Source organism: Lactuca sativa, chromosome 7 (genome assembly GCF_002870075.4).
Source record: "Lactuca sativa cultivar Salinas chromosome 7, Lsat_Salinas_v11, whole genome shotgun sequence".
In the NCBI taxonomy this organism is placed as follows: domain Eukaryota; kingdom Viridiplantae; phylum Streptophyta; class Magnoliopsida; order Asterales; family Asteraceae; genus Lactuca; species Lactuca sativa.
The window spans coordinates 99,642,852-99,714,940 of record NC_056629.2 but is presented as its reverse complement, the minus strand read 5'-3'; positions in this window follow the sequence as shown (position 1 = coordinate 99,714,940).

Genomic DNA, 72,089 nt, shown 5'->3' with positions numbered 1-72,089 from the left:
TTTCAATATTAAAAGAATATATTTACTTCTACTTATAAAGTTATGTTTTATTAACTTTTTACATAATATACGTTATTTATTAGTTTTAATATATTGTTAGATGTAAATAATTATCATTTTAAAGCTATAACTTTTGAACAATTTGTATAAAATATTTAAATTATAAACTTAAATATAACATTACAGGACCAACTTAAATATAAATTTTAGTTTAACTTAAACAACCAAAATAATATTTTGTAACTCGTTAAAAGTGATAAATTGTAGTGTCTTTCTAATAATGATTATAATTTGGTTAATAAGGTTAAATAAATATCAAACCAAAAGTGTAATCATAAATAAACTAAATTTTAATATTAAAAAATATATTTACTTCAAATTCCAAAACTTGAGGGAAAGTTTTGAAACTTGTCAAAACTCTTCTCATTCATAACCTTTGAGTTTAATTTGATTTTAATGCTGAGACCTTTCATTTTCCATAACTTGAGGACAAGTTATGGAGGTCATTAAACATCAATTAGATCATATTTCTAACAACTAAATTATCATATAATTCTTGATCTAACTAAACTCTTATACAAGGTAATTCTATTTCAACAATTTTAAAACAATTTGGTTTATCATATAAAACAACAAATATTTTAAAACTTTGATAATTATCTTTCAATTGGATGAGTATGATCACTTCCATATCTTTAAAAACATATTTTTATGATTTAAAACAGTTTGGGGTAATGATCATATCTAATTTTGGCCAAAACCCTGATTTTTTGCACTCTGATCAGCCAACTCGGCGAGTCCATGAACTGGACTCGTCGAGTAGCTTCATTCCTGCAGGGACTCGTCGAGTTTCCCAGTGGACTCGGCGAGTTCATCAGTCAGAATGCATAAAACTTGATTTTTTCAACTTTGAAAACAAGCAAGCATCAAACATAATAGAAAACAAACCTAGGTTCTGATACCACTGTTGGGTTTTGAGCACTATAACACTTCCTAAGTGCATATGCAACCCTAAATGCTTTGGATCTATGTTTTCTGTAATTATACATGAATTTTCTTTTTTCCAAAGCATTCACCCTAGCTAGCATACAATTGAAGCTATATATAATCAAAACATAGTTAGGAGACATACCTCTTGAGTAAGGTAGAGTTCTTAACCTTTGGAAACTTGAGCACCTCAAGTGTGATGCCTCTAATGGTTCACAAACACCAATATGCAAAGGAGGTTCTAAGAGAATAACTTACTTAACTCTTTTGAAGGTGCAACCGATTTTGGAGCATGGAGGGGGGCTATTTATAGTTGTGGCAAGTGCTAGGGTTACACTTTGTAAACCCTAATGATCCATGACTTTCCACATTCCTATGATCCATGGGTTTAACCTCCATGGCCTATCCATGGGTTATATTACTGGTTTAACCCACTTACATAATCATGGATCACATAGCCCATACTATAAGTATCATTGATTTACATAATCAATCCCTCCATATTTAATTTGTCTCTTTTGACCATAAAATTAATTCCAAATCAATTCTTGGACAATACTAATTAAATAACCATATTAATGTATTATACTTATAATATATTAATAAATCGTAAATAACCGTGTTCTCATAGAACCATCCTATCAAATTGCATTGATGAAGGCAACCCAAAAGGACCATGCTACTATCGGGTCAAGTATATACCATTTATAGTTATGGGCTTAGACACCAAATCCAACAGTTAAGTCGTTAGTGGAGCGTGTGTGGTTAACCGGCACACTAATCTGGTACTGACAGTGCGTGGCAAAGGGTAGCTTGATGTTAATCATAGATCAATGGAGCGTGTGTGGTTAACCGGCACATTGATTAGGTGGTTGTAACATTGAGTGTACCAAGCTAATTTGCATGGTTATTCACACATGGTTTCTGATCCTCAACATCCCAGTCATAAACTTGAAGGGCACAATCGAGATTTAAACATGACATTAAATAGTTTAATGAATCTCGAAGGATCTAGGAATTTCAATCCCTTAAAACTTAATTATCAAATTCAGTTTTCATGGTGGAAATTGGTAAATCGTCATTTACCTACCTTCAAATATTTTGCATTCAGATTACGACATCCCTCTTCCGAATTGTTAAATATTGTGTTGGGTCTTAGTCTTAATATTTCATTTGGGTGTTATATTAAGGACTTAAATCAACTAACTTGAATATTCTCCAATGTAGATGTCTTGTTCAGACAACTATGGTCTTCCCAAATATTTTGGAACAAGCTTCCCTCTTGAAGATGATGTTGCACAATTAGATCGTGGAGGTGAAAATCATACTTCACTTCCTCCACCTCTTACAATTATTCTCCCTGACCCACAAGCTCAAAGACTTGAAAAGTTCAAGGTCACTCAAGCCCTACTTGTAAAGAAACATCAAGATGGAAGGCTTGTGTGTACTCACGTCTTGGAGATGAAGTCACATATTGACAGGCTAAGAGCATTGGGTGTCATTGTCTCGAGGAAGTTGGCTGTTGACTGGGTTCTTCTATCACTTCCTGAGTCATATAGTGAGTTCATTAAGGACTACTATATGACATACCATAACATGACCCTTATTGATCTCACATATTTGCTTGTTGCTGCTGAAACAACAATGATTTGGTGCACTGGAAAATCAAATTTGATTTCAAGATCTACTGCTCAAACTTCCATGGGCATTGATAATGGAGACATTGGAAGTCTAGAAAATATTTCTCTTCCCAATGGAAAGGGATCGGATATTTTCAACCCAGTTGACCAAAAGGTAAACAGAAAGGCTAATTCTAAGATAGTCCCATGTACCATTCCCAAAGAGTCTATATTTTTCTGTTACCAAGAGACAGGACATTAGTTACGAAGCTGCCCTGACTACCCGAAGATCTGAGAGAAGGTAGAATCAAAAAGTTTGACTCTGCTTCAGGTAAGTCCACTATCTAACTCTGTTAAGTTGCTAATTGTTGATTCTTAATACATGATGTGAGAAGGTTGCATTTTGATGTTTTCTAGGATCATGTAAAAGGAAGGAACCTTAAAAGTAAGAGTATGATGAATCTGATCGTGAAGATGGATTTCAATCGCATGGTTTGAAGATCGGATTTTTGAGTTGTTGCTCAACAGTTATGATAGATTGCTATTAAATATGTAAAAACATAGTTTTTGTAGTTGTAATTTAATGGAGAAGTGAAACGAGATCAGAAAAACAAACATAATTATGAACACTCAGAGTAAATATAATCTTGTTTCATGTCACACCCCAAAACCTGAACGACGGAAATGTTCGGGGGTGGAGGACGTCATGTTTAGTATGACAAGACATGCTTCATAGTAATCAAAGTAATAAACAACCATTTCATTAGAAAGCAAGTGTTTACAAAGTATGTGGTTCACATAACATAGACTACAAAGTAAATAACAAAACAAGACTTGAATCTATACTGCTCCATCTTTTGAATCCCAGTGGGCGTACCTGTCTACTGGTCTCTTGAGAATACAAGTTATTTTGAAAGCGTAGATTAGCGTTTAAGCTGGTGAGTTCATAAGATTTTAGTGATGTAAGAAGTTGTAACAAAGTTGTAGCAAGTTGTAAGTTCTGTTTAGAAAAGTTCGTGTATTCCTCCAGAAAATCCTATATTTCCTGCTTTTATGAAAGATATGAAAAAATGACGACACAATCCTTTTTATGCGTACTAAATGGATACAACTTATATAAAACCCAGAGTAAACAAACAATCAGTTGTGTGTATCTGCCCTAAGCCCACAACCAAACAAGAAACAGGAAATGAGGCGGAAAGCGCACAACCCATTGGTTGTTAGATCATCGATGTATATAACCCTGGCATATTCACTTGGTACTCACGGAGTTAACTGTAATAGTTCCTTTATTTTTGATGAAAAGATTATTTAAGAAAACCCTTATTTCCTTTAGTAAAAATGGTAACCACAGTGGTTCCTTCTATAATCACTTAGTTTATACTAGCTATATATAATCTAATATCAAACAGATAGTTAATTTTGTGAATCTGCCCTAAGCCCACAACCAAAACAAGGAACATGAAATGAGGCGGAAAGCACACATCCAACTATTTATCGGGTATTAGTTACATATAACCCTGATGTATAAACTAAGGTATTATAGAGTTAACCTCCTAAGGTCCTTTAAGTTTATACTGGTTTAATTAAATGGATTAAACCCTTTACTGGTATGTTTCTACTTTTGTCTACCAAATGTTCTATTTGAAAAGTATGTTTTTGTACTAGAAAACGGTGTATTGAATTTGTATACTATGACCTGGCCCATACCTAGTACCCCTTATGATTACTTGGTGTATACGGAACATATATGTAGCTAAGATCGGATAGATAGTTGGCTGGGTGAATCTGCTCTAAGCCCACAACGAAACAAGGAACAGGAAATGAAGCGGAAAGAACACACTCTACGGATTTTTGGATCCAATTAATATATATCCCTGATGTATACACTAAGGAATCATAAGGTTAGGATTATAGGGCCCCTTTCTACTGAATGTACTAGACTCGACTGTTCTGTTTGTCGTTTGTAAAATGTAAGTTTTTCCCTATTTTATACTATCTTAACTCGAAAATATTTTCCATTAACTTTCAAGTGGAACTGTCACAATATGAAAGTAATGGGAAAATGTAAGTACACAGTTGTCTTTTGAATTGACATCTTGAGGTACTGATTTCCTTAAAGCATGTTTGGTTTATTAAGGTCATGATGTGAAGGCTAGTACCCATACTATACGCTCTCCCTGTCAAGAGATTATGGGGACCAAACGGGACTTCAACAAAAAATTGCTAGGCCATGTAAATTGACATTAAAGTTATACGATCATGTATACCCAATTTAACTATCACCTTTTCACTACTAGAAAAACAGCCTTTTACGACGCGCAAACAATGACACGCGTTGATAGAGGACACATATTTGTATGTGCCCTAAAAAACAATGTTAGTTTTGCAAAATATGAAGGATAGAGGACACGCATTTGTGCGGGCCCAAAAATTAGTGTCAGAAAAGAAAAAAATGGAAATGCGGAGGGCGCCTTTCATAAATTGTGCGTCATCTAAGTGTGTCGCTTTATAATTTTTTTAACGAAACACACGTTTTAAGCAGGATTTCACCTGCTATTGGATCCCAAAAATTAAACACCCCCCCCCCCCCCCCCCCCCCCGCCTCTTCCAAGTAGCAAGAAAAAGCCCTAGGGCCTTCTTCTTCATAGCAGAATTGCTCTTGCTTTCGTGATCAAATGCCTGGCGGCGACGACGGTTGTTTTGATGTTTCCAATCTTTTTCTCAGTGTTGTAAGCCACTATAGGGACTGGTGTTATGCATTTTCTTAACTCATTGACTCATACACTTTCTGCAATCAGGGAGCTGAACTTATGGAGTCGGCGATTGGGGGTCTACGACTCCTCACACTCAAAACACTGGTGATTTTAATTTTTTTTGTCCCCGACATCAAAGAAAGAAGGACTAAGGATTTTATGTTCTAGACCTCACAAGTGCGCACCTAAGAACTAGCCCTTTTATATCAGCGCGTTCATGCATAACAACGATATCTGCTCTTCCTCCTCGAAAGGTCAGTTTTGGGGTTTCGAAACTATAGGGCTCAAGTTAGAGGTTGAAGATCAGAAATCGAAGGTTGAAGATCAGATTTGGGATTAGATGAGTTGCTGGTACAACTGACGTCGTCGTGGTGTAGGTAAGATGAGTCGACGGAATCCAGGCCAACTAACAGTGTCGCTGGAGTTTCGGGAAGCTAACGATGTCATTGAGTCGAGTGCAGGTGACGTGCCGATTATTGGTTTATCTAGGAATATTTAACGTTTTGAGGGTTTTTGATTTTGGATCGATTACTGAATGTTTGTCATTTTCTTTCTAGAAAATCAATGTAGTGCCTGCTTCTTAATCTTGTGCTCTATGAGTACCATTGTTACCATCTCTGGTAACAACATCTAACCTTATGTCAGATTCGCTCATTCAGGTTCTCCTATTCTCCTTTACCACCCTAAACTTCTTTTCAATCAAAACAATTAAGTTTTTACTTTTGAAAACTAAAAACAGACATTTGAAATTCATTGATGTAATTTCTTATTTTGACAAGCATAATGATGTGGGAAAGTCTTTGCAATAGGGTTATCAGAGTGATTCCTATTCTTCATGCTAATTTTGGATCTCAAGGTAAATCATATGTTGAAATTAAATCCATCATCACTAACTGTTCATCATCATCCCCAACTACTTACTTCCTTTTTATTGTGTTCAAGCTTCTTTTTATTTTTTATTTCCATGTCTGGTGCAAGTTTTTTTTATTTTAATTTGTTGGATTTTTATTGCCCACTAAGTGTTTGATTATTTGCTTCACTGAGTTTTGCAATATTTGATTATTGAATCATGGCCCCTGTCTTCATGTATGTGCCTTTCTTGCAAAATGGTATGAGTTGTCAATACATTTTTCTTACAATTTAGCTAAAAATGTTCCATTGAGATCGACACATTAGGGTGAAAAGGGGTATTGGCGATATAAGTGAACAAGATAGAGAAAAAGGAATGTAAAATATATGTAATGAAGGATTTGGTTAAGGGTTTGTTGAAAATAAGACCGAGTTAGCTAAGAATCCATCATAACCACCTTATTTATGATTGAATGATATAGGGGTACAAGGAGGCTCAACAACTTTAAGATAGTATATCAATGTTTTATAAAAAAACATGAATCTTTTAGATAACTCATGTGACATGAAGTGTATGTATGTATGGAGAGACATTATGCATAATACATATCCCTGAAACTTTCATATAAGCTAGCCTGTGATTTTCTAATTGTAACATGAATGAAAGAATTGACATAGAATAGCTAAAATAGTAAATTTTAAGTCCAAATTACAACTCTATTATTTGTTTCTTGTCTGAATGCTAATCTGGAATCTATCCAGTAAAGGGCTTAAATCCAAAATTCATTTATTTCTTTTATGAGCTTTTCATTTTTAAATATTTTTTAGTCAGATGCTTACGCCTTACTATTACTTCATCTCTTCTATCTAGAATATATGATATGGGTTATGATAAGTAGCAGTATATTGTTTATGGTTATCATTTTCATGTCTGTTTAAAAAACTAATTTTATGGGTTTTGGACTGAGATTAAAGGCTGATAACACTTACGTGTGGTGCCCGGTCACTTTGTTACTATCTATTTTTCTAGTTTTCTAATTGATTAAACATGTAATGTGGTGTACTCAGTTGTTTACTTTGCTGTCGTGGATTCCAAAATGGAATGTCATGCCATTGTTGACTTCTTCACCTTTGTTTTAATAAAAGAAAAGATTTTTTTATAAAGGAAATTTCTTTGGGATAAAGATTTTAGAATTAACAGATGTGTGGATGATGGTGAACCTACTATTGTTTACCTTTGGTGCATTGAAAGTGTTTTATATTGCAAAGTAATTCAAGTTCCTCTTGTAGTTGACTGCTTACAGCCTGTTGTCAACATAGTTCCATTGCAGGTATTTAAAAAAAACACTATACTCTTTGTTTATTTCATTTTTTTGTATAAAATCACCTATCATGTATTATGTGTTTGACTGATAAAAAGAAAAGTGTTAATGTCACTACTACTCTATTGGTCATTCTTCATTCTAATCCATTTGTTAAGTGCATAATACTCTGCGTATATATTTTTGATGTTATTTACATGTAAATTGGTTTTTTTAAATGCAGTTGTTGGCTTAATATTTAACTCTTCTACAAGGTTATTACAATACATCAAGGTGATTGAGTATGGGTGAGAATCTGGAACAACAGAAGCTTAGTTTTCTGGCAGTCCAACACCAACAGCCGCCACACACACCACCGGAGTCATGCACAACTCCATAGCTGTCACCCAAGAACAATTACCTTTTTTCAATGATTGTGGAAGTGGTGGGTCCCATAGGTTTTCAAACAATATAAATCGAAAACTTATACAAACATCACATAAAAACTAATTGAAAAAGCTCTCCTATTGTGCTCCTTAGAGTGATAGTCCTGGTCTTTACAGTGTTGTTCACCTCTCTCCAAAAAATCCTGCATATGATCTTCTCTCTAAAATGTTGGAGTATGTGTTGCCTCTTTAAATTAATAAAATTTTCAATTATATCATGTATATGTATAGTTGTATACAACCATCATGTATTTGTCTTAATTAAATAGTAAATACCATGGCTTGCTTGTTGCTTGCTACACCCATCTGAGATGACCCTTGAAGAGATAGAAAGCAAAATAGGATCTCTCATTCAAGTAGACACTACTAAGTTGAAGAGTACTGCATGGAAAGAGTGACTTGAAGGTATCATGTTTGTGTAGTTGTGATAAATAAGAAACAAGGATGTGATAAAAAGCATGTACTTTCATTGATTTATTTATTGTCACGTTCTAACTTTCATTTCTTCCTATTACAGGTTGTACTTCAAATTTTTGCCCAATTATAGCAATGTCATCCAAATAATGAAAGTAATAATAATATGCTATAATTGGGCATATTTTCCAATGTACGATGCTATAATTAGGTATATTTTCGAAAAGCAGCAGAAACATTCTTTGGAGAAATCGTGAGAGTCTGTGGACCAGAAATGGTGTGTAGACTTTTATGTTTTCATTTTTTTTTGTTTTCCTTTTATCATTTCTGAAATGTCAACCGATGATGATGTTTTGTTTTCATTCACTTTATTAAGGTCATGAAGAATATAAGATATTCAAGGACCTACGTTGGCAATTGTTCTTACACGAATGAAGTCACATGGTGCATACGGCTCCCCTCGCCTTGTTTACATTTTTATAGTTTTTTGTGATAATTAGATGTATATTAAAACTTATAGAGTGTTGATTTACAGTCTGTTGAAGGCATGAAAGTTGTGTGCCATGAGTTGGCAGCTGAAAGCAATGACCCTGAGGGCAGTTTAATGGATGATTTAGTCAAAGATGCTGACAAACTCATTTCTTGCTTAGCAGCTACGGTAAATGTTCATAACTGGATTTATTGTAGTAGACTTGAACTTCATGTTCTTCTTTTATTGTGTATGCATATGAATATATAAAGGTGGCAAAGACTTTTGACTTCAGCTTGATGGGTGCATCTTCTAGCTAGATCTTTTAAATATGTTTGGCAAGATTTTTCAAAGTATAACTAGGAATAAAACTGACAGTAGAATTGTGTAAGATTAGTAAAAATGAAAATACTTAAGCAGCAAATCAATTGTACTACAGATTGATAGTAAATCCCAACCTGTGTCTGCAAGTGAGTCCTCATGTCATACGTAAGGGCTTAAGCCAATTCGACACACACATACACACATTTAGTAATAGGGTTCTATATATATATATATATATATATATATATATATATATATATATATATATATGTGTGTGTGTGTGTGTGTGTGTGTATGTGTGTGTGTGAGTATTGAATTTGAATGCTCTTTTTGTCCACCAATAGGTGCTCTTCGACACTCATTACAGGATAGGCTTAGTAAAGTTTCAAGCAAGAGTCGGGATGAAATATTTCTGAAGCTTAAAACAAGTACAGGTGAGTCTGTTTGCTGAAAAATATCAAGAAATTGGCAAATGCATCACAGTACTTTGGATTCCTTTTATACTACATAAGCTTGATTGTTTGTTTTCTTCATTTTTTTTTTAAAAATTCTATGTTTTTGACATATCCGAGATACAATTTAGTTCCTTGTTTGATGTATTTCAGCATTCCTAGGGGAGGGTGAAGGAATTCAATTCCTTGGGAACCTGGATCTTTGTCTCATTCGACATTCATTAAGGTATTTTTTTTTATAATTTTTACTGCCGGTAGTAACAATGTACTTTATTTTCTACCCATAGTAGTAACATACTTACATTCCATTACCAATATGGGAATTGTACTTTATTTGTCACATATTGCTATTATTACAAGTACATCTCTATTATTTATAAAGAAATGTAAATATGTTGCTATTATTAAATTATGAGTCGTATATTAATATAATCATTAAAAATTTGAAGTATGTTGCTATTACGGCTGAGGAAATGAAGGTAGATTGTACCTTTATTAGAAACTAAAGATCAATGTTATTTCAGGATATGGTGAAGGTTCCAGCAGTTCACATTTTCACTGCTATAATACCAGCACTGATTATAGCAGCCTTGCACTTTTTTGACCATCGCGTAGCTACACAAATGGCACAACAGAAAGAATTCGATCTCAAAAACCCTTCTGCTTACCATTATGATATATTGTTACTTGGATTCTTGGTATTAAATATTAGTCTATTCTAATTTCCTTTGTCCCTTTTCTACATTTTCTATATTATTATTATTTACATTTCAACAACCATTATGTGTGTAAAATTAGACTTTTATTTGTGGTCTGGTTGGTGTCCCTCCATCAAACGGTGTCCTCCCACAATCACCCATGCACACAAGGAGTCTGAACTCTTGAGAGACAGGGTAAGGCACTGTTTCTTTTTTATTCCACTAAAGTACCAAAATACCCCTGTTAGTTTATATTCGCAAGCAATTCCAATTCTAGTGTCTCTCCTAAGATCAAGTCCACTTGGTGTAAAGATCCAAGCAGCTACAGTTTTGGGCTTATTATGTAAGGAAAACGAACTACGGGTCAAAGTATTACTTGGGGTTTGCATTCCTCTGCTTCTCACTCTTCTAAAATCAAAAGAAGGTCAAATCAAAGCTGCAAATACCATTTATGTTGTTTCTGAAGGTGATGCCAAATATCATGTTGGATCCAAAATCTTTGCCACAACAATGCAGCTAGTGAATTCTTCTAAAATTACAACCACAAATTCAAGGAAAAAGGTGAAACTCTAAACTCTAAATAGTATGATTGATAAAAAAATATATTTTAATCAAGTTCTTGTTAAAAAATATATTTTATAAAATGAAAATGCACTTGAAAAATGAAAACAACATATAAATGAGCACAAATTTGTAAAATTAGGACTTAATGGTAGTTTCTCTATTAATATCAACTATTTGTTTCTGCATTAAGTTAAAAAGAAACAACTATATATAGGTGAGGTGTTGTTATTAGTCCATACAAAATCACTTTTTATTGGCAGATTGAGATGGTGTAGAAGATTATTGCACACATGGCAGATTGAGATGGGTAATCATGTAACTGATTGTTCTTTTTCCTTTTCCACATATGACCTACCAAAAGGATGATACTTGTTGTGTTGTTTCTTGTGCAATTTTATTTTTAGGAAATATTTTACTTTATTAAATGTTTAAAGTTACAGGACATGAGTATCGGCACATCATGGAACATTTTAGGTCAGTTGTTGGTTTTCCTCTTGGTGATCCATCAATGAAGTGGCCAACATCATGTAATAACATCTTAGGGGAAGATGTAGGTATATGTTTTTTAATGAATAATGTAATCATATGTATGAATATGAAATAAATTTTGTTATATGTATGACAATAAATTTTATGCAATGGATTGTATTTTTTGTATATGGTATTTTATTTTCTGTTATTAGACATTAAATGTATATTTAATTTGAAAATTAGTAAATCTGTCAATAACATTTTTTAACATTTAAAATTATGATATGCAAAAATGTGTGTCGTCTTCATTTATGACATGGCCTTTCTTGACAAGGGCTTCCTTGATACGTATTGCGTGTCATAAACACGCGCGTTGTAAGGTTACAACAAGCAAATGCGTGTCGTCTTCCTTTATGACAGGGTCTTCCTTGATACGCATTGCGTTTCATAAACGCGCGTCCTAAATGCGCATCATAAATGTGCGTCGTAAATGCGCGTCGTCTCTCTTTATGACAGGGCCTTCCTTGAAGCGCATTTGCGCGTCGTCTGAGCGTTTTACGACGCGCAATGAGCGTCGTAAAAGGCTGTTTTTCTAGTAGTGTATGTTTAGAAAAATGTGTTAATGATTCATTGGTATAATTAGATCTTGTAGTGTTCTCCTGATGTAGCATTTAGTATGTTCGTTTTCTTATAGTATCTTAGTATGTTCCTTCTGTTATCATGTATAGTGTATAGTATGTCTCTCTGATGTATTGTATCTACCTCCCCGCTTCTCTTTATAGTGTGCTCTAGTATCTAGTATGAACTGAACCTCTAAACTATACCCCTTATAGTTTACTAGTGTTTTACTTGAACTGTTATTAAAAAGACTAATTTTACTACTAAGTTAGGCTTGTACTTTAAAAACGGAGTTTTGTTAAACTACAAAGTAACATAACTTTAAAAGAGTTGTTGAAATGTTTTCATCACTTATAAAAGAAATAAGCAATCTTTTGAAAGATATTTATAACAAATATTTACACAATTATCATTGTGTTCAACTTGTATCCCCCCCTCCTTAAAGCATTTAAAACATTTAAAAGATTCATTATAGGGGTATGAACTCACCTTATGTGGGTGATTCAAACGAATATGCGTGTAAGGATGAGAAGTTCCATGAATGAAGTCCCGAGACATAACGAGTCCTAAAGGACATATAATGGCATATATTGGCATGAATATAGGGTTTTGAATTATATAAGCAACTATATGAAAGGAAACACCCCTAGGGACTGGGACTAAGTGATGGAGTCACATGTGATTCATCAAAGGGATGCTTAAGGCCACCAAATAGTGTTTATAGCCACGGAGCTTTAGGATGTAAACTCATGGTAAAAGTTGCAAAAGAGGGTGTTTGAAAGGTAGGGAAACTTGAGGGACCATTTCTCTACACAAAGAGGAGAAAAACTAACTTATTGGAAGGTGTTGAGGTGTTTACGGCCATACGAAGAAGTGTATGGTCGTAAACTCTCCAACTGGTCTCATTTGGGTCATAAAGGCAGGGGGTTTCAAAGGTTTAAGTGTTTCAAGGGTTTGTAACTATCTATAAATGTTTAAGGCTCAAAACATGACAATTGCAAGGGTTTACGTCTAAGGGAAAGAGCTAGGACCTAATGATTAACATTCCTAACTAGATGATAGATGGAGTACTCACACTTTTGAGGGCCTTTGAGAAGATTACGGCCACCAAGAACAAGTGTGTGTTCTTGGTGAAAGTTGAAGATCTAGCCAAAAGTTTATTTCCATGGATGAAATCAAAGAGTGATTCATGAGTAAGAAGGATAACAACAACTAGAGGGATGAATCACTTACATTTTGGAAGATCGGGAGTTAAAATCTTGATGATACTTGAGAGAGAAATAAAGTGTTATTGAGGTGGAAGTGTAAGAATGAAACAATAGTGAAGGGAAAGAGTCTTATGGGGGGGGACTTTATGGCCCACCTTGAGTTTACAACCGTTAACTCCTTTTTGGTGATCTAAAGGCTTGAATGTTGCATCGTATCTCTAGAATGTACATTCTAACACTCATCACTTAAGTGTAATAGGCTTAAAACCCAATAGAATGACCCTTAACAAGGCTAGAAGGCAGTAAATTTTCGGGTTGTCACATCATCCCCCCGTTAGATGGAATTTTGTGCCGAAATTAGCTTTCTAAGCAGTACTACTAGGGTTGTGCTCCTTTGATTGGTAGAATACCTACTCGTAGACCTGGCACTTTGCCCTAATGTCCATGATGGGATTCCTACTTGGTCCATCTATTATTACCATGTGTATATAAGTCGTATACAATTAAGATTAGATAGACAGTCGGATGTGCGACTCTGCCCCATGTCTACAACCAAAGGAGGAACAGGAGATAGGGCGGAAACACACATACTGGATCCGCGTAATCATAATCATATACCACCCTCGCGTATACACTAGATAGTGATAGGTGGATTGTATTCGTCCTTATCCTCTGTGCTCGAACATGGTCTACTGGACGAGTGGTATTTCGGAAATGTCTGCTGAACCTACGTCGGCAAAGTTTCGGAAGGCAAAGTACTCTTCGCACGAGTACTTCGGGGCTTGGAATACGAAGAAAAAAACTGAGGTCTAGGTCGGACTGTCGTTACGAATGATGAAGGTTTTGTGAATTTGACGGTCGAGGAGATGAAAACATATGAACTTAGTATGGGGAGGACCACACCAATTCATGATGAATGATAGCAACGCAATCTTTACTGAACAAAAGTTTGGCCGATTTGAAAGAAACGTCTGTTATACGATGATGTACTCCTAGTGTGCTCGACAATGTTAACACTTCCAAGTATCATACCACGCTGAGTGAGTACATACTGTGAAAGTGCTTTGATAACTAGTGTCGATACTTTATACTACGATGCTCCTCGGTAGCACTATGATCGCCTGTCATATACAAGTAATGAATAATTAAGATGAATAAGACAGTCGAATGAGTAACCCAGCCTCAAATCCACAACCAAACAAGGAACATGAATTAAGGCGGAATCACTCACTCTAAGTCTGCAAAATCTTAGCTATGCACAACCCTGATGTACATACTTAGCAACCATAGCTTCTCTGAACGGATCTTTTAGTTCCAGCTTGGCACTATCGAATGTGGCTGGGTTTGAAGACAACACATCTCCATGGATCAGAGTAGTTAGACCCCAGATGTATCTTTCTATCTTCTTGCTCTCCGGGTTAACCATCCCGAGGCATAGCACTACTAGGTCGCTGAACCTGTCGGTGTAGGCCACTATATCTGAGCCTACCATCGTGAGCTGCCATAGTTCTTGTTCCAGCTTTTGAACTTCCCCCAACGGGCAGTATTCTTCCAGCATTAAATCTTTTAGGTTCTACCAACCTATTGAGTTAGCCACTGATAGGGTCAGTGACTTAACATGGCTGTTGCACCATGTCAGGGCTCTGTCGGAGAAGGTGCAGGCAACAAACTTTACTTTGCTACCTTCTGAGCACAAACAGATTTCGAAGACTGAATCTGTTTTCTTGAACCATCGCATCAGAGCGATGACTCCGTCGTTTCCATTAAAGGAATTGGGTTTGCAGTTCATGAATTCCTTGTACGAACACTCCCTTGAGTGTTTGTGTGAATATCTAGGGTTGGCTAAGTGGGTACCGTTACCAGATCCGAAGGTACCACTTTCGCCGAAGTGAGCTAGAGAGCAGTTGCCACTGCGGAGGATATCATTGCCTGGAGGGCAGTAGAATTGAACTGTGGCGTTGGAGTTAGAGTTATCCGAGTAGTGCGTCTGTTTGATCTGTGAGGAGGCATCTTTGCTAAAAGGACACAAAGATGAGATGGAATAAATCTATAGTAGTGGATATAAGTCAAAAGCTAAAAGACAAAGTTATCCTAGTTCTTAGGGTATCTGGTCCTGACTTCTACATGGTTCTGGAAACAATTGATAAAAGAGTCTATACCTAATAAACTTTATGAATTAGAAATGGTTATCCTCGAATGAATATCGGTGACCTGAATTGCACAATGTATACAAGTTGTGTATAATTTAAGATTAAATAGACCTTCGAATAAGTGATCTTACTCCAAAACCACAACCCAACAAGGAACAGGTAGTGAAGCGTAGATCACAAATTCTAAGTCTATAAAATCTCAATTATATATAACCTTGGGAGTATATATTGCAAGATTATAGACCTATCCGTAAGGGTCTTTTAAGTTATCACATAGTTATTACATGGTGTTGTTATTAGTCCATACAAAATCACTTTTTATTGGTAGATTGAGATGGTGTAGAAGATTATTGCACACATGGCAGATTGAGATGCGTAATTATGTAACGGATTGTTCTTTTTCCTTTTCCACATATGACCTACCAAAAGGTTGATACTTGTTGTGTTGTTTCTTGTGCAATTTTATTTTTAGGAAATATTTTACTTTATTAAATGTTTAAAGTTACAGGACATGAGTACCGACACAGCATGGAACATTTTAGGTAAGTTGTTGGTTTTTCTCTTGGTGATCCATCAATGAAGTGGCCAACATCATGTAATAACATCTTAGGGGAAGATGTAGGTATATGTTTTTTAATGAATAATGTAATCATATGTATGAATATGAAATAAATTTTGTTATTTGTATGACAATAGATTTTATGCAATGGATTGTATTTTTTGTATATGATATTTTATTTTCTGTTATTAGACATTAAATGTATATTTAATTTGAAAATTAGTAAATCTGTCAATAACATTTTTTTAACATTTAAAATTATGATATGCAAAAATGTGTGTCGTCTTCATTTATGACATGGCCTTTCTTGACAAGGGCTTCCTTGATACGTATTGCGTGTCATAAACACGCGCGTTGTAAGGTTACAACAAGCAAATGCGTGTCGTCTTCCTTTATGACAAGGTCTTCCTTGATACGCATTGCGTTTCATAAACGCGCGTCCTAAATGCGCATCATAAATGTGCGTCGTAAATGCGCGTCGTCTCTCTTTATGACAGGGCCTTCCTTGACGCGCATTTGCGCGTCGTCTGAGCGTTTTACGACGCGCAATGAGCGTCGTAAAAGGATGTTTTTCTAGTAGTGTTTGTTTAGAAAAATGTGTTAATGATTCATTGGTATAATTAGATCTTGTAGTGTTCTCCTGATGTAGCATTTAGTATGTTCGTTTTCTTATAGTATCTTAGTATGTGCCTTCTGTTATCATGTATAGTGTATAGTATGTCTCTCTGATGTATTGTATCTACCTCCCCGCTTCTCTTTATAGTGTGCTCTAGTATCTAGTATGAACTGAACCTCTAAACTATACCCCTTATAGTTTACTAGTGTTTTACTTGAACTGTTATTAAAAAGACTAATTTTACTACTAAGTTAGGCTTGTACTTTAAAAACGGAGTTTTGTTAAACTATAAAGTAACATAACTTTAAAAGAGTTGTTGAAATGTTTTCATCACTTATAAAAGAAATAAGCAATCTTTTGAAAGATATTTATAATAAATATTTACACAATTATCATTGTGTTCAACTTGTATCCCCCCCCTCCTTAAAGCATTTAAAACATTTAAAAGATTCATTATAGGGGTATGAACTCACCTTATGTGGGTGATTCAAACGAATATGCGTGTAAGGATGAGAAGTTCCATGAATGAAGTCCCGAGACATAACGAGTCCTAAAGGACATATAATGGCATATATTGGCATGAATATATGGTTTAGAATTATATAAGCAACTATATGAAAGGAAACACCCCTAGGGACTGGGACTAAGTGATGGAGTCACATGTGATTCATCAAAGGGATGCTTAAGGCCACCAAATAGTGTTTATAGCCACGGAGCTTTGGGATGTAAACTCATGGTAAAAGTTGCAAAAGAGGGTGTTTGAAAGGTAGGGAAACTTGAGGGACCATTTCTCTACACAAAGAGGAGAAAAACTAACTTATTGGAAGGTGTTGAGGTGTTTACGGCCATACGAAGAAGTGTATGGTCGTAAACTCTCCAACTGGTCTCATTTGGGTCATAAAGGCAGGGGGTTTCAAAGGTTTAAGTGTTTCAAGGGTTTGTAACTATCTATAAATGTTTAAGGCTCAAAACATGACAATTGCAAGGGTTTACGTCTAAGGGAAAGAGCTAGGACCTAATGATTAACATTCCTAACTAGATGATAGATGGAGTACTCACACTTTTGAGGGCCTTTGAGAAGATTACGGCCACCAAGAACATGTGTGTGTTCTTGGTGAAAGTTCAAGATCTAGCCAAAAGTTTATTTCCATGGATGAAATCAAAGAGTGATTCATGAGTAAGAAGGATAACAACAACTAGAGGGATGAATCACTTACATTTTGGAAGATCGGAAATTAAAATCTTGATGATACTTGAGAGAGAAATAAAGTGTTATTGAGGTGGAAGTGTAAGAATGAAACAATAGTGAAGGGAAAGAGTCTTATGGGGGGGGGACTTTATGGACCACCTTGAGTTTACAACCGTTAACTCCTTTTTGGTGGTCTAAAGGCTTGAATGTTGCATCGTATCTCTAGAATGTACATTCTAACAATCATCACTTAAGTGTAATAGTCTTAAAACCCAATAGAATGACCCTTAACAAGGCTAGAAGGCAGTAAATTTTCGGGTTGTCACATCATCCCCCCGTTAGATGGAATTTTGTGCCGAAATTAGCTTTCTAAGCAGTACTACTAGGGTTGTGTTCCTTTGATTGGTAGAATACCTACTCGTAGACCTGGCACTTTGCCCTAATGTCCATGATGGGATTCCTACTTGGTCCATCTATTATTACCATGTGTATATAAGTCGTATATAATTAAGATTAGATAGACAGTCGGATGTGCGAATCTGCCCCATGTCTACAACCAAAGGAGGAATAGGAGATAGGGCGGAAACACACATACTGGATCCACGTAATCATAATCATATACCACCCTCGCGTATACACTAGATAGTGATAGGTGGATTGTATTCGTCCTTATCCTCTGTGCTCGAACATGGTGTAGTGGACGAGTGGTATTTCGGAAATGTCTGCTGAACCTACGTCGGCAAAGTTTCGGAAGGCAAAGTACTCTTTACACGAGTACTTCGGGGCTTGGAATACGAAGAACAAAACTGAGGTCTAGGTCAGACTGTCGTTACGAATGATGAAGGTTTTATGAATTTGACGGTCGAGGAGATGAAAACATATGAACTTAGTATGGGGAGGACCACACCAATTCATGAAGAATGATAGCAACGAAATCTTTACTGAACAAAAGTTTGGCCGATTTGAAAGAAACGTCTGTTATACGATGATGTACTCCTAGTGTGCTCGAGAATGTTAACACTTCCAAGTATCATACCGCGCTGAGTGAGTACATACTGTGAAAGTGCTTTGATAACTAGTGTCGATACTTTATACTACGATGCTCCTCGGTAGCACTATGATCGTCTGTCATATACAAGTAATGAATAATTAAGATGAATAAGACAGTCGAATGAGTAACCCAGCCTCAAATCCACAACCAAACAAGGAACATGAATTAAGGAGGAATCACTCACTCTAAGTCTACAAAATCTTAGATATGCACAACCCTGATGTACATACTTAGCAACCATAGCTTCTCTGAACGGATCTTTTAGTTCCAGCTTGGCACTATCGAATGTGGCTGGGTTAGAAGACAACACATCTCCATGGATCAGAGTAGTTAGACCCTAGATGTATCTTTCTATCTTCTTGCTCTCCGGGTTAACCATCCCGAGGCATATCACTACTAGGTCGCTAAACCTGTCGGTGTATCACACTATATCTGAGCCTACCATCGTGAGCTCCCATAGTTCTTGTTCCAGCTTTTGAACTTCCCCCAACGGGCAGTATTCTTCCAGCATTAACTCTTTTAGGTTCTACCAACCTATTGAGTTAGCCACTGATAGGGTTAGTGACTTAACATGGCTGTTGCACCATGTCAGGGCTCTGTCGGAGAAGGTGCAGGCAACAAACTTTACTTTGCTACCTTCTGAGCACGAACAGATTTCGAAGACTGAATCTGTTTTCTTGAACAATCGCATCAGAGCGATGACTCCGTCATTTCCATTAAAGGAATTGGGTTTGCAGTTCATGAATTCCTTGTACGAACACTCCCTTGAGTGTTTGTGAGAATATCTAGGGTTGGCTAAGTGGGTACCACTACCAGATCCGAAGGTACCACTTTCGCCGAGGTGAGCTAGAGAGCAGTTGCCACTGCGGAGGATATCTCTGCCTGGAGGGCAGTAGAATTGAACTGTGGCGTTGGAGTTAGAGTTATCCAAGTAGTGCGTCTGTTTGATCTGTGAGGAGGCATCTTTGCTAAAAGGACACAAAGATGAGATGGAATAAATCTATAGCAGTGGATATAAGTCAAAAGCTAAAAGACAAAGTTATCCTAGTTCTTAGGGTATCTGGTCCTGACTTCTACATGGTTCTGGAACCAATTCATAAAAGAGTCTATACCTAATAAACTTTATGAATTAGAAATGGCTATCCTCGAATGAATATCGGTGACCTGAATTGCACAATGTATACAAGTTGTGTATAATTTAAGATTAAATAGACCTTCGAATAAGTGATCCTACTCCAAAACCACAACCCAACAAGGAACAGGTAGTGAAGCGTAGATCACAAATTCTATGTCTATAAAATCTCAATTATATATAACCTTGGGAGTATATATTGCAAGATTATAGACCTATCCGTAAGGGTCTTTTAAGTTATCACATAGTTATTACATGGTGTTGTTATTAGTCCATACAAAATCACTTTTTATTGGCAGATTGAGATGGTGTAGAAGATTATTGCACACATGGCAGATTGAGATGCGTAATCATGTAAGGGATTGTTCTTTTTCCTTTTCCACATATGACCTACCAAAAGGTTGATACTTGTTGTGTTGTTTCTTGTGCAATTTTATTTTTAGGAAATATTTTACTTTATTAAATGTTTAAAGTTACAGGACATGAGTATCGGCACATCATGGAACATTTTAGGTCAGTTGTTGGTTTTCCTCTTGGTGATCCATCAATGAAGTGGCCAACATCATGTAATAACATCTTAGGGGAAGATGTAGGTATATGTTTTTTAATGAATAGTGTAATCATATGTATGAATGTGAAATAAATTTTGTTATTTGTATGACAATAAATTTTATGCAATGGATTGTATTTTTTCTATATGGTATTTTATTTTCTGTTATTAGACATTAAATGTATATTTAATTTGAAAATTAGTAAATCTATCAATAACATTTTTTTAACATTTAAAATTATGATATGCAAAATTGTGTGTCGTCTTCATTTATGACATGGCCTTTCTTGACAAGGGCTTTCTTGATACGTATTGCGTGTCATAAACACGCACGTCGTAAGGTTACAACAAGCAAATGCGTGTCGTCTTCCTTTATGACAGGGCCTTCCTTGATACGCATTGCGTGTCATAAACGCGCGTCCTAAATGCGCATCATAAATGTGCGTCGTAAATGCGCGTCGTCTCTTTTTATGACAGGGCCTTCCTTGACGCGCATTTGCGCGTCGTCTGAGCGTTTTACGACGCGCAATGAGCGTCGTAAAAGGCTGTTTTTCTAGTAGTGTTTGTTTAGAAAAATGTGTTAATGATTCATTGGTATAATTAGATCTTGTAGTGTTCTCCTGATGTAGCATTTAGTACGTTCGTTTTCTTATAGTATCTTAGTATGTTCCTTCTGTTATCATGTATAGTGTATAGTATGTCTCCCTGATGTATTGTATCTACCTCCCTGCTTCTCTTTATAGTGTGCTCTAGTATGTAGTATGAACTGAACCTCTAAACTATACCCCTTATAGTTTACTAGTGTTTTACTTGAACTGTTATTAAAAAGACTCATTTTACTACTAAGTTAGGCTTGTACTTTAAAAACGGAGTTTTGTTAAACTATAAAGTAACATAACTTTAAAAGAGTTGTTGAAATGTTTTCATCACTTATAAAAGAAATAAGCAATCTTTTGAAAGATATTTATAACAAATATTTACACAATTATCATTGTGTTCAACTTGTATCCCCCCCTCCTTAAAGCATTTAAAACATTTAAAAGATTCATTATAGGGGTATGAACTCACCTTATGTGGGTGATTCAAACGAATATGTGTGTAAGGATGAGAAGTTCCATGAATGAAGTCCCGAGACATAACGAGTCCTAAAGGACATATAATGGCATATATTGGCATGAATATAGGGTTTAGAATTATATAAGCAACTATATGAAAGGAAACACTCCTAGGGACTGGGACTAAGTGATGGAGTCACATGTGATTCATCAAAGGGATGCTTAAGGCCACCAAATGGTGTTTATAGCCATGGAGCTTTGGGATGTAAACTCATGGTAAAAGTTGCAAAAGAGGGTGTTTGAAAGGTAGGGAAACTTGAGGGACCATTTCTCTACACAAGGAGGAGCAAAACTAACTTATTGGAAGGTGTTGTGGTGTTTACGGCCATACGAAGAAGTGTATGGTCGTAAACTCTCCAACTGGTCTCATTTGGGTCATAAAGGCAGGGGGTTTCAAAGGTTTAAGTGTTCCAAGGGTTTGTAACTATCTATAAGTGTTTAAGGCTCAAAACATGACAACTGCAAGGGTTTACGTCTAAGGGAAAGAGCTAGGACCTAATGATTAACATTCCTAACTAGACGATAGATGGAGTACAAACACTTTTGAGGGCCTTTGAGAAGATTACGACCACCAAGAACAAGTGTGTGTTCTTGGTGAAACTTGAAGATCTAGCCAAAAGTTTATTTCCATGGATGAAATCAAAGAGTGATTCATGAGTAAGAAGGATAACAACAACTAGAGGGATGAATCACTTACATTTTGGAAGATCGGGAATTAAAATCTTGATGATACTTGAGAGAGAAATAAAGTGTTATTGAGGTGGAAGTGTAAGAATGAAACAATAGTGAAGGGAAAGAGTCTTATGGGGGGGGGGACTTTATGGACCACCTTGAGTTTACAACCGTTAACTCCTTTTTGGTGGTCTAAAGGCTTGAATGTTGCATCGTATCTCTAGAATGTACATTCTAACACTCATCACTTAAGTGTAATAGGCTTAAAACCCAATAGAATGACCCTTAACAAGGCTAGAAGGCAGTAAATTTTCTGGTTGTCACATCATCCCCCCGTTAGATGGAATTTTGTGCCGAAATTAGCTTTCTAAGCAGTACTACTAGGGTTGTGCTCCTTTGATTGGTAGAATACCTACTCGTAGACCTGGCACTTTGCCCTAATGTCCATGATGGGATTCCTACTTGGTCCATCTATTATTACCATGTGTATATAAGTCGTATATAATTAAGATTAGATAGACAGTCGGATGTGCGACTCTGCCCCATGTCTACAACCAAAGGAGGAACAGGAGATAGGGCGGAAACACACATACTGGATCCGCATAATCATAATCATATACCACCCTCGCGTATACACTAGATAGTGATAGGTGGATTGTATTCGTCCTTATCCTCTGTGCTCGAACATGGTCTACTGGACGAGTGGTATTTCGGAAATGTCTGCTGAACCTACGTCGGCAAAGTTTCGGAAGGCAAAGTACTCTTCGCACGAGTACTTCGGGGCTTGGAATACGAAGAACAAAACTGAGGTCTAGGTCGGACTGTCGTTACGAATGATGAAGGTTTTGTGAATTTGACGATCGAGGAGATGAAAACATATGAACTTAGTATGGGGAGGACCACACCAATTCATGACGAATGATAGCAACGAAATCTTTACTGAACAAAAGTTTGGCCGATTTGAAACAAACGTCTGTTATACGATGATGTACTCCTAGTGTGCTCGACAATGTTAACACTTCCAAGTATCATACCGCACTGAGTGAGTACATACTGTGAAAGTGCTTTGATAACTAGTGTCGATACTTTATACTACGATGCTCCTCGGTAGCACTATGATCGTCTGTCATATACAAGTAATGAATAATTAAGATGAATAAGACAGTCGAATGAGTAACCCAGCCTCAAATCCACAACCAAACAAGGAACATGAATTAAGGCGGAATCACTCACTCTAAGTCTGCAAAATCTTAGCTATGCACAACCCTGGTGTACATACTTAGCAACCATAGCTTCTCTGAACGGATCTTTTAGTTCCAGCTTGGCACTATCGAATGTGGCTGGGTTAGAAGACAACACATCTCCATGGATCAGAGTAGTTAGACCCCAGATGTATCTTTCTATCTTCTTGCTCTCCGAGTTAACCATCCCGAGGCATAGCACTACTAGGTCGCTGAACCTGTCGGTGTAGGCCACTATATCTGAGCCTACCATCGTGAGCTCCCATAGTTCTTGTTCCAGCTTTTGAACTTCCCCCAACGGGCAGTATTCTTCCAGAATTAACTCTTTTAGGTTCTACCAACCTATTGAGTTAGCCACTAATAGGGTCAGTGACTTAACATGGCTGTTGCACCATGTCAGGGCTCTGTCGGAGAAGGTGCAGGCAACAAACTTTACTTTGCTACCATCTGAGCACGAACATATTTCGAAGACTGAATCTGTTTTCTTGAACCATCGCATCAGAGCGATGACTCCGTCGTTTCCATTAAAGGAATTCGGTTTACAGTTCATCAATTCCTTGTACGAACACTCCCTTGAGTGTTTGTGAGAATATCTAGGGTTGGCTAAGTGGGTACCGCTACCAGATCCGAAGGTACCATTTTTGCCGAAGTGAGCTAGAGAGCAGTTGCCACTGCGGAGGATATCACTGTCTGGAGGGCAATAGAATTGAACTGTGGCGTTGGAGTTAGAGTTATCCGAGTAGTGCGTCTGTTTGATCTGTGAGGAGGCATCTTTGCTAAAAGGACACAAAGATGAGATGGAATAAATCTATAGTAGTGGATATAAGTCAAAAGCTAAAAGACAAAGTTATCCTAGTTCTTAGGGTATCTGGTCCTGACTTCTACATGGTTCTGGAAACAATTCATAAAAGAGTCTATACCTAATAAACTTTATGAATTAGAAATGGTTATCCTCGAATGAATATCGGTGACCTGAATTGCACAATGTATACAAGTTGTGTATAATTTAAGATTAAATAGACCTTCGAATAAGTGATCCTACTCCAAAACCACAACCCAACAAGGAACAGGTAGTGAAGCGTAGATCACAAATTCTAAGTCTATAAAATCTCAATTATATATAACCTTGGGAGTATATATTGCAAGATTATAGACCTATCCGTAAGGGTCTTTTAAGTTATCACATAAGTTATTTATAGTGCCTAAAATACTCCTATAGTATTTTAAATTAAATGAACTTGGTATGTTTTAAACTTGTTATCGTGTTATAGCATCATAAAATACTCCCATAGTATCTTATCCTTATGTTTTGATCTAGAATTCCCTTGAATAGAGTTCGTTAAGTTTTAAGACTGTTGCAACACCACATCTCTTCCAAACACATGTCGGTCACATCTCGGATGAATATAGTTGATCAGGCTATATTGATCCGAGCTGGGATTACATAATTGTTCAGGTTTGACCTCAATGTTCAACCGTTAAATACTTCTGTTTTGTTCTTCTTGTGATACATGTTCTTGTAGGTATATATGTATAAGCATGTATGTATACTTTTATAAGGTATTGTTATATATTTAAAATATATTATTATTCAGAGCACTTCAGCCCCATTGTATTTATAGTTGTATATCTTTAATCGGTTGATATACTTAGTTCACTATAAACAATGCTCTAATACCTATCTGTCACACCTCAAAACTGGAACGGCGGAAACGTTCGGAGGTGGAGGACATCATGTTTAGTATCACAAGACATGCATCATAGTAATCAAAGTAATAAACAACCATTTCATTAGAAAGAAAGTGTTTACAAAGTATGTGGTTCACATAACATATACACAAAGTAAATAACAAAACAAGAATTGAAGCTATATTGCTCCATCTTCTAAATCCCAGTGCGCGTACCTGTCTACTGTTCTCCTGAGAATACAAGTTATTTTGAAAGTGTGGATTAACATTTAAGCTGGTGAGTTCATAAGATTTTATTGATGTAAGAAGTTGTAAGAAAGTTGTAGCAAGTTGTAGGTCCTGTTTAGAAAGTTCGCCTGTTCCTCCAGAAAATCCTATATTTCCTGCTTTTATTAAAGATATGTAAAAATGAATCTACAATCCTTTCTATGCGTACGAAATGGATACAAGTTATATAAACCCAGAGTAAACAAACAATTGGTTGTGTGTATCTGCCCTAAGCCCACAACCAAACAAGGAACAGGAAATGAGGTGGAAACCATATAGCCTATTGGTTGTTAGATCATCGTTGTCTATAACCCTGGTATATTCACTTGGTATTCACGGAGTTAACTGTAATAGTTCCTTTATATAAAAGGACTTCGACAATACTGTTTCGAAACAAACAATGCCTTTGTAAATAACATTACATAGGAACATTACAAAGCTTTCGACACCTTACAATAAATTTTGACTCCTACAATCTCCCCCTTTGTAACCAGTGTTGAAATCAGGTTATCAAAACTTGAGCAGCCATATGTAATGTTCTTCGAATCTTCTCATAACAGTTCATGACCTTCTTCAATTCAGCTTTATCCCCTTCATTGTTCTTCTTACAACTGTTCATACGCACAATCAAGTTTGTATGTTGAGCAGTTGTGTATCTTTTGACATCACTTGAATGAAATAAGAACTTCGTTTGTTTTCCCTTCTTGCTCTTTCCCACGAAAACAATTCTAAAAGGCTTCAAACATATTTATCCATCAACATACATCTTCAAATCAGTTTGACTCTTCAACAATGATTGAGGAACTGTGATTTCTTTTCCCGTTGACAGTGCTAACTCATTCCCAGATGTAGCTTGCTATGGCCCAATCCGAGATGTAGCACTTCTTTACTTGTTCCCTGGAGTTTGGAAGCATCCATGTCTTTGAGTAAAGTTGCAACTTGAGTTAGATCATTCAAGTTCATCAGAGGAAAATCAACAATTGAGAAGTCAAGAGCAACATTGTTTACTCTCACAACATGGTATCGAAAATTTTTAGCATGTTTTCGAACAACACATCCTTTGTTATACTTAGCACTCGGACAATCTTCATAAGTGACCATACCTCTCCTTGATCCTTTCCCAACACAATGTGAAATCTCAGCTTCATATGGATAAAATCATCTTTATCCTTGAACTGATCAACAATCTTGTACTAGACTGTGAGAAACATCATTTCGTTAACAGGAAAATCGAGTTGATTCATATCAGAATTCTCGGTAGAGTAACTTTTCCTTAGCTTCTTCTCAAACTCGTACATTTCATTGTAAGCAACTCTTTCTTCAATATTTTCATAATTATGCAGCTTTATTGGATCTCCTTTGTTCAAAGTAGGAGGATCATTTTGTCGAAGATACTTTGAATTTTTCGTTGCTTCTTTGTTTCTGCATCTATCTCAGCCTTTCTTTCTTCTGTTGACTTCTCAACTACAACTTCTTTTCCTCTATCTAGATTTGTTGTAGTTTGCTTGGGTTTCGAAGAACATCCCTCACTAGTTGACCCAATTACAATGCCTTTAGCAATTGGCCTTGTAGTTGTGATAGTAGCTATCACTGGTTCAACCTTCGAAATTGTTGGTTTCGAGATTGTGGATTTTGGTGTAGGAGTATGAGTTGTAAAAACCTTTCCAACAACCTTTACTTCTTCATCCGTTTTCCCAGAGGCACCTTCTCCTTTACCAACAGTTCTTCTATCTCTCCCTTGCACCCCTGTGACAACAGGTAGGGCATTTGTTGGTAAGAGACTTATCAACTGAGACAATGGGGCTAACTCCTTCTGAATAGTTGTTTCAAATAGGCAAAACTTCTGAGTTAAAAACTCAGGAGTTAAAAAAGAGGATGATCCAGATTTCAAAATCAGCTCTTTTAGTTCACAAAGAATAGTATCAAGCTTCCTAAAATTGCTTAGATCATCAGTTGCTTTTTCATCAAACTTAGGAAGTAGAGACTGATACCATTCCACCACTTTCGTTACAACCCCTACAACAATGTCTACTTTCGAAAGTAGAGAAGAGTAGTTAGTATTCAACTCATTTAATTCTTTAGCCACATCAACCTTCAATTCTTCAAGTTTACGATTGACATCTTCTCTCATAGTCTTCACATCCTTAACAAAGAGAACATGAGGTTCCTTTGCAACCATTCATAGCTCCTTGATTTCATGATTGAATGTATCAGACTGAGATTTGACACGAAGTTCATTATTCTTATCAAAAACATCCAGCGTATGTTGAAGTTGGAGTTCCTGAGCCTTGAGCATGACATCGACTTCAATTCCAAATACCGAGTGTTTACTGCCAACATCTGCTTGTGATTGAAACAAAGAGTTCAGCTTTCTATTGAGGATCTTGAACTTCTTTCCTGACATAAGCATGTGGTCTAGTATTTCTTCTTCTGAGGATCAAATTTGAGATCAACAAATGATCCTCCAAATCCTCGATCATCAGTATCATCATCATTCACAAGTTTTTGTGGATCAGTGGATTGAGATGGGAAAAGAGAAGTAATGGTTTGATTCATAACTTGATCAAATGTTGTTGAATGTGTTATTGTAGAAACAGTAGGGACAAATGGTTGTAAAGAAATAGTGGTAGTAATGATTAAGGTTTCAAGAATACCTTGAGTAGACACTGTGTGATCATTTTTCGAGATTCCTTCACCCATGTTGACATTTACATCGATATTAGATACGTGTAGAAATGCCTGAGGTTTGAACCTCCTCATGAAATGACTTGGTTATCAAAACATCGGGCGGTATGACCGAAGTCTGCTCAGGAATTTATATTTTTGTTAAATCACCAAGAATAGTAGTTGTGTCCACTGTAGAAGCTTTCACAGAGCTACTAGAAATTTCTATCTCCTCGAAAATCGATTTGAGAGGAGATTTCTTCTTTGATGAAACATCACCCTCTGGAGTTTCAGGAACTTCTTCTTCTTCCATAGATATATTCATCCTGAATAATCAATTTCATCTTCTTTGTCTTTTTGGAAATATGTTTGCCAACATCCTCAGCCCCTCGTTTATTTGATGATGGAGAAACTGGTTCATGAACCTGTCGAATAATGAGACCTTTCCGTGTAACATGTGTCTTTCGAACTATGGATGGAGAAAAGCTAGAAGGCCTTTCAGGAGAAATTCGTGACCTATGAGCTTTCTTTTTGAGACGCTTGAAAACACCGGTTTTCGATGGAACAATTTCCTTTGTAGGCTCAACATGTTCATGCTCAACAGGCTTGTCAGACTTCTTCGAAACTTTGATCACCACTACAACTTTCTTCTTGGGTGGCTTAGTAAGTTTTTCATCTTGAGTAGGTTTCGCAGGAGTAGACTCATCTACTTTCTTTGGTTTTTGAGATTTCTTCGAAGAACCTTCATCATGTTTTACCAGTAAAACACCAGTTTCGTCATTTGTTCTAATTGTGAGTAAATAAGCCATCAATACTAGATTCGATGGATCAACTTTCTTGAGCATCCCATTAGGAATTTTTGCAACTATAGGAAGTATACTCACATCATCTTCAATTGTTTTTTGGTAATGATAGTTCACAAATTCTACCTTAGGCTCATCAGCTGGCACCAAAACACCTTCCTTCTCGTAAGCATAGTGAAGAATCAAACTCAAATACCTCGCACACGAAACCCCATCCACTACATTTGTATTTTCGACACTCTTCAAAAACTCTTTCGACATCTGTGTTGCATAGTCTACTGGTAGATCGTAGTGGATTCCGGCTACCATTGCATACACTTCCATTCATCCTTTATCCAACCCAACACTTCGACCTGTGAGACATCAAAGGTAAATTCCAAAGAGAAAATTCCATATACTGGGAAGGCTGGACTTCTTGAATTCTCTTATCTTTGTAGGTATGGGTTGATAACCCATCTCATTGAACATGTGTAGCACTTGTTCATTCATGACTTTATAGAATGGCGGAGAATTAGGGATTTCGAGAATCTTGGCAAATAGTTTCTTGGAAAGATGAAACTTCTTATCATTCAGAAGATTGAAAGTCACAGTATCTATTGTCTTACTGTATGAAGTAGTAGAACCATCAATTGAAAGCCAAGACATTAGGGACTTCAAAAGAACTAAACATTGCAGTCGATAAAACTAAATGTTTCAAAGCAACTATCAACATTTTGAGTTCTTCGGGGTACACAGTAACATCACCATCAACTTGATAATTGGTACTCTGAATCTTCATGATGTGTTGAGAAGATACATCTTCAGTAGTGTTGGATTGAGGAGCATCCATAACTAGGGTTTTGTTTGAAATTGTGAAGAACGAAGAAAAAAACGAGAGCAAAGATCTTCTTTAAGAATATTTGGTAAGCGTAAAATTGGAATGAAGACCCAATTTTCCTTTTTATATGTATCCCAAACTTGAATCTCAAACGGTTACCATTAATAAAATGAGCACGTGGCCCTTGAAAGTTACACCATTAGCCGTTAATGACGCCATGTCAGATAAAGTGTGTGGCATGATATTCGGTAAACGTGCATAGTTATCAAAGAGTCACATCAAAAGTCTCTTCGTGAGTACTTCAGGATAAGGACCAAAACCTTCGGAATGGATGTTGGGCTCTTTCGATTTTGGCTTTGAAAATGAAGTCATATGCCAGACTTTCGAAATCATCAGCCTAAGTTGGTAATACTCAGAACCGCAAGGATTTCATGAGTGCTGTGTGCCAATGAAAAAGATAAGAAGCAAAATAATTTTTTTTGGATCCGTGATGTCGAAAATATAATTTCGACATGAAAGCAGAGAAATCCCAGGCAAAGATTACTTCGTTAAGCATCAAGAGAGACAATCAACTGCTTCTGTGGTTTCCCATGAAATACAATCAAATACTTGTTGATAAGTATCAAAGGGCTTCTTTTAGAATAGTTTCGATGGTGGCTCAAAATTTCATTACAATGCACACTAAACATAAGTATGACATGTTTTAAACGAAACTACCTATGTGACCAGTGTAGTCAGTGACACGTAAGCCTTGAAAATTTATCAAGTAACAAAGGTTGAGAATGATACTCTGACTGGAATCATATTCTTTTAACCAAAATAAATCCAAAATCTTGTTGGGTAACAAATGTTGTGGGTTTCGAACATTTGATCAAGATTACATCAAAGAAAGAATATGATTTTGAGTATCGAAATCAGGTACTGAAACAAAGGTTTCGTGATTTCTGGAAAAAAGTTCCCTGTTAATGCCTTAAGTGAGTTCGACATTTTGAATTTCACTTTCATCACGGTATCATGATCTTAGATCATTAACACATAATTTTGATATGTCTAGATCCTGATTGGTTTTTATTAGAGATCTCTTGGACATATGTATTTGTGTGTAAGTGCATAAGAATTGTGGGATGAAAAAGATTGGGTAAAAGAAATGCATGTACCTTTGCATTGATGTGTCCACGCAGTAAACTCTTAACTCATATGAGAAGAGTAAGGTAGCTCATTAATGAATGAGAATATAGCCTAATTGGGAAGGAATTCTCAAAATGAGAAAACCAATAAGGCTTCTAAACTCATAGCGATATCGAAGCTTTGGTCAACATACTGTAGCATGCTTCTATGGATATCTTAACTAGTACATAGGTGTCGAAAATATACCTTCCCTCAAAGCAGCAAGCATGAACCAAGAAAATTTCCCATTTTTGATGATGTTGAAAAAATTCACACAAATTTCAAAATTTATATACAGTTCTTCAAACTTTCAAAACTTGGTTGGTTTCCTCCTAATATGGTTTGTTCCAATTAGAAAACATGACCTCCAACCATTTCTAAAAAATTACACAAAATTGTCTCTGCATCTACACATCAAGATTAAAAATATACAAAAAGAAAATATTTTTGGATTTTTGTTTTCTAAAAAAAATAACAAGAATAATAAAATCTTTTTGATATTTTTTAATTTTTCAAAATGGAAAAACAAAGTGAAAATATTTTTGATTTTTCGACATGATATTAAAAAAATAAAGCACAAATATTTTTGTTGTTTTTGATTTTTTTTATGGAAATTAATTTTTATTTTTTTTTGTACTAAACTAACGAAATTTTTTGATTAAGCGATTTGTACATGATGTCGAAATCGAAGTGTGTCGAAGAGCTGAACGTGAACAATAACCTTTAAATGGCAAACTATCTTCTCTGAATGAACACTCAACACCTCTGAATCAATGCTTTTGCACCTTTTTCTCTTGTTATTCTTTCGAAAGAAATCCTGGCACAAAATTAGCTTCGTTCAATCCCAGTCCATTTAGTATTCTTACAAAAGACTGTTCATCTAATGGCTTTGTAAGAATATCAGCAAGCTGATCAGTTGTTTTTACAAAGTGAACTTTGATATTTCCATCTTCCACATGACTCTTGATAAAATGATAACGAAGTGCGTATAACACTTTGTGAATCATAATACAATAGAATCTTCTTCATGTTTATAGCATAATCTCGTATTTGACTTTGAATCCAAATTATTTGTGAAGTGCAAGCTGCAGTAGCAACATATTCTGATTCTGTTATGGAAATCGAAACACATGTTTGTTTCTTCGGCTACCTGCTCACAAGCTTCCCATCTAAAAGTTGACATCCACCACTTGTACTTTTACGATCAAGACTACAACCTCCCAAATCAACATCAGAAAAAGCTTGTATGAAAAAGCCAGTTTTTGAAGGATACCACAATCCTAACGAAATTGTTCTTTTCAGATATCGAAAAGTATTTTTCACTATAATTAAGTGTGGTTGTCTAGGATTCGATTGATACCTAGCACAATTACAAACAGAAAACATAATATCTGGTCGACTTGCTGTAAGGTAAAGTAACAAACCTATCTTGCGTATGTATAAAGTAAAATCAACGACAGTTTTATCTAATGAAGGATTGAGTCTTGTTCCAACCGCCATTGGTACTCGGAATTTTGTGCTATTTCTCATTCAAAAATTTTCAAGCAGATTTTGTGTATTTTTCTTGATTTATAAAAATTCCTTCTTTGCTTTGACGAATATTCAATCCCAGAATGTTGTTTATCTTTCCCATCATGCTCATCTCAAATTGACTGTTCATTAGGTTTCGAATTCACTAGACAAAGCAGGGTCAGTAGAGCCAAAAGTTATATCATCGAAATAAATTTGAACAAGCATAAGATGATTCCCATCTTTCCTTCAAAACAAAGTGGGATCAACTGACCCTTGTTTAAATTTTGATTGTTTTAAGAAATTAGTAAGTGTTGCATATCAGGCTCTTGGTGCTTGTTTTAATCCATAAACAACTTTATCTAACACATAAAAATGATTAGGAAATTGAAAATTGATAAAACCTGGTGGTTGTTCAACATAAACAGTTTCTTCGAGAACTCCTTTAAGAAATGCACACTTCACATCCATTTGATAAACATCAAAATCCTTGTGTGCTGCATAGGCTAAAAAATTTGAACAATCTCTAGTCTTGCGACAGGGGAAAATGTTTCATCATAGTCGATACCTTGTTGTTGCGAATAACCTTTAACTACAAGCCTAGCCTTATTTCGAATGATATTGCCTTATTTAACAATTTTACTATTGAAAATCCATTTTAATCTAATCAATGATACATCATCTGGTTTAAAAACTAAACTCCAAACTTTATTTCTTTCAAATTCAGCCAAATCAGATTGCATAGAAAGTATCCAATCAGGATCGTCCATAGCAATCTTGACTGTTTTAGGTTCAATTTTCAAAATAAAGACATTGAACATGCAAAATTCTTGATGAGTATTGAGCACCTCATATTTAGCACGAAGTTGAGCTCTTGTGCGAACTCCTTCTTGAAGATCACCAAGAACTTGTTCCTTTGGATGATTTCTCGTCCATTTTTCCGATGGTGGATATGCTGGATCAAAATACAATGGAGCATCTTCGAACATTTCATCATTCTTTGAACATGTAACAGGAAAATTATCATTAAAATGATGAAAAGTTTCATTTTGATTATTATTATTCAGCATATTAAGCTCCCTCTCGACAGATTCATCTTAAGGTTGCTCCCCTTCGACATTAGCATTTATTCTCCTATTTCCCCCTCGAAAGAATGCTCCCCCTCAACACGAGAATTAGAATGCAAGTGCTGCCCTCCACTTAATCGTTTGGCATACTTTCGCAAATTTCAAGAGCATGAGATGTCGAATTCATAAAAACATCTTCCTAAGTAAGTGTCGGAAAATCAGAATGCTTTGATGATTCATCAAGTTGATTATCCTCAACATCAATTTCTGCATTTGCAGCCCTGTCTAGAACACCAAAAATTAAATCAAAATCAAAGTCAAATGATCGAATTAACACTCTCAGATTCATCTTTTGATTCGTTAATAATTGGGTTTTATTCGAAACACTTTTCAACTTATTTGATATAATGATCATCAAAAGTTAGATTGAATGTTTCTTCTATTTTCCGAGTTTACTTATTTAATACTCTACATGCAACCGAATTATGAGAATAACCCAAGAAAATTTCTTCGTCAGCTTTCGACTGAAATTTCAAAAGATTATTATTGAGACTCGTGATAAAACACCTGTAGCCAAAAACATGAAAGAATTTGACATTAGGTTTTTGTTTATTGATAATCTCATACAAAGTAATATTTAATCTTTGATGAATAAATAATTGATTATGTGTAAAACATGCAGTAGAGACTGCTTCAGCCTAGAGGTATTGAGGAAGATTCACATATGTGAGCTCTTGCTGCTTCATAAAGAGAACGATTTCTCTTTTCTACCACACTATTCTGTTGAGGTGTGTAAGGTGAAGAAAAATTATGTGAAATACCTTTGTTAGTTAAAAATAAATCAAGAAAATTGTTCTTAAAGTCTGAACCATTATCACTCTTGATTTTTTGAACTTTCTTCTTCAAACTTGTTTCGATTTTCTTTATAAAATCAATCATGACTTGAGCAACTTTAGATTTTAACCATAGAAAGTAAACCCAAGTAAATCCAGAAAAGTCATCATTAATAACCAAAATGTACCATTTTCTTGTTGAGAGTTTCAACAATCGATGGTCCACAAAGATCAATGTGAAGAAGTTCTAATGGTTCAACAATTTTCAAATCAATCAGAATTGCATGTCCTTGTTGATGTTGTTTCCCTTGTTTGCAAGTTGCAGATAAAGTATCATTGTCAAATTTTAATACAGGTAAACCTCGGACAAGATCAATTACCCCTAGTTTGTTAATATTTCTAAAATTCAAGTGTGAAACGTGTCTATGCCAAAGCCAACTAACATCTAATGAAGCTTTGGTAAGTAAGCACACCGAGGGAATACTAACTATGGGTTTGATGTCGAGAGTGAACATATCTCTATGGCGTTTGGACTTAAGTAAAACTTCGTGTGTGTTGACATTCGAAATTATACTTCCTTCTTCATTGAACACGACTTGATTGGCAGTGCCCATAACAAGTTGTGAAACACTTATCAAGTTATTTTGAAGATCTTCGGAATAAGCAACACGATTGACATTGAATTTCCCATTTGTTACTTTTGCATATCCTTTAACTTGACACTTTTGATTGTTGCCAAACTTTACAACTCCTGCATTCTCCAATCTTCGAAAATCATGCAAATTTTCTTTTCTTCCATTCATGTGATGAGAGCAACCACTATTAATATACCATTTTTCATGATATTGCTCGTCACATATAACCTACAATTAGTGAAAAAATTTAGGTACCAAGGCTACTTGGGTCCTTTATGATTAGTTTGAAACACATTATGAAATGAAGAACCTATGATCCAATTACAAAATTTAGACTTGACACTATAAGTTAAGTCCACTTCATTTAGTAAAAGGCTAAGAAATATAACATTTCGAAAGTTTAAGACTTTCACCGACTTTCACCTTTTTCTTCTCAGTTTGTGGCCTTGTAGTCTAATCTTTCGAAATAGTACGCCATGCCTTGACTGAAGATGTCGAATCTTTTGATGATGAACTTGTTGGATTAGTGTCTAAGCCCATAACCATATTCAGTAAGTACTTGACCCGGTTGTGCATGGTCCTTTTGGGTTGCCTTCACCAAAGCAACTTAATTAGAGAAATAATAGAGGAGAAGTTTATTATGATTTATTAATATATTATGCTAATAATATATTAATAGGAGAAATTATATTTGTTTAATTAAAATTGGTCAATAATTAATTAAGAATTAATTTTGTGATCAAATGTAATTAATTAAACTGCAGGGGCTGAATTGTAATTATGTGATAGTTGCAAATTAGGGAAATGGATCCCCTATGGGAGAGGTGGACGAATTCAAAGGGATAATGCCCTTGAAATCATCCAAGGATAAGGGTTCTTAAGGCTTATCTTATGGTTACTTGTTGGGCAAGAAACTAGATAAGGATAAGGACTGAAACCCTAATCTCTACCCTATATAAAGACCCCTAAGGCTATAGAAATCAGCCACTTAATTCCCTAGGGTTCCTAGAGCCGATTTATAACCTCTCTCCTCTCTCTCTCTTGCCTCTCCAATTTCTTATGGTGTTTGTGAGCCATTAGAGGTACTACACTTGTGGTACTTGCTTTCAAGACTAAGAGATTGAAGATTAATGTTGTTATTGCAATATAACAACACGAGGTAGGTGATCTACTCATCTATACAAATTTCAAAATATATACCTGCTAGCTAGGGTTCTTATTGTCTTAATAAATTTGTGTATCTAATAGAGAAAACATAGATCCAAATCTAGGGTTGCATGCACACATAGGATTGTTTGTACAAAACCCATCAGTGGTATGATACAATTGTATGAGTTTGACACTTTAGGGTTTATGGCCAATGAACCCTAGGAGGCTAGGATTTCGATTTTAGGGATCTTGAGCGCTTGTGTTCGAAATTTTGAAGGGTTTTCAAACCCTTTTCCTTGTTGCCCAAGATTTTGAGATCTTGGGTTTGCAAACCCTAGATTTTCGAGATTAGCCTCCTCCCCATGATAATTCCCTAAAATCTAGGGATTTGGATAATCCCATATCTTGTAATTATCTTTTAATTGTTAAATATGATAATTAAAGATTTTGAATTATCCCCTCCCTAATTTTCGAAATTTAGAAGGATATAAGGGATTAGGATAAATTTAATTGTTTAATTTAAAATAATCCTTTATGATTTAGTAATTAAAATTAATTCTTTAATTTAGATAATTATTAAATCAAGAGTTTTAATATTTAAAATTTTAGTTTAAAAGTTATAAATTTTGAAAATTTTAAATTGAGATTAAAACCCTAGTATTTTTAAAATGTTTAAAATACACCCTATACTATTATATTATTACAAGATTAATATATATATATATATATATATACATATATATATATATATATATATATATATATATATATATATATATATATATATATATATATATATGTATAACTAAAATGTTAGTCTTACCGTTAGTAGGCCTCATTCACAAAGCCGATCTATAAGGGGGGTATAAGGTTATGGCCTATAAAATGGCCGTTTAATGGGTATCCACTCTTACCCACCGCTTCCTTGATTAGTGGAGGGTCGTTAGCCGAACGGGTAGGATAGGGCAATCCTCTCTTCATTAATAAGTATATTGAAACTATATAAAGTAACTGAACATTTTTATAAAAATTCCCAATCCTAGTTACTTTAGGCATAAATGAATTGATGCAATCCCATGAAATTAAACTTTGCACCCTTGCTAAGAAGTTAGTGGAGCGTGTGTGGTTAACCGACATAGTAATTGGTTCTAAGCAAAGGTGGCAAAGGGTGACCCACTTTTTGTCATAGTTTGATGGAGCGTATGTGGTTAACCGGCATATCGAATAGGTGATTGTAACAATGAGGGCACCATGTATATTTGCATGGTTATTCACACCCGCTTTGTGATCCTCGGCATCCCAGTCACAAACAAGAGGGGCATATTGAGATTTAAACATGCCATTGAAAAGTTCAAAGAATCTCAAGAAATCTAGGAATTCTCCATGCATTTAAAACCTAAGCCTTATGTTTTTCATGGTGAAGAATTAGTGAATCGTCATTCACATACCTCCAAATTATTTGCATGTTGGATTACAACATCCCTTTTCTAATGTGTAAATAATGTTGTTGGATCCTAGCCCTAATTTCTCATTTTGGGTGTTTAATTAGGGATTCAATTCCAATAAAACTTTTTCCTTTGTATTGGCAGTTGTCTAACGCAAACGCAAACAACATTGCTGCTGGTTCATTCTCGCTAGTAAGCCTATGTCAAAAGTTGACATTCGACGGATCGAATTTCAACGAATTGATAAGATACATTCTCATGATTGCCCGCTACGAGGACAAAGAATATGTCCTCGACGAGAAGCTTGAAAAGATCATTCTGGAAATCGCTACTGCTGAAGAAATGGCCGTCTTTGAGACACATGAGCGTGATGCAACGAAAGTCCATCGCATTTTGCTGGCCACTATGAATCTTGAATTCCAAAATCCTATGAGGACACGTATCCCTATGAAATGCAGCAAGATTTGCTGGAGAAGTACCACCAAAGTGCAAGGAAAGAGCGCTACGAGATCATCACCAACATGATCACCGCTAAGATGGGAAGTGGAGAATCCCTAAACTCGCATTTGCAAAAGATGCAAAGGTATGTTGATCGTCTTCGCAAGTTAAATGTTAACTTTGGGGAAGACTTGGCTATCTACATAATTCTCCACTCCTTGCCCTCGTGCTACAACCAATTTAGGATGACCTACCACATGAACAAAGAAGAAGTTACCCTAAGCAAACTCCAAGGACTCCTAAGGATTACTAAGAGCAACCTCAAGGACAAATCTATTGCACCAACTCCCACTCCACCCGTTGCTCCTGTTTTGGCCATTGGGCAAGGGAAGGGTAAAAAGAGGAAGGCTCCTTCACAGAGCCAACACAAGGGAAAGCCCCAAGATGGTTCCTCTACTAGTGGAACGAAAGTCGGCCCCGCTAAGCCTAACTCAAACCCTATGGAGGCAGAATGTCACCTCTGCCACAAAATAGGACACTAGAAGAGAAGTTGTGTGGACTATCTGTAAGCCATCAAGGATGGGAAGATCAAGCCGTGTTTTGCAGCTATTTACACAATTAAATCTAATGATTCATCACATACTATTTCTTGGGTTCTTGATACAGGATGTGGTTTTCACATATGTTCTGATTTTCAGGGACTCAGAAGAAATAGAGAGGTGGAGCGTGGAAGAATAAATCTAATAATGGGAAACAGAAGATTGTCGCCTGTCATCGAGATTGGAGTTTATTCTTTAGCGCATAGAAATGGATTAGGTTTAGATTTAGATAATTGTTGCTATTCGCCAGATATGGCAAGAAACATCATTTCATTTAATGGTTTTTTTAGACAAGGATTTAGATATTCGTTTGATAATGAGAAAGGTTCAATTTATGGTTATCTAAATGGTGTCTTATATTTTCATGCATTGCCTTGTAATGGAATTTATGAAACTATTATGGTTGTAGATAACTTAGGAAATGATGTGTTATGTGTGGATTCTTCCAATGGTTTGGATAAAGCATGCTTTTGGTATTGTCGTCTTGGACTTGTCAACAAGAAAAACATAGCCCAACTCCAAAAGGATGGAGTGTTGGAGTCATTCGACCTTAGGGACGATGACGTGTGCGAGTGTTGTTTACTTGGAAAGATGACCAAGTCACCCTTCACTAGTAATTGTGAAAGGGGTGAGGGTTTATTGGATCTCATACATACCGATGTATGTGGACCATTTAGACCCACCAAAAGGGACGTGAACCGCTTCTATGTGACTTTCACCGATGAATATAGTAGATATGGGTACATTTACTTAATCAAGCACAAGTGAGAAACCTTTGAAAAGTTAAAAGAATTTAAACAAGAAGTGGAGAATCAATTGGGCAGGAAAATGAAGATGCTTCGATCCGATCGAGGAGGAGAGTACCTAAGTCTTGAATTCCACGACTATCTCAAGGATTGCAGAATAGTTTCGCAATTAACGCCGCCTAGGACACCGCAGTTGAATGGCGTGGCTGAGAGGCGTAATCGAACCTTGTTGGACATGGTTCGTTCAATGATGAGTCGTGCTTCACTACCTATCTCATTCTGGGGGTATGCCTTGGAGACTACCGCCCATATCCTTAACTTAGTCCCTACAAAGAAGGTTACCAAAATACCTCACGAGATGTGGACAGGGAAAGCTCCCTCGTTAGCACATATCAAGGTTTGGGGTTGCGAGGGTTTCGTAAGATGAGAGACTCACAACAAGCTTGAACCTCGTAGTGAGCGATGTATTTTCATCGGCTACCCACAGAAATCCTTTGGATATCTCTTCTATAGACCGAGTGACGATATCATCTTCGTTGTGAGGAGAGGGGTTTTCTGAGAGTGAGAACTCATAAACCAAGGAGACAGTGGGAGAAAAATATATCTTAAAGAGATTCAAGACTCGATCAATGAAGGAACCTCTAACGCTGGCGCTCAACCTGAGGAGGAAACTCCGGTTGAACCAATTAACGAATCCTTACCTCTAAGACGTTCCGAAAGAGTTAGAGTTCAACCCTAGTTGTATGGTTTTCATATTACTACCGAAGGGGACACGTATATTAGTGATGGTACACTAGTATCTAGATGAACCTAACAACTATAAGGAAGCCATGGCAGGCCCGGAGTCTGTGAAATAGAAAGAGGCGATGGACAATGAGATTCAGTCCATGTATGACAACCAAGTTTGGAATTTGGTTGACAATGTGCCCGGACGTAAGACGGTTGGGTGCAAGTGGATCTTCAAGAAGAAGACGGACATGGATGGGAATTTGCACACATATAAGGCGTGATTGGTTGCGAAGGGCTTTACTCAAACTCCCGGAGTTGACTATGACGAGACCTTTTCACCAGTTGCTAAAATTAAGTCTATTAGGATGATTCTAGCCATTGCTGCATTTCATGATTATGAAATATGGAAAATGGATGTCAAAACCGCTTTCCTTAATGGGAAGTTTGCTGAGGATGTTTACATGGCTCAGCCAGAGGGTTTTATCAATGTGAAGCATCCCAATAGAGTGTGCAAGGTTGAGAAGTCCATATATGGACTTAAACAAGCATCTCGCAGATGGAATCTTTGCTTTGATGAGAAAGTCAAAGAGTTTGGATTTGTACGAAGCGAAGATGAATCATGTGTATATTTCAAAGCCAGTGGGAGTGTAGTTAGCTGTCTCATGTTATATGTTGACGACATATTACTCATAGGAAACAACATCCTGACACTGCAGGAAGTTAAGTCTTGGCTCGGAAAGTGTTTCGCTATGAAGAACCTCGGAGAGGCTTCCTATATTTTAGGAATAAGGATAGTGAGAGACCGAAGTAAGAGACTAATAGGACTTAGTTATAATAGTTACTTGGATAAGGTACTGAAACGTTTTAGTATGGAGAACTTGAAGAAGGGAGAATTACCGATCCAAAGTAATGCCAAGTTGAGTAAGACTCAAAATCCGAGTACCGAAACCCGATATAGTAGAGATGAGCCGAGTACCTTATGCTTCCGCAGTTGGCTCAATCATGTATGTTATGAATTGTACTCGCCCTGATGTGGCCTTCGCTTTGAGCGTGGTTAGTAGATATCGAGGGAACCCCGACAGAGCACATTGGACCACAGTCAAGAATATCCTTAAGTACGTTCGGAGGAACAAGGAATGGTTTCTAGTTCTCGGAGGGAGTGATGACTTAAAGGTGCGAGTGTATAGTGACGCCAGTTTCTAGACCGATAGGGACAACTACCATTCGCATTCGGGCTGGGTCTTTACCCTTGATGGAGGAGCTGTGACTTGGAAAAGTTCCAAGCAAAAAACCGTAGCTAATTGAACATGCGAATCAGACTACATTGCAGCGAGTGAAGCATCAAAGGAGGCAATATGGCTGAAGAACTTCACTGGAGACCTTGGAGTTGTACCTGCCATAACGGAGCCTATGGAAAATTTTCTGTGATAATGAAGGAGCGGTTGGCTTGACCAAGGAACCGAGGGATCATGGTAGATCTCGACATACTGACAGAAAATATCACTTTATTAGACATCGGTAGAAGAAGGAATCCTCGTAGTTAAGAGGATATCATCAGAGGATAACCCAGCAGATCCGCTTACAAAGGGATTGAGTAGGGTTAAGCATTTGCAGCACGCTAGGAGCATTGGGCTGAAGGACGATGTTAGTTTGGATTAGAGAGTTTAGAAATGAATAATAGATAATTGTAATTGACATTTGATGATTAAATAAAGGAGTGTTATTTATTAGTATAACTATTGTCTTATGTTAATTGGTTGACTATTATTTTGCTTTGCATGTTTTGACTTCCGGAATAATTGAGTTAATTAAGAATAATCGAATTATTCAAACGATCCACAATCGTTCATATATTAGAAGTAGGTATGAATGAAGACTGTCATGAATTGGTGTGTAGATTGTCTGAATGGTATTAGACATAACAAAGGTTTGTTACAACATTCATGAGTGCTAATAGATAAGTTTTGAGCATTGGAATAAACCCGCACTTGTTGGAATCACTTCATGGAATCTATTACGAGTGATCCCAAGATGATAATATCATATAGTCTTAAAACCAAGATATATGGTTTATTGGTTGCTAATTGATTGTACATTGATAATGCGAAACCGCATCAGTAAAGTGATGTCATAAAACACATTGTTGTGTATAATTGATTAGTGAGTAGTAAATGCATATAAGTCCAACTTTATCTGTTTCTTTTATCCTTAGAGGGTAAAAGCGATATCAGAGCCCCTCGATGATTTTGATTTGACTTATGTGTCGGGCCCGGTCAGGACTGAATTAATGTGTTCAACTAAGTTCTATGTCAAATGAGTCTGAGATCGAGAAACTAGCTGCTGGACAATAAGTATGACTATGTTCCATAAGATTGTCCGCACGATATCTAAAACAAAGGACTGTACGATCCCTTATCTAAAGGACAGGTTACTGATAAGATCAGATTTCAACAGTGTCTTTGAAAGCTACGATTGCTAATCGAGTTTCACTCACATTTGTGGTTTCTGGACTTATCCAAGTGCGAGACTGTTGGATTAGTGTCTAAGCCCGTAACCGTATTTGGTAAGTACTTGACCCGGTTGTGCATGGTGCTTTTGGTTTGTCTTCACCAAAGCAACTTGATTGGAGAAATAATAGAGAAAGCGGTTATTATGATTTATTAATATATTATGGAAATAATATATTAATAGGAGAAATAATATTTTTTTTAATTAATATTGGTCAATATTTAATTAAGAATTAATTTTGTCATCAAATATAATTAATTAAACTGCAGGGGCTGAATTGTAATTATGTAATAGTTACAAATTAGGGCAATGGATGCCCTATGTGAGAGGTGGACGAATTCAAGGGGATAATTCCCTTAAAATCGTCCAAGGATAAGGGTTTTTAAGGCTTATCTTATGGTTACTTGGTGGGCAAGAAACTAGATAAGGATAAGGACTGAAACCCTAATCTCTACCATATATAAAGACCCCTAAGGCTATAGAAATCGGCCACTTGGTTCCCTAGGGTTCCTAGAGCCGATTTCTAACCTCTCCTCTCTCTCTCTCTCTCTCTCTTGCCTCTCCAATTGCTTGTGGTGTTTGTGAGCCATTAGAGGTACTACACTTGTGGTACTTGCTTTCAAGACTAAGAGATTGAAGATTAGTGTTGTTATTGCAATATAACAACAAGAGGTATGTGATCTACTCATCTATACAAATTTCAAAATATATATATGCTATCTAGGGTTCTTATTGTGTTCATAAAGTTGTGTATCTAATAGAGAAAACATAGATCCAAATCTTGGGTTGCATGCACACATAGGATTGTTTGCACAAAACCCATTAGAACTGACATTTGACATTTTGTTCAAATACTTCTCATAAGCATCTTTGATTTGTTGTTGAGAGAATTTTCTTGTTTGATAGGATTTCCCTTTTCCTTCAAGCCAATGATCTATGTTTTGCATATTTGATCGACCCTTGGTATATGAGACTTTGAAAGCTCCTTTCGCAGGAGGATTAGGAAAATTCGGTTGTTGGGTTGTGTATTTAATTCCGTTTTGAGTGAAATTATTCAACCCTTTTATTTTCAACTTTTGACCCAAAATGTTGTTGTGTATGATTTTGATGATGAACAGATGGTGAGTTGTTTTGTCATTGATATGACTTTGAAAACCCACCATTGAAAACCCTTTGATTTCTTGTTTGATTAGTAGATTGAAACTTCTTGAATGATTGAGATTTTGAAAACTCCTTTCCTTTCAATTTTTTGTTTCCTTATTTTTGGTTTTCGAAAAATCATTTTGTGATGTTGATTGAGACACATTCTTTTTAGTTAGAGTGGGATTTTTCTTATTAACTGAATTTGATCAAGATTTTGTCTTAACCTTTTCAGACATTGTCTTTTCATTTGTTTTCTTTGTCAAATCGTTTTGTTTCTTTCGAGACCGAACAATTTGGCAAAAAAAACTTTCTTTCGTGCTTGTCTCCTTGAAATTTCATTTTCTTTTGAAAACATGTCAATTTTTTTTAAACTCTTGTGAATTTATTTTATCATTTGAGATCACAATTTCAACATCGACTTGATTTTTTGAAATTTCTGTTTTTGCAACCCATTTTCTTTGTGGGTTTTATCATTGAAATGTGTATGAATTCATGGTAAGATTGATTTCGACGGTGCTTTGATTAGAAAAGAAGCCTTCATTTGATGTTTGCTTATTATCTTCTTCTATTAACTTCTTAAACTCCAGTTTGATCTAATCGACATTCCCAGTTGTGACAAATACTTGGATAGGAAAGATAACATCAATTGTACACTTGAAAGTTGGATACACTACTAGAAGTGTTTCTAGATAATGAGCACCTTTTTCTTTCATCACTTTGTCGAAATTTTTAGTTTCGCCATGCACCTGATAAACAACAACTCTTGATATTTCATTTTCTTTTGAAACATCTTTTGTTGTGGTTGTTTCTTTCGAAATTTCGTCATCATCCTTCTCATCATCACTACTATCATTTTGACTATCTTTGACACTTACATGATTATCATCACAAACGTTCGAAGTTGAAGGTTGGTCAGTGTCAGTCTTTTCCAATGAATCATTATATTTTTTTGCCTTTAGCCAAAGATGTGACATTAATGACAGACAACTGAGAATAATCGATATATTCTTCCTCCTCAATTTCACTAATTTTGCTAATATTATCAGAATTATCTTCAATATCAGCAAAATTAGATTGAGAGTCAAACTTCGAATTCTCTGTCCTTTTCAAAATCTTTATTTGTTCATTCTTGGTTAAGATTTCATTCACAACGTCAACTACTTTATTAGCATCCAAAAATTCATCTATTTTCACAATTCCATAAGCAAATCTATTATCAGGAACTTTATCAAACTCAGCTATTGTCTTTTCACAATCATAAGACGCACAATCAATCTTTTCTCTTTCAAAAACTAAGAATGGCAATAACTTCCTATGTTGCTCTTTGCTTATATCAGATGAGTGATGTAAAGTAGTTAATTTTGCATATAGTTTCTTAGTTGAATTACAATATATGTTTCTTTGAGCTAATAACATGCGAACTTCATTATTCAAATTGTCCTTATCACACATGAGATTAGTTATTTGTAACTCAAGATATTCTACTTTTGTTTTCTTTGAATCCAAATGCTTTTGTACCTCTAGTAACTAAGCACCAGATTTCTTAGCCTCATTACCAGCAGAGATAACCAAATTATTAAAATAAGCAACAATGTCATCAAAAGCAATCAATTTAGAATCATAAGCATTAAAAGGAATATTAAAAGATTGAAGTATAGAACGTACCATCGTGGTTATTGGTGATCTATCTCCAGTTTTCGTCATGAAACAACGACCAATAACATCCTCTTCATATTCGTCCTCAAACTTCGCATACATTGCGCCATGCGTAGGATTATGCATTTCGTCATCATCAGATTCTGACGAACAAATCTGATAAGTCCTATATTCATCACCTTCTCCTCTTGCCACCAATGGCAACCATTTCACTTTTCCTCATACTTCCTCCAATCGTTCGACATAATATGCTTCGTCTTTGATCTTACTTTTCTTCTACTCTTTCTTTCGAAGCATACAATCACTTGCCATATGAATTGCACCATGACAATATTGACAATCGACACCTGAGTCACCTTTGAGCTTTTTTTCAACTTTCGAATCTTCAGTCTTTGATTCTTTCATCTCGAACATCTTCTCCCTATTCACTTTTCCTGTAAAACTCAATTTTGCCTCACCAGTCCTTACATTCGAATGAAATGGCTTTTTATAAAATTTCTTTACTTTTTTGTTGGAGTAAAAAGCAATGGCTTCGACATCTGAGTTAAAAATTAAGCCTTCATATCCGAATTCTCTTTTTCTGTAGCTTTTTTCTCATATACTTTCGAAACTAAAGCAAGTGGTTCTCCCAAGCTTATCTTTGCTTCTTTAACCAGTTCAATAAATTCTGGCTCATGAGTTTTCAGTAGATTGTAAAGATCATTCAGAGTTGAGGTATCGATGTTCTGTTCAGTTTTCACCATGAGACTAACATTTCACCATTCTTTTGTTAAACCCATAATGATGGTGACTTGTCTTGGTTATTCCATTATGACTGCATTTATAGATGAGTTCATTCAAGCGATCGTAATAAAGTTCGATAGGTTCACCCTTTTTTTGCTGGAACTCTTTCAACTCCACCAAACAATGCTTCACTAAGTTGATTTTCGTCTTTTCACAACCTTGAAACATCTGTTCACACGAAGCTCTCTCATACATCTTTTCTCATTCTTTTTCATCCTTGTTGATTGTTCAGAAACACTTTGTGTGGATTTAGATGAACCAACTGCTTGAACATTCGCAGGAGGAAGAACATTGTTATCAATATATTCCCAAAGCTATTCATCCAGTTCATTCAAGTAGTCTTCCATGGGATTAGCCCATTGATCATAATACTCTGGAATTAGCATATGAATCTTTGTTGAAGATCCTAGCAGATGAGAAAAGAGGTCACCATGTTGATATTGAAATTCTCCATTGATGTACGGATGAATTCTCAAAAAAACTTCAGAAATTTGAGAATTAATGGATGAATTGATCAGAAAAAGCAAGTAGAACACTCGATTAAACAAACTAGTTGCATAATCGAATCACAACTGAAGATCAAGGATGATTTTCAGTATCAAAAATGCAGAAACATTTGAATCCAATATGAGACTGAAAATACAATTGACACAAAATGAAAATAAGATCATTGCAGTATGATTCATGCTCTGATATCAAATGTAGTTGTGATTTAATCGAGAAGTGACACGAGATCAGAAAAACAAACAAAATTATGAACACTCCGAGAAATATAATCTTGTTTCAGCTCGTATTATTCTTCCTTGATACAATGAGATTTAGATAGAAATGATGCAAAAGTTCTTATCTATTTACTGTACCTTCCCCTATTTATAGGAGAAAAGAAAACACACAAAAAATACAAAGGACTTCGACAATACAGTTTTGAAACAAACAATACCTTTGTGCATAACATTACATTATAAACATTAGAAAGCTTTCGACAGCTTACAATAAATTTTGACTCCTATAGCTTTCATTTGTAATTGCATTGTAAGGAAAATTTTTCTGCATTTTATAAATAAATAAAATTATGTTTTATTTTTATATCTCCTTACAATGGCATTTGTTAAAAATTGATGTTTGTATGTTTCTATGTTAGCAATATGAATTCGATTCTTTCGTTTGTGGTAGTGTCTAGAATTTGGATAGAAACATGGAATCATGCTACTTGTAGTGTGTGATGAATGAGAACCTTTGCCTTTGGGAAATTAAGACTAATTCCTTGTTCAGGTGTATATGTGAGTCAAGTGGAGGACTAGGGGGTAGGGTACACTGGGTGTGCGTTGGTCAAGTTCACCACAAAGATCGATAAGACTATTCGTCATGATTTACTAAAGTTTAGTAAATATGGTTAAGCTTACATGTTTATGTATAATTCTGAATCATTGGAAAAGTTTCAATGCATGGGAGAACGAATGAGAAGAATCAAATTAGGCATAAAGATAGAAGTTTTGTCTGATCTGAAAAGACGGGAGAGTGCTTTAGTATCGTGTTTTATGATCATCTTAATGATTATGGAAATCCATATCACAATTGATCCTCTATGGTATCTTAGTACATTTGTATGGCTAAGAAGAGGAATCGTGAATTGTTGGAATGGTCACATTAAAAAGGTAAATCATACTTCCTGCCAAATCGAGTCTTAGAGTCATACTCCAAGATTATAACTTGAGTGAAATAATCTTAAGGATGGTTTAAAACACTCATCAAATGTAGAGTAAAATGTTTCTTACTCTTGTACATTTGAAATTGGTAAGTTGTGATGTCTTGGTAAGGACAAAGACCAACTAAGACCAATTGTGTAAAGTGTTACTCTTGATTAGAATCGACACTAACTCTTCAATATTTGTTTGTCAAGTAATGTTCCTTGAAAAAGTGAATCTTATATGTCAAGAGGTTAGTGGGAGTCTTAAAGATCTTGAAAGTTTTAAGAACTAATAAAGAGCAAACCTATAGTTAAACACTAACACACCACTTGAGGTTTGTAACCTATCGTGTTGACATATTCTTGTTTGTATGACCATTCTAGTTATGCTGACTATGCATGTGAGTTCTATGAGTTCTCAGTTGTTGGCATAACAACCTGGAAGTAATGAAAGGCCGTTGTTCTGCCAAGTGGCAAGAAATAAAGATTGAACAAGTTCAGTCCATATGGGTTTGGATTTGTCACTAACCATGTTTTGTGATTATGGTTATGACAAATTCACATGGATAGGAACACATACACCATAAAAATCTAAGTGTCATAAGGTTTCTCTACAATTCATGAAAATGATTGTGAGGAAACGCTTTCACTAAGTAGATTTTAAGGATATAGAATTGTGATATTTGCATTCTCCAATTCAATCATAATTGTGGCATCTCTTTTCATGACTTGAATTGTGAGAAATGGCAAAGGGTCTAAACATTTTAGACATATTGTTGTAAGTTCTAAAATTGTTAAGACACACATGTGAGCTATCTATGGAAAGTTGTATGACTTTGAGAAGCGTAGATTAAGTCTTATCGAAGCATCTCGTATTAGATATCTGAACTTTGGTAATGAAACTCAATAAGTATTGATTTCTAGAAGTCCAACTGATTTCTAGATACATGTCAAAGCTAGTGGAGCATAAGTGTTATGCAAGTAAGATAATAATTATGATGCTAGAGGGAGCATAATTATTATGGTAAGTGTTGCAAGTTAGCAATGTTAATTATAGAAAAACAAACGGTTTGAAATCAAAGTTGCAGGGTTTGAAAAGTTATTTTGCTATAATTAAGGGAAAGGAATTCATACTTCATTTCAAATCTAAAAGCTTAGATTGAGACTTTAATCAAATTTAGTCAAAAGTATATATGAATGTTATGTCGAAATGGTTTAGCATAAGGAAATTTTATATATGGAAATGTTAATTGCATTTTCAAAATTTGATTATAATTACGTTATCCCTTTTCATAATTCAAATTATGAGAACATGGCAAATAAAAATATAATAACAAAAGACTGATCAAGTATCATGTGTATATGTTAGACATTAAAAATCATGTCCCATATGCTTCGCGTATAGAATGGATTGCACATGCTATAATATTCTTGTGTTCTAATTTTCCAAATGCCTAGGGCATTAAGAGGGAAAAAGGAATAGAACCAGATATGACTGAAGTGGTTAAACAACTGCTAAGGACAATCTATGGTTCGCCAATGATTGGTCGTTTAAGGGTAGTTGGAAGTCTAATAATGGATGGAAAATACTGACACTATTATGAGTAGACATGATTCTATTAATAATGAGTTATCGTATGGACGGATATAGAATGTTTCTATATTGGAAGTTGGAGATTAAGAATATATGAAAAAGTTAGAAACTTTTATGCAAGAAGGATGTTCAAAGGAATTTACTTTGAATTTGAGACTTCGCTTCATTGGAATTGTTTTATTATCAATCTCCAGTGGAAATTTTTGTAATATCGTTGGTCAAGTCTCTGTGACTTTTGGTACCATGACATTACAAAGGCAACATTGCATGATAGTTTAGCAGTGACAAAAATTTGGAATTCGTACACTTGCAATAAAGATTTGGAATTGTAAAATAAGCATCATTAAAATGTTGTCAATTGATCTATTTCACAAAGACAGGACCATAGACAAACATTGCTTGCATGCTTGGTGCATGGCATAGCTATTGTTTTAATTCAAGTATTAATTTGATAAATCGAAACAATATACAATGAATAATGAGTAATCAGTATGGTACTCAAAAGTTTTGGGGCCACATTGGATTAGTATTATTCTTGTGTTTTACTTTGCATGTTTTGACTTCCCAAATAACTAGGTTATTTAAACCATCCACAGTCGATCATACTTTGGAAGTAGGTATTGAGGCAAGACTGTGATGAATGGGTCTGTGGAGATGTTTTAGTCATAGCATAGGTTTGTTACAGTGTTCACGAGTACTCCTGGAATTAGATTCAAATATTGGATTCAACCTACGCTCATATGAATCACATCATGGATTTTATCACGAGTAATTTTGTAACACCAAGATTTCCAAAAATAAAATTTTCATTTAATTAATCACTTTAATATTAAAAACACTTGTTTAAAATCTTATTCACATTCAAATTACAAAACGTAGTTTCATTTCCGTTATAAAAGAAGACCAGGATCCTCCAAAACACAATTCTTTCTTCGGTGTGTACAATCGTACCGTTGCCATCCCGCGTTACTGTGAGAACCTGAAACAACGTAACATAAACAACGTAAGCACGAAGCTTAGTGAGTTCCCCAATATACCTTACGCACAGACGCCATCCGGCCCGGACCGTTCGGTCCACATAACATTGCCTTCCGGCCCAGATCTTTCGATCCACATAATATCGCCTTCCGGCCCGGATCTTTCGATCCACATAATATCGCCTTCCGGCCCGGACCTCTCGGTCCACAAGATAATTGCCTTCCGGCCCATACACATATATAACACATAAAACAAATACTCTAACACATAAAGCACATATATCATATATCATACCTGACCTTTCTGTCACATAATACCTTGCCTTCCGGCCCATATATAAGCATGTATATCACGCGTAGCAGCTAACTTTCCGTTCATAGCATATAAACATAACACACAACATACTTGACCTTCCGGTCACACAATCAAACCCTTCCGGGTGAGGTATAGTGAGAAGACTCACCTCGCGGACACTGGAAGATAGCGACTCCTGAAACCTCTTGCACTTGATCCTCCGAGCTACAAGCTCCCTGTCTCATCATACATCTCTTTTTAATACTTCTATCTTCCACGTTAACTGACCCTAAGAAATCACACCAGTCAACTCTGGTCAACAGTCCATTGTCAGCTCGACTGGACTCGGCGAGTTCCCTGGCGACTCGGCGAGTCTGGTCGTCCTTCAATCCTCTGAGATTCCCCTTCTACTCGTCGAGTATCCTCTTTGACTCGACGAGTCACTCCTGGAAGAATCGCGGGGCCACCCCGACTCCACTCGCCGAGTCTGAAGAACAACTCGGCGAGTCCCAGTGAATCCTCAAGCTACTCGCCGAGTCTGATCATCCGACTCGGCGAGTCCATGCCATGCAGTCGATCAAACTGCTTCCTGAGATACATATTTTCCCGAAATACACACTCATGGGACTTCTGGACCTCTAATCATCCTATTACTAGGGTATAAACTTTTGTATAACAACATAATAATCCATCAAATCACCAAATGGGTTTCATAAACCCTAAAATCGTGCACACATCAATATAGCAGAAATGATCCGGAATATTACCTGAATAACACCCCCTCTGTGTCTCCAAACCTCAGAACTCGATCCCCTTGATATTCCTTTGGCCAAAACTCTTCTTCTTCTTGCTTAACAAATTCTTCAAGGTTCCAAAAGCTTCTTCTCCTGCCCTAGACGTCCACAACGATTAAGGGTCCTTCTCAGTCGGCCAAAAGGCGAACAATGGAAGCATAAGATCCCTTAAATACTTCCCAAACCGAACGGCTAGGGTTTTCCACTGAACAGCGTCGACTCGCCGAGTCCATACCTGGACTCGTCGAGTCCAGTCGCGAACCCGCGACCAACTCTGCGACCCTACTCGGCGAGTCTGGCTCCAACTCGCCGAGTCTCCCCTTTAAAACACCCCAAAATGCAATTTAGCAATACTTGAGATTTTTGGGCTGTTACAATTCTCCCCCACTAGAATTAGACTTCGCCCTCGAAGTCTCACTCTGAAAATAGTTCTGGGTGCTGCTCCCGCATCACACGTTTCGGCTTCCCTAAACACTTCCGATATCTTCCGAGGTCGCTACTGAACCAATACCAGAGGTACCTCCTTGTTCCTCAGAACCTTGATCTTCCAATCTCCGACGGCCACTGGCCTCTTGACGTAACACAGGCTCGCATCCACCTAATCGTTCTCTAGTAGAACCACTGCTGACTCATCCGCTATACACCTCTTCAACTGCGACACCTACCAGTGTCATGGATCCATCCCAATTCCGTTGACAGCTCCAAACGATAGGCCACCCTTCTTACCTTCGCACCTTCACGAAAAGACCCAACATACCGGGGCCCCCATTTACCCCTCTTCCTAAGATCGAAGCACCCCGTCAGAAATACGAAGTCGTTGACCTGAATCACCTGCTCGCAACGGCGTCTGCCTGCATAACCTTCCTGTTAATTCTAGACAATCACTAACTCTCTTTAACCTGCTGAGTCTGCTTTGTCAACTAAAGTACGAACTCTGAACTGCTCATCACTCTCTGTAATCGGAAATTACCCACGATGCACCCTGCTCCAAATCTCAACGATCACTCGACCCATAAGGGTTAGGAAACCCTGAACCACCGGATCCCCGATCCAAGCCCACTTTGTCCATCCCAGACCAACTGAGAGATCCATTCTCACTCCCAGAGTAACTCTCACAAATTCTCCTCTTGCCATCATATACACATGCTGAACTAGCCCCACACTCGTAGGTTGGAAGACCCGATACACTGATGATATCCTCGAACATCTCCCAAGATGAACCACTACATCCACCCTACAATCTGATCAGCTTCACACTGAAAATTTAAAATTTTCTCTCTCCATGCATCCCTTCTGAGCCTCAACAGACATCCCAACCGGATGGGTTCCTACTCCACTGCCGCGAACACGATGCTCAGAACCATACTCGAAGTACTCTAACCATAACTCTGCTCTGCAGCTTTCACTTTCGTGAACTTGCACCCCCTTCGGAGTTACATACCCTCCTCTTTTCCTTTTCCATGGAACTCTCTTGAACATAATGCCACTCCAACCGGTGCCACGGTGCTCGCCCCAAGCGACACCACCCTTTTTGCGTAACTGCTATTCACATACTCTGGTTCTCATTGCAGGGGCTCTCAATCCCATGCACTCTCTCCACTCATCAAAATCACTGCCTCCGCTAAACAAGATCAACAACCCAGGGCCAGACCTTCCAATGCAATCACACTGCAACATACGTGATCCGCAAATCTCAAACTAATCCAGCAATACCAACAGAGTTTCCAGTATGACTGGACCGACTCTCATAACACATACTAGCCACTCGAGGCTATATCTCTGTGGGTCCGTACACCCAACTCTGCGAACCCTCAGGTTCTAACTCTGGGAACCTTCCGGTTCCAGCTCTAGAAACATGCACAACATAATCCCGTGGGATTAATGCAGTACAACCAACACGTACCTCAAACGTACCAATACTCTGATCGCAAAATTCCGTTTACTTACTCAAGCTCGATCCCGACCTCCTCTCAGGCCTCCACAATCAAATGCCCTAGGTCTGTATCTCGCCCTGCATATCCAACACTCGCTCTCGTCGGCCTATACTTTGCGCTGACAAACACTGCTGAATCCCGACAGCTAAGCACCCTCACATACTCATCGATCTCCCGGAGAGTTTTCTAATTCTCCCCCACTAAAGCACTGACTAACTGCCACCGATCGTCATTAACGACCTCTCAGAACAATCCTGCACAAAGAGAACATTTACCCACTGACTGCTTCCCACAAGCGTAAGCAACCCTCAGCAAAACACATCTCCTCCCTGATCAATCCGCTCAAAAGAATCCGATCTTTCAATTATCCACTCCACAACTGCAGATGCTACCCGTCATTCAACCCAGTGCCGCACCTCCACTATCAACCCTCACGAACGATGACCAACGGAATTCCCAAGCAATAACCCATAACCAAACCCACAACCTGCCAAAGGTTGAATATCGCATCGAAAACCGCACAAAGTTACCGGCACTAAAACACCAGACTATAACCATACCAAACCATCAGGGAACAACGAATGCCAAAACGAAACCTGAAGCACCGATCCATAACCATGCCAATCCCGCGAAACAACGAATACTGCATCGAAATCCACACTACCAGCACAAACCATACGCCACAATCAACGCAATCTACTCAAGACATCAAGAGAGCATCATACCCGCAGCTGCCTCCGACACTGCTCTGACTCCCTCTGCCGCAAGCCGTTAAGCACGACCCTGAGCCCTTGGGCTCTGCTCCATACTGTCCTCCTCCTGAACTCCTCAAGGTGGACGGTGCTAGAGCCTACACCGATCCTGCGAAAAGCTGTGGACAGTTGACCCTCAAATGTCCAACCTGCCGACACTGATAACAAATCCTGGGATCCCGAATTGGCACTGACTGCCGACAATCCCGTGCACCATGCCCCTCCTTTCTGCACTTGCGGCATGCACCATTGGGCCAACAAGCTCTGGTGCCACCTCTCTCACACTTCCCACAAGTGTGACCGCTCCGATCCCCCATTTCAACGTCTACGGTCCTGAACCGTTTCGGCGCCGACTGCGACTGCATCGGGGCCTGTCTCAGCTCACGCAACTGCAACTTAACCTCTAACTCACGCCACATGGCGGCCTTCTGCAACTCCAACAGGGTCTCGCACCTCCGCGCAGACACGAACTGTCTGATACCCCCTTGAGCTTACTCGAATATCGGGCATCTGAGCCTGCTCCGAAGCGAACTCAGGGCAAAACATCGCCCTCTCAACAAACATCCCGGTGCTCTCAGTCACCGACTCCAAATCCTGCCTCAGCTTAACGAACTTCCGAGCCAATTTCTCCTTTTCATCCCGCGGAACATAGCGAGTACTGAACATCCCTCTGAATTGATCCCATGAAACCGCAGCCCTCTGCGCATCAGAAAATGACCTCGTGGTCAATCTCCACCAACCCTTCGCCCCGAGCCTCAATAGGTTCAGAGCACACCCCACCCTCTGATCAGCAGGGCATAAACTCGTGGAGAAACACCCCTCCATGCCTGATAACCATCTCATAGCAACAATCGAGTCCTGAACTCCATCGAATGTGGGAGGCTTCGCATAATAGAAGTCCCGATACTGAAAACCCCGACTAACCCCTTTCTTTGCCGTTGCTACAGCCGATGTAACCGCCGCTGCAGCCGTCTCTGCGAAGGCCGCATATCGCTCATCAAACTACTTCAATCATAGTGGTCCTGATCGACCCAAACAATTCTGGCGACTCAACCCGCAACAATGCAGCAACCTCATCACGCCGGATCTCGCGAATCCTCGCATCCCGCTCGCGCGTGCTCGTCCGATCGATAACCGGATAACAAGATAGCCACAAGCATCATCCACTACGAACCATGGTACTCATCCCATGACATCCCCCTTCAACATGCTTCGGTGTATGGTACCTGAACCATAACACCACTCCTCAATCTGCTCCAATGTATAGCACTCGAACCACAACATCTATCTCAATCTGTTCCGATGTATGGTGCCCTGACCATAACATCACTCTGTATCCGCTCCGATGTATGGTATTCGAACCATAACATCACTCCTCAATCTGTTCCTTAGGACCTTCAGAATGCCCCCTGTATCAAGTATGGGTCCTCTGCTTTCAGTAGTACGGGCCCATACTACCTGCCACATCTACCCATACTTTCCACACGGACCATTCCAGAGTTCCTAAGTAGCTGATAAACCTGCTCTTTCACCAATCTCATCGCGCGTGCTCGCTTTCCAGCGAAATCCTCTACTCTACCAGCGCACTCATCTGGCTAGGTTTACACCCTAGTCCCTTCCGCCGTCCTCCCACTTCTTTGCTATCAGCTGCTGAAGAGTTCCCAATGATGCCAGCCCTCTACCTCCTGAGTATCGTCATACTCACTTGGTAGCTGACTCCCATCATCGATAACTCCACAAAGCACAAAGCAAGCAGCATTCGAGCATTGAAGCATACATAGGACTCCCCATCTGTGGTAGCTCCACCTTCTCGGCTCATCCTCGGAAGTACCTCTGTACCCCGTAGCTTTACCCCTTGTGCGTTCTAACTAGATACTCTCACTCATCACATACACACAAAAGCATAACGCACATATAACAGCAAACCCTAGACTAAGGCATCACAAATCAGGCCACTCTAGTCCTAAGATGTGAAATACCTAGCCTGTCTCTAGCATGCAATAATATCTCATAAAGTGCATAATAGATATTTCATAATACAGAAGTAAGGGTATTTTGGGAAATCACCGTTTGGCTCTGGCTGATTGTACACACTGCTCTTTCTTGCTTCCTCTTTGAACTCTTATTCACTTTTAGAAAACCATTTATTTGGAAAACTTTTTCTTACTTCCTCAGTTTGAGTCCAGATTTACCCGTAGGCGCGTCCGAATCCCTCAAACCAAGGCTCTGATACCAATTTGTAACACCAAGATTTCCAAAAATAAAATTTTCATTTAATTAATCACTTTAATATTAAAAACACTTGTTTAAAATCTTATTCACATTCAAATTACAAAACGTAGTTTCATTTCTGTTATAAAAGAAGACCAGGATCCTCCAAAACACAATTCTTTCTTCGGTGTGTACAATCGTACCGTTGCCATCCCGCGTTACTGTGAGAACCTGAAACAACGTAACATAAACAACGTAAGCACGAAGCTTAGTGAGTTCCCCAATATACCTTACGCACATACGCCATCCGGCCCGGACCGTTCGGTCCACATAACATTGCCTTCCGGCCCGGATCTTTCGATCCACATAATATCGCCTTCCGGCCCGGATCTTTCGATCCACATAATATCGCCTTCCGGCCCGGACCTCTCGGTCCACAAGATAATTGCCTTCCGGCCCATACACATATATAACACATAAAACAAATACTCTAACACATAAAGCACATATATCATATATCATACCTGACCTTTCTGTCACATAATACCTTGCCTTCCGGCCCATATATAAGCATGTATATCACGCGTAGCAGCTAACTTTCCGTTCATAGCATATAAACATAACACACAACATACTTGACCTTCCGGTCACACAATCAAACCCTTCCGGGTGAGGTATAGTGAGAAGACTCACCTCGCGGACACTGGAAGATAGCGACTCCTGAAACCTCTTGCACTTGATCCTCTGAGCTACAAGCTCCCTGTCTCATCATACATCTCTTTTTAATACTTCTATCTTCCACGTTAACTGACCCTAAGAAATCACACCAGTCAACTCTGGTCAACAGTCCATTGTCAGCTCGACTGGACTCGGCGAGTTCCCTGGCGACTCGGCGAGTCTGGTCGTCCTTCAATCCTCTGAGATTCCCCTTCTACTCGTCGAGTATCCTCTTTGACTCGACGAGTCACTCCTGGAAGAATCGCGGGGCCACCCCGACTCCACTCGCCGAGTCTGAAGAACAACTCGGCGAGTCCCAGTGAATCCTCAAGCTACTCGCCGAGTCTGATCATCCGACTCGGCGAGTCCATGCCATGCAGTCGATCAAACTGCTTCCTGAGATACATATTTTCCCGAAATACACACTCATGGGACTTCTGGACCTCTAATCATCCTATTACTAGGGTATAAACTTTTGTATAACAACATAATAATCCATCAAATCACCAAATGGGTTTCATAAACCCTAAAATCGTGCACACATCAATATAGCAGAAATGATCCGGAATATTACCTGAATAACACCCCCTCTGTGTCTCCAAACCTCAGAACTCGATCCCCTTGATATTCCTTTGGCCAAAACTCTTCTTCTTCTTGCTTAACAAATTCTTCAAGGTTCCAAAAGCTTCTTCTCCTGCCCTAGACGTCCACAACGATTAAGGGTCCTTCTCAGTCGGCCAAAAGGCGAACAATGGAAGCATAAGATCCCTTAAATACTTCCCAAACCGAACGGCTAGGGTTTTCCACTGAACAGCGTCGACTCGCCGAGTCCATACCTGGACTCGTCGAGTCCAGTCGCGAACCCGCGACCAACTCTGCGACCCTACTCGGCGAGTCTGGCTCCAACTCGCCGAGTCTCCCCTTTAAAACACCCCAAAATGCAATTTAGCAATACTTGAGATTTTTGGGCTGTTACAAATTTTGAGACGATAATATCTTATATTCTTGAAACGGAGACATGTGAATTATAGTTGCGAGTTGGTTGCACATTGACATAATGTAAACGCACCAGTAACATGGATGTTATAAAACATATTGTTATGTGTAATTTGATGACTAAGTAGAAGCGAACATTCGGGTCGAATTTTATCCATTCCTTTTACCCCAAGTGGATAAAAGCAATATCTGTGGGCCCCTCGATGATTTAGTGATGACACCCCTAAGTGCTTGGCCAAGCCTGGACTGATTTGATTTGTTCAATTAGTCGGTCGTAATAAATCGGAAATCGAGAAACAACAGATGGATAGAGAGAATGATTATAATTGATGTCTCTGTCCATATGATATCTAGAATGGAGGAATATATGATCCCTTATCTAATGGACGCGTCATTGACTAGGTTAGAGTTGGAAAGCGACTTTTACGAGCTATGATTACTAGTGGGGTTATGGAGTCGTACTTGAAATAATAGTTATTAGACTTATCCAAGTGGAAGACTGTTGGATTAGTGTCTATGTTCATAACTATAATTGCTATGTACTTGACCCAAGAGCGGCATGGTCCATTTGGGTTGCATATCACCAGGACAATTTGATAGGATGGACTTTTGAGAAGAGGTTATTTATGATTTGTTAATATATTATAAGTTCTAATATATTAATATGATATGATATGATTTAATTAGTATTTATGAAAGATTTAATTTGGAATTAATTTTGTGATCAAAAGAGACTAATTAAATATATGGGGATTGATTCGCTAAATCATTCATTCTTATAAAGTGGGCTTGTGATCCATAGTTCTTTATGTTGGGTTAAAACCATGTGGTTAACCATGGATACTCCATGGAGGTTAAAACCCATGGAGCCTAAAGAATTTTGAAACTCATGCACATTAGGGTTTGCATGGTGTAACCCTAATTAAGCCACACTATATAAGAATCCACTTAGCCTCCAAATTGTACACTAGTTCTTGAAAGATCAATGAGATGATTTTGGTGTGAGGATATTCTCTCAAAAAGGCATCCTTTGTCCAAAGGTGTGTTGTGATTCCATTTGAGGCATTCATACTATTGGTGCTAAGTTCTTAAAGGCCAAAACTACAAGCTAATAGAAAAAGGTATTTCTATAACTCATTTCTATGATGTTTATGTCATTTGTATGCTAGTTGTAGGCTTAATGCTTTGGAAACAATATTGCATGTATAGTTAGAGAAAACATAGATCCAAAGTATCTAGGGTTGCATGTACACCATATGAGTGTTAGAATGCTCAAAACCCTTCACTAATACCATCTCTTAAGTCCAAGCTCCTAAAATGTTGGTTGTGCTTGACCCTACTCAAAGCCTTTGTCAAATGATTTGTAGGATTATCTTTTGATGATACTCATTTCACCATTAGGTTCCCTTATTCAACCCTATGTATGATGTAATGGTACTTTCTGTTGATATGCTTAGACCTTCCATGGTGTAGAGTCTAAATATTGTAAAAGTCGGAGTGTTTGTTTTTTAGTTTCGCATATTAGTTATTTTACTAAGTCTTCATTTGTGCGAAGCATATAGTTCAGGACTTAGTATATTTTTTGTACACTCATGTTTCCTATAAATAGGGACTGAGGTTAGAAGTAGAGTAACGAATGATTCAAGGAGTGATTCTATAGTCATTCGCATTTTTCTCTGCTTAGTTTGTAATAAGTTTCTTCATCAATATAAGATCTGATTAATATTTACTCCTTGTGTTCTTACTTTTCATACCTATAATCATGATTGCTTTCTAAATCTCGATTACAATTCTCTTCAATTCGTATCAAAGCAGGATTCAAACTGCATTGATCTGATTTTCATTTTAGAATCATTTGCTTTTTGAGTAGTGATTTTACGCAAAAAAAATCCGCGCATTTTTGGTTCTGAAAATCTCTCCTGATCTTCATATTTGAATCGATTATGCATTTGAATTGTTTAGTCGAGTGATCGATTAGCAATCAGTGATCAATTCATTTGATCAATTCACAAATTCATCAAGTTTTTCAAGTTTTTCTGAGAAATTCTTGTGTTCATCAATGGCGAACTTCAACATGAATACCATGACTTCTTTCTCTCACTTGCTTGGTTCTTCAACCAAAATTCCAATGTTAATCCCTGAGTACTATGATTAGTGGGCTGATAGGATGGAGGATTACTTAAATGGAATTGATGAAGAGCTCTGGAATTGTATCCATGGAAAAGTTCTACCTCCTGAAATTGTTCAAACAATTGGACAATCTGCTTTTTCAGATGAAGTTACTGAACAACAGAATCGCATGAAGAAGAATGAGAAAAGATGTATGAGGGAGCTAAGAGGTGCTCTGCCTCCTGTGGTTTTAAATTACATCCGTAGTTGTAAAACAACCAAGGATATTTGGATCACTCTGAAAGAGAAATATCAAGGCAGTGAGAAGACAAAGATCAATTCCGTTTAGCAATGTCTTGTTGAACTTAAGGAATTCAGACAAAAGGATGTTGAAACTCTTGAAAACTACTATGATCGTCTGAATGAGCTTGTTTATCGTTGCAGAAGGTATGGAATCACAAGATCTCTCATGGAATTCAATCTAACATTCATCATGGGTCTTCGCAAAGAATGGCGTAGTGTGAGTATGACGATAAAGAACCAACAAAGTTTTCATACAACTACCTTGAATGATCTCTACAAATAGCTGAAAACACACGAAAGCGAAGTTACAGAAATGCTTGAAGAATCGAAACGAAGTCTAGGATGTCCATTGGCTTTAGTTTTGAAGGTTACTGAAATTGATGGTGGTGAGAAAGAAGAATCAAACAATGAAGGTTTCTTAATGAATTCTGATGATGAAGCAGTTGCATTTCATTCGAATAACAGAGTTAAGAAATTTTTCAAAAAGCCATTTAATGCAAAAGGGAAGCAAACTGAAGCGAAGAGTGGATACATAAAAGCTGGAGGTGACGAAAAGAAGAAATTTGAGAAGGTTGAAGAAACGCAGAAAGATGCGAAGGAAGAGAAGAAACTAAAAGGTGATTCTGGAATTGATTATCATTACTGTAATGGTGCAAATCACTTCGCAGCTGATTGTATGCTGAGAAAGAAAGAGGAGAAGAAGAGCAAAATCAAAGATGAAGCTTACTACTCAACGAAGCTTGAGGAGGTGCGTACGAAGGCAAAAGGATTGTCTTTGGTTGCGAAAGGAGAGTCTAACGAAGAAGAAAGTGGAACTTATCAGATCTGGTCTTCAGGATCTGATGATAAAAAGATGAGGCACCCAACTCATGGTGCAACGTTCGCAAGTTATGAAGATAATTGCGAAGAGAATGTTTCTGGATGATGCTTTGTGTCCAAGTCCACTGATAAATCTCCAATGACCACTAAGGTACGTGCTATTCTTGAATCCTTTAATATTCCTTTATCTGCTTATGATGCTGAAATAACTTCATTTGATGATACTGTTGCTTACTTTGATGCTGTTATTGTGCCTGCTAGTACTGAAGCACAAAATCTAAATTCGCAACTAGTTGAGACAAGAAGACAATTAGATATAAAACGAAGCAGAGTAGATAAAATTGAATTACAAATGAAAAATGTAAATTGTGATAGGGACAAACTTGGTAAAGAAGTTAGGTTGTTACTAGCACAAAGAAACATTTATTGTAACTCTGCTAAACCGTTATATGCGAAGTTAACTGCTTTACATCATTCATCTGAGATAAGCAAAGAACAACATAGGAAACTACTACCTTTTCTTGAATTTGAACGCGAAAAAGTTGATGATGTTATTGTTGGATTAATGTCTAAGTCCATAACTATATTTGGTATGTACTTGACCCGACCCGGCATGGTCCATTTGGGTTGCACTTCACCGACACAATTTATATGGATAATCTTTTGAGAATAGTATGTTTATGATTAATATTAATATATTATAAGTTCTAATATATTAATATGGAATCATATTATTTAATTAGTATTGATCAAGAAGTAATTTATAATTAATTAAGTGATCAAAAGAAACTAATTAAATATGGACTCTTATATATATGGAATGGGCCAAGTTCATTTAGGTTGGGCTAAGCTTTCATGGATAGTCCATGGAGTGTTTAACCCATGGATCCTAGGAAATGAAAGGTCATGGGTATTAGGGTTTAACCCTAATCCTCCATACTATATAAAGATGTCTTTGGTTGGTGAAATAGGCACTAGTGTGGATACACTAAAGAAGGGCTAGCCAATTTCACTAGAGAGAACCAAGTAATCATATTCTCTAAAGTATTCCAAGGTGTCTTGGTGATTTGTGATTCCACTTGAGGCTTCCACACTATTGGGGCTAAGCTCTTAAAGCTTGAAGACATCAAGCTACATCAAGAGGTATGTATTCTATCTTGTTACATTCATAGTTTTTGTATGCTAGATTAGGATAATACCTTGGATGTTCTTATTTGCATGTATAATAGAGAAAACATAGATCCAAGGTATTTAGGGTTGCATGTACACTTAGGAAGTGTTAGAATGCACATAACCCAACAGTGGTATCAGAGCCACGGGTTGTTTTCTGTTATATTGATGCAAATATTTTATTTTCAAAGTTGAAAAAACAAAAACATGAAGTTTGTCAAATTTTAAGATAATTACTTGTTCTTGTGAAAAACTAATTATTTGTAAAATTTGAATAATTTGCTTTATGAGTTGAATTAGGTCAAATTTAATAAAAGATAAAATAATATGATTATTTTATTAGTTTTAAAAGTTTGATCTAAAGAGTTTTATTTTTTGAAACCTCCATAAGTTATGGATATGAAAAGGTTTTAAAAAAAAAAATTGATTCAAAGTTTTTTTTTGGAGTTACAAAATTTGGTGTTAATGTTTTAAAGGATTCCATAACTTAAGAATAAGTTATGGATCACCAAAAATTTTTGTGTTACCTTGTTTTATGAGTGAATTTAGATTAATGAATAAAATTATGTGATAGTTGGTTTTAATCCAAATTAATCTAAGAATTGATTCTAAAATGTGTTTTTGTAACTTGTCCTCAAGTTATATGAAAAGTCACATTTAAGAATCATAAAACTCATAAAAATTGGCAAATGTTACAAAAATGAAGAGTCTAGTTCTAATTAAATGGTTTTATGACTCCATAACTTGTCCTCAAGTTATGGAGGACCAAGAGTCTCTTCATTTAATAAAATAAAATAAAATAAAATAAAAGGTGTAACCTTAATTAATTCCATAAGTTATAAAATAAAGAAAAGTTAATTCTTTTATTAGTTTAAAGTCTTCCATAACTTGTCCTCAAGTTATGGAACTTAAAGAGTTTTTGGATTAAAACTACTTTAAACACATAAGTTATGGAATTAATTAGTTTTGAATAGTTTCAAAACTTGCCCTCAAGTTTTGGAATTTGTAAAGTTTTCACTTATGAATACTTTAATTCCAAGTTAGCCCTTAGAATTTTAAAAGTTAAAATTCAACCCTTATACTTTATAATATTATAAGTTAATAATATATATATATATATATATATATATATATATATATATATATATATATATATATATATATATATATATATGTATAAGAGTAAAGTTAGTCTTACCGCTAGTACGCCTCATTCACGAAGCCGGTCTATAAGGTGGATATAAGGTTGTTGCCTATAAAATGGCAACTTAATGGGTGTCCACTCTCACCCACCGCTTGCTTGACTGGTGGAGGGTCGTTAGCCAAACGGGTTTGACAGGACTAGAATTCTCCTTTCATTAAAAGTATTAATGATAATACTAAGTAACTAAACTCTTAATAATACCCAATCTTAGTTACTTAGGAAAAATGTGAATAAGGTGCTAACCCATGAAATTACACTTTACACTTTGTCTAAGTCGTTAGTGGAGCGTGTGTGGTTAAACGGCACACTAACTTGGACTTAACAAGGTAGGTAAAGGGTGACTTAATATTTATCATAGTATCGATGGAGCGTGTGTGGTTAACCGGCACATCGATTGAGGGGTAATTTATTAAGGGTACCAAGTGATTTGCAAGGTTACTTCACACCTTGTTTTGTGATCCTCGGCATCCCAGTCACAAAACCTGAAGGGCACACTCGAGATTGAAACATGCCTTTGAAAAGTTCAATGAATCTCAAAGATCTAGGAGTTTCAAAACCAATTAAAACCTAATAATTCATTTCGTTTATCTTGGTGGAAATTGGTGAATCGTCATTCACCTACCTTCAAATATTTTATAGCTTGGATTACGGCACCCCTCTTCTAAGTTATAAAATAGTTTGTTGGGTCCTAGCCTTAATATTTCATATTGGGTGTCATATTAAGGACTTTAAATCAACTATCTTGAATATCTCCCAAAAGATGTCTGTAATAGACACCTATGATCTTCCCAAATCTAGTGAAACAAGGTTTCCAAAATGAAGATGATGTCCTTTGGAAATCATATTTCTTTCACCTCCTCCAATTATTCTCCCTAACCCACAAGTTCTTGAAAAGTTTAATGTCACTCAAGCCCTATTGGCAAGGCAAGGTCTAGGTGTGAACACATCCTGGAGATGTAGTCACATATTGACAAGCCGGGAGAGTTGGGTGTCAAAGTCTTGAGAAAGTTGGTGGTTCAATCACTTTCTGAGTCACATAGTGGGTTCCTTTGGGACACCTATGAAACAGAGTATGACAAGACCCTTAATGATCTTATCTATTTGTTAAGATCAACTTCCTTAAAACTTGATGGACATTGACAATAGTGACACAGGATATCCAGAAAAGCATTCTCTTCCCAATGGAAAGGGATCGGACATAGTCAACTCGGTTGACCAAATGGTAAAGAGAAAAACTAAGTCTGTGATAGTCCTGTGCACCTTTATCAAAGGGTCCATATGTTTATATTGCCAAAGAAAGGGGCATTGGTTGCGAAGCTGCCAAATTTACCTAAGGAGGTTAAAGTCAATAAGTTTGACTCTACTTCAGGTAAAGTCCACTATCTAACTCTGCTAAGTTTCTATTCTGAGATTCCTGATACATGATGTGACTAGGTCACATGGTGATGTTTTAAGAATCAAAGAAAAGTGAAGAAACTTAAAGAAAGAATATGCTGAATCTGATGGCGTAGATGGATTTCTATCGCATAGTTTGAAGATCGGATTCTTGAGCAACTTCTTAGGAGTTATGAGATATTGCTTAGGAATAGATAACAACAAGTTTTCATATGGATTGTAAGGATAAGTTTTTCAGCAAAGTTTTAAAATAAAAGAAATTTTTTTTGATTTTATTTATTTTAAAATATCCTTACAATGGCTTTTGAGGAAAAATTGTTGCTTATATGATTCCATTAAGAGCAAGAGTGGAAATATGAAGTTGATTCTTTCATTTGTGGTAATGTCTATATTTACCAAATAAGGAAAGATTCTCATCACCCAAGTTTCATTTGGACCGGGACTTGGAATCATGCAAGTTATATAGCATGATGAATGAGAACTTTCAAGTTTTGGAAAAATTAAGACTAATTACTGGTTCACATGGATGTGTGAGTCAAGTGAAGGACTAAAGGATCGAGTACACAGTCTTGTGCACTGATTAAGTCCACCACAAAAGATCGATAAGATTATTCGTCATAGTTTACTAAAGCTCAGTAAATATGATTATACTTACATGCTTAAGTGTAACTCTGAGACATTGGAAAAGGTTCCAATGTAAGGCAGAGCGAATAAGAAGAATCAAATTAGGAAGAAGGATAAAAGTTTCTCAAATCTGAAAAGATGGGAGAGTACTTTAGTATCAGTTTTTGTGATCATCTTAATGATTAAGAAACCATATCAAAATTAGTTCTCTAAGGAAATCTTAGTGCATTCATATGACTAAGAAGAGGAACTTGAATTGTTGAAATGGTTAAATCAAGAAGATGAGTCATACTTCGTTCCAATACAAGTCTTAGAGTCATACTCCAAGATTGTCATTTGAGTGACATGTCTTAAAGAAGGTTTAAAACACTTGTCAAATGTAAGAGTAAAAGTTTTCTACTCTTGTACATTTGAAATTGGTAAGTTGTGATGTTTTGGATAAAACAAAGACCAACTTAGGCCAATTGGGTAAAGTGTTTTTCTTGATTAGAATCCGCACTATCTCTTGGATGTTTGACAAGGGAGTCTTATATGTCAAGAGGACAGTGGGAGTCTTAAAGGTCTTGAAAGTCTCAAGAAATAATCAAGAATAAAACCTGAAATTCTTCACTAGCACACGACTTGAGGTTTATAACCTATCGTGTTGACATATTTGTGCGCATTCCAGTTAAAGTTGGCTTTGCATATGAGTTCTTAGAGTTCTCAGTTTGTTGCATAACAACTTGGAAGCAATGGCAGGCCCTTGAGCTGCCAGGTGGCAAGAAGTTAAGATTGAGTTCAATCCCTATGGTTTTGGATTTGTCAGTATCTTTGTCTTGTGATTATGGTTTGACAAATTCATATGGGTAGGAACTCATACACCATATAAATCTAAGTGTCATAAGGTTTCTCTCCGATTCATGAAAATGATGGTGAGGAAATGCTTTCACTAAGTAGATTTTACGAAGATATCAATTGTGTTGTTTGCATTTTCAAAAGTCGTTAGTGGAGCGCGTGTGGTTAACCGGCACACTAACATGGACTTGTGAGAAATGGAAAATGCCTAAGCAATTGAGACTATGATTACCGTATCCCTTTTCATGGTTCTTGAAATTGCTTAGACACACAGGTGAGCTATCTACGGAAAGGGTGTATGAATCTAAATTTCAGACTGTCCAGCTGATTTCTGAGTACATGTCAAAGCTAGTGGGAGCATAAGTGTTATGCTAATAATCATCATGTTAGTGGGAGCATGATAATTATGATAAGTATTGCAAGTTAGCAATGTTAATTATAGAAAACAAAAGTTTCAATTGGGAAAAAGTTGTTTTGCTATAATTAAGGGAGAGGAAATTATACTTCATCTAAAATCTATAAGCTTAGATCGTGAGGTTTTAATCATTTAGTCAAGGATATATATGAATTTCATGTTGGAATGGCTCAACATAAGGAAATTCTGTATATGGGTCCATTATTTGCGTTCTAAAATTCGATTATGATTACGGCATCCCTTTTCATAATCTGAATTATGAGAACTTGGCAAATTGAAATGGAAATATTATAGCAAAAGACTGGTTTAGTCTTTATGTAAGACATCATGAATCGTGTCCCATATGCTTCGGATATAGGATCGATTACATGTGCTATATTCATCCGTTCTAAAATTTTCCAAATGCCTGGGGCATTAAGAAGGGAAAAGGTTTAGAACTGGATATGACTAAAAGGATTAAACAATTGTCGAGGACAATCTAAGGTTTACCAAAGATTGGTTACTCAAGGACAATTGGAAGTATAGTGATAATTCTGGAAGGACCATATTGACATAATCTGTAAGGAGGCAACTCTTGTTCAGAAGTGATAGTCAAAATGGAATCTGGAAATGTTTCAAAGTTAGAATTTTCAATCTGTGTAAGATTAAGGAAACTTAATGCAAGAAGAATATTTCCTAGGAGTTGATCTCCTTTAGAATACTCTGTAATGATTGTTGCCAAGTCTTTATGACTTTGTGCATAATCATTACGAGAGGATCAATGCATATAAGTTTAGAATCTAACAGATTTCAGTAAATGGCATGAATTTGGAATTCTTGCATTTGCGGTAAGGATTTGGGAGTGTGAAAAGAGAATCATTGAAGTTATGTTCAATTGATCTAGTTCACAAAGTAAGGATCATAGACAAACATAGTATGCATACTTGGTGTGTGGCATGACTAGTGTTTAAGAAAACATAGTGTACATGCTTGGAGCATGGGACAACTATTGTTTTAAATTCAAGAATAAAGTTGATAGCTGAAACAGTATACAATGAATAATGTGTAATCATATGGTGATAAATAAAAGGTGTTTTATTTATGTTCAAAGGGTTGATACCATATTGGATTCAATTATTATTGTGTTTTATTTTGCATGTTTTGACTTCCCGAATAAACTGGGTTATTCTTCCTGAATGACTAAGTTATTCAAACATCCACAGTCGGTCATATGTTGGAAGTAGATATGAATTAAGACTGTCATGGGTTGGCTTGTAGAGGTCTAAGGTGTTGGACAAAGGGCTACAACACTCATGAGTGCTCATAAGTTCTGAGTATTGGATTCAACCCGCGCTCATTGGAATCACTTCATGGATTTTATCACGAGTGATCATGAGACGATAATATCTTATATTCTTCAAACCTAGAGACATGAGTTGTTACTATGATTTGGTTGTACATTGATTGCACGAAAACACATTTGGTAACTCGGTGCTATAAAACGTGCCTTTTTGTATGATTCAACAAGTAGTAGAACAAGCCATATGAGTCGAAGTTTATCCATTCCTTTTACCTTCGGGATAAAAGCGATATCTGTGGGCCCCTCGATGATTTGATGATGACAAATGGAAGTGCTCGGCCGGGCCAGGACTGATTTGATTTGTTCAATTAGTCAGTCGTCATAAATCGGAAATCGGGAAACAACAAATGGACAGAGAGAATGATTATAATCCATGTCTCAGTCCATATGATATCTAGAATGGAGGAATATATGATCCCTTATCTAATGGACAAGTTCGTTGACAAGATCAGAGTTCGACAGCAGCTTTAAGAGCTACGATTGCCAGTTAGGTTTGAAGTCATACGCAATAATAGTTTTAGACTTATCCAAGTCGGAGACTGTTGGATTAATGTCTAAGTCCATAACTATATTTGGTATGTACTTGACCCGACCCGGCATGGTCCATTTGGGTTGCACTTCACCGACACAATTTATATGGATAATCTTTTGAGAATAGTATGTTTATGATTAATATTAATATATTATAAGTTCTAATATATTAATATGGAATCATATTATTTAATTAGTATTGATCAAGAAGTAATTTATAATTAATTAAGTGATCAAAAGGAACTAATTAAATATGGACTCTTATATATATGGAATGGGCCAAGTTCATTTAGGTTGGGCTAAGCTTTCATGGATAGTCCATGGAGTGTTTAAACCATGGATCCTAGGAAATGAAAGGTCATGGGTATTAGGGTTTAACCCTAATCCTCCATACTATATAAAGATGTCTTTGGTTGGTGAAATAGGCACTAGTGTGGATACACTAAAGAAGGGCTAGCCAATTTCACTAAAGAGAACCAAGTAATCATATTCTCTAAAGTATTCCAAGGTGTCTTGGTGATTTGTGATTCCACTTGAGGCTTCCACACTATTGGGGCTAAGCTCTTAAAGCTTGAAGACATCAAGCTACATCAAGAGGTATGTATTCTATCTTGTTACATTCATAGTTTTTGTATGCTAGATTAGGATAATACCTTGGATGTTCTTATTTGCATGTATAATAGAGAAAACATAGATCCAAGGTATTTAGGGTTGCATGTACACTTAGGAAGTGTTAGAATGCACATAACCCAATAGTTATTTATGACTGTGAGAATACTATCGCTCAGTTTGACAAAATACCTGATGATAGGTTCGCATATGGTATTCTCAAAATTGGTGAATTTTTGAATGCGAATGAATTGGTTAATATTGTCAATGAAAGCTTGACAATGAATGAACAACTGAAAATATTAAAGAAAACTGAAACTTCAAATCTTGATTCTTAACACAATTATGCTAACGTCGATGGCAAATCAGATAATGTGAGTGAAATCAGTGAGATCGAAGAGGAAGAAGAGGTTGATTGTTCTCGACTGTCTATCATTAATTTCACATCTAAGGTTAAAGGTAAAGAAATTATAGTTGATTCGATAGTAAAGGATGAAAATGATAAACCTTCTACTTCGCAAACATGTAACGTTGACAATGTGGAAGTGGAAAGCTGCAAGTCAGATGACACTGATGAAGACAAAGAGGAAGTAAAAGATTCGCATGAATCACCTCAACGTGTTGTTGTTAATCAAGTGTTTGGTGATACAAAAGAATTTGTCAAAGTTCTTAATGACAAAGGTGCCTATTATTTGGAAACCAACACTGTGGTCTATCCGAATTTTACATGCACTGATAACAGGATTTTTCGAAACTAAGTCTTCGTCACAACTGGAAATGTTGAGAAAATCAAGCCTGAATTCAACCAAATGGGTGAAAATGACAACAAAAGGTCGACTACCGAAGGTTTCATTGCAAATCAAAATACGGTAGAAAACAGTTTAACTCAAAACTCTTATGTTTTTCAACACCAAAAATTATCACAAAAATGGGTGGTTAAAAGTGAAAAAGAAAACAAATTTTTTGAAAATGATGAAAAACCAAAGATGGATGTGAAATTGAATTCTCATGAATTTAATTTGATGGTTGGAGAGTATTCAAAAGAAAACAATATTTCAAAAAGAAAAGCAAGAAAAGCAATCTTTCGGCATGTTGTGTCTAATGATAAACCAAAAGTTATGAAAGCACAAATTCCGAGAACAAAACCATCAAAATTTCAGAGAACTAATAAACAAAAGGATACAAGTTTTCACAAACCAATGTATTCTGTTGACAAAATTTCAATGAAAAATAAAGATGAATCTGTTCGAAAATTTGACAACATTAGAAAATTTGAGACTTCGCAAAATTTTGTGAATGATCATAAGTTTCAAATTGTTAGAAAATTAACGAATAATTCACCAACTTTGAATGTTAAAACTCAAACAAAACCAAAATTTTCACCCAAACAACCAAATTTTCCAAATCCTTTGATCACAAAAGCGACAAAAGTTTCGTATACAAAAGGAAAATCTGATGTATATACGTTTAATAATTGGCTTGAAGGGCAAGGAAAACAATACCAAAATGGAAAGTTTTCAAAACAACAAATAAAGATTGCATTTGATAAGTTTGTGAATGAGTCTTCTACTGGTAGTTCACCATCTCATGATTCGCAAGTTCCAGTAGAAAAGTGGAAACCAGTTGTGAAAGTTGCGAAGGTTGTGAAGGATGAGGTAAAAGTCAATGAAAATCCAAAACTATCGAACAACTATGTTTCAATATCTAGATTTGATGATGTTGATTTAATTGATAATGTCATAGAAAAAGTGAAAACGTGGTTTTTAAATTCAAAGAATTTGTTCAGTGCTACTAATGAAGGACCCAACAAATCTTGGGTTCCTAAATTCTTTCATTAAATGCAGGTGATATGTGACGAGCAATATGATGTGAAATGTTATATTGATAGTGGTTGTTCTCGTCACATGACTGGAAGAAAGGAAAACTTGCGAGATTATAGAAGCTTGGAAAATGCAGGAGTAGTCAAATTTGGAAACAATCACAAGTGTCAAGTGAAAGGTTAAGGAAAATTCACAAATGGACAATTCGCAGTTAACCGAGTTGCTTGTGTTGAAGGTCTTCAACATAACTTGATTAGTGTTTCGCAACTTGTTGTGGGTACTGGAAATCAGGTTGTTGAAAAAGGAAGTATCATTTCAAAAGTAGAGACAAGTGAAGTACTTCTCAAATCCAAAAGATACGGAGACATGTTCACACTCGACATCAAACCAATTATGGGCAAACCTGCAGTGTGTCCACTGTTGAAGGCTTCTAATGATGTTAGTTGGCTTTGGCATAGAAGATTGTCTCATTTGAACTTTCACAATATTAACAAGCTTGTCGCTAAAGATTTAGTTCGAGGTTTACCTATACTAAAATTTGACAATGATACTTTGTGTGCAGCTTGCGAACAAGGAAAACATTATAGAAAAGGTCATCCAATTGTGATAGATTCAAAAATCGAGGAACCATTGGAACTACTTCACATTGACTTATCTGGACCGTCGACTGTTACTGCGTTAAATTTTAGTTATTGTTGATGATTTTTCTCGATTTACATGGGTATTATTTCTCAGGTTAAAATCTGATGTTGCTCAGACGATGATTGATTTTATCAAAATGATTGAGATGAGTCTTAAAAAGAATTTTCACAGAATTAAAAGTGACAATGGTTATGAGTTTAAAAATCAAACGTTGGATTCAT